A 68,408-nucleotide genomic window follows, 5' to 3' on the forward strand; every position below is an offset into this window, starting at 1 on the left:
TGTTTGTGTGTGTGTTTGTGGGCTTGCATGAAGCTATCTCAGCACAGTGCAGAAGGGGGACACTGACAGTGTCCCTGCATCTCCCTAGGGTCATGGGCAGTTTGGGTGCTGAGGGATCTCAGTCCCAATCTCAGGTCCTGTCCCCTGTCTGGCCGGGGAGGAACTTCGGGCAGGGGTGTGGTGGGAGAGCCTTGTCCTGCTGAGGCTGCAGTTTCACAGACCCACCCAGGCTGAGTCAGCGAGCTGGCGGGAGCCAGGGAGGTGGCAGCTTTCCCAGGACCAGCCTGGGCGAGTCTGCATTCCTCCTCCCCAGCAGAGCGTCTGGGCTTGGCAGAGCCAGGTGTGTCGTGCCTCTCCCAGCCTCGCCTGCCGCCTGCCCCGCACCTGAGCCAGCTCAGCGCTCAGGCCTTGTTAGGGACTCTCCTGGCAGCTGCTTGGAATGGGGTGTGGGAAGTGCTTGCCTTGCATGTCCTTGCTGGGTGAGGTGCATTCTGCTGGAGTCCCAGTTCCCACAGTAGCCAGGACAATAGCGTGTGTGGGGAGTCAGTCTTCAGCCCCTGCTTCCCCTTTCTGCTTCTGTAGTTGGAGGGCTGGAGTCTGAGGGTTAACACAGCACGGTTGGGGGCCTTTGCCCTCCGCTGGTGGCTGAGGCAGTGGTGGCAGAAGTCAGGGTGCCCTGTGAGCTGTGGCGATGGGCCCTGCTGGGTCTGTGAAGCAGCGGGGAGGCATGTTATCTTTGCTGTCCAGTTCTATAGGAAGCCTTTGTTCCAATCAGTTGGCAGTTCTGGATATCTGGTGGGGTCCTGGGGCACAGGGCTGGAGTGGGAGCCTTGCCACTTGTAGATCTCCAGCTCTGGGGACTGCCACCCACATCCAGCACCCTGGCCCTGCTCCTCCATGTCCCAGCTTGGCTGTCTGCACTGACACCTGGGACTCTGGAGGGATCTACACGGGGCATAGGTCAAGGTTGGCTCTCACCAATCAATTGTGCTGGTCTTCCCACAATCCACTTCTTCTTACTGATCTCATTTCTTCTCCTATAGAATGAGTATAGGAACACTTTACCTTGCTAATGTCATTGGGTAAAATGTGTTTTGCCCCATATCTCCTTTCCCATGATGCTATGCCCAGAACCTAGGGCCTATCTAGTCTAAGCAAGTGTCTATTACCGAGTGACATTCCCAGGCCAGAATGTGGCCTATAACTGAGGGTGTGCTGGGATCTCATGGTCTTTACCGAGACCACCTCCCTGACCACAGAACCCTGAAGAGCTTCCTATTGCCCTCTGTGGTACTCCTGAGTGGGACTGGGCAGGGAACCTCAAGTCTGGGACTTGGGGGACCTTACCTTGTATTCAAGTTTTTCCTTGGTGCCTTTGCTGGGACTCACATTTTAGTCTGTCTGCTTCTAGCCATAGGATGGTGCCCCTCACTGTGCTGACATCCCTTTCCAAGGCCTCAGAAGTCTGGCCACAGCCTGTGGGCTCTGTGGGGGAATCCCGCCACTAGACTCTCCTGAGAGCTATTTCCTGGGAATCCTGTAGGCTCTCGCCTGGTTCAGGGCAGCTTGGGCTACAGAAAACACATCGAACCTCTGATGTCTAGCACAGTCTCCTTGGTCAGGACTGCAGGATGCCTAACTGGGCCTGGGCAGGGGTGAGGAAGGAGAGTAGATACAGTTCCTGAGCCGACCTAGCCCACCCAGCCCACTGCTGGGCATGGGACAGGACTAGCCTGAGATGCCCCAGTTGGCCAGGGAGCCCTCAGCAACTTTGGAGGGCAGCATTCTTTGGCTGAGCTACAGGTGACATTCTGGAGTGACCCTGTTCCTGGATCATGTCTATTGACTCTGGCTTCCTCCCCTTTCTGGTCCTGTGCCTAGCTGGGGTGCAGAGAAGAGAACAATCTGTCCTGGGTGCTGCATCTCTGACAGTCTCGCTCTGACAGTCTCGCTCTGAGTCCTGTCCTAGTGTCCGGAAGCTAGTAGGGGAGGTGCTCGCTTCAGCGCAGGAGGGCTATGGTGCTTTCAGACTGTGATCTTTGTCGTTGGGGTCTGGTCTGCAAAGGACTCTGGGAACTGTCGCTGAGAGCTGGGTCCAGGGCAGTCTGGGAAACTGTGGGAACAGGTGAGAACAGGCTGGAAGGGAGGGGCAACTGCTGGAATGTGTGGGCCTGGTGCACCCCACCCTCTTTCATTCAGGGTTGGGCCCTCTTGGTAGAGCCAGCACTTAGCCCTTTCTTTGTCTGTCCCCAGCTTTGCCACCAAGTACCCACTTCCTGTTCCCTCTTAGGGGACACTCTGTACCCCCTTGCTTTTTGCTGGGCTACAACCAATTGACTCTTCTGGGGAAGGCTTTGGGGGAGACCTTTCTGGAACCCCCAGAAGCTTCTCAGAGTCTTGATGCTGTGACCCTTTGCACAGACAAAGCCTCTGTCACTCACAGGGGCCTCATTCCGAGGACTTAGGGAAGGACACGACTATAGGAAGGCTGGTAGGTGGGTTTCTAGGTCACCCCAGCTCCCTAGGTGGTAGCTGAGGTCCACTTGTCATTCCTGTAGATTCTGGGGGCCCCTGTTGCCACCTTGCAGGAGAAGCACGTCCTTCCCTGTCCTGTGCCTATGGCCTTTAGCATCCGGGCCACCCTCCTTAGTGTGGCAGGCAGCGTCTCTCACAGGCTGGCCCCCTGCCCACCTAGACTCAGCTTCCATCTCTGTCTCCTCTCCTTTGGGTTGTCTGTGGCAGGCAGGGTCTCTCACAGGCTGGCCCCCTACCCACATAGGTCAGTTTCCATCCCTGTCCCCCCTCCCCTGGATTACCTCAGTCTTCCCTGAGGGTGTGAGGTCTTTAAGTGCCACTGGCCTTCACATAGGACAGTCATGTCTGTCTGGGCACTCAGTGTCTACCTGTGACTCTTATTTGTGCTGTGCCTTCTCAGAATTCCTTCCCAGATGTTCTGTCTCCTGGGCTAGCCCAGGGTGCTTAGGTTAGCCAGCTCAGGACTTTGTGTTACCTCACAAGGTCCAGTGTCTCCCCCATAGTGATGGCCGCCAGTGTGTCCCTGTTAGGTTTCCTAGCCAGGCCCTGCTGCATTCAGTTCAAAGATAAGCTAGCTAAAAGGGAGCTGAATATATGAAGTTTGGAGGTTTCCTCTGAGGCCTGGGGACTTGTATACGCCATTGACACTTCTGGTCCGGATCCTGCCTGCTCTAGTCTGGCGGTGGCAGGGGTGGAGGGTGTGGTCCTTCTTGGAAGATTCTAGAGGTCTCTCCTGGAATCATGGATGGTTCAGGCTTGTTCAGGGGTAGCTGGCCATCACGACTTCTTTGTGTGAGTGTGCGTGAATGAGTGTGCAATGTGAGAACAAGTGAGAGAGGCTATGGGACTGAAAGCACGGGCAGATGTCCAGTGCAAAAGTGTGCACATGCGAGTCTAGTGTGAACATGTGTTAGTGTGAGGCTGGCCACGCGTGTACGGTTGTGCGTGACTGTATAAGTCCGTGTCTCTAAGCCATGAGTGTGGCAGTGTGGACCCGAGGGTGTGTGACGGTGTGAGGGGCGTGTCTGTGTGTGAAGGTGTGCATATAACTTTATGAGGACATGCTAGTGCAAGGGCATGTGATTACATCTGGGAGAAGCTGAACGCAGAGCCCAAATGTAAGTGAGCTGTGTGCAAATGTGTGTGTGTGAGCTGTGCAAGTGTGTGGACATATGTAATCTGTATGCATGAGCTGTGTGTGCACGTATGAGTGTGTGAGCTGAGTTTGTGAACAGGAGCTGTGTGTAAATGTGTGTGTGTGTGTGAACTGTGCAAGTGTGTGGACGTATGTAATCTGTATGCGTGAGCTGTGTGTGCATGTATGAGTGTGTGAGCTGAGTTTGTGAACAGGAGCTGTGTGAGCCAGCCGCTAACCTTGCAGAAGTGCTGAACCTGCACCCAGGCTCTCCTCCCCTCCAAGGTCACAGCCAACTTGGGTGAAACCCGGAGCCTTTCCATGAATTCTGGGGGGTTTCTGGGAGCTGCAGGCTCAGTTCTGCCCCAGGGGAGTTTCCACAGTCTAGAAAGAGCTTGGAGGCCATTCTTTCTTTTTCTAAAAAAGGAATATGGGATAGAGCCAAAATAGTACTGACAACATATATGTAGAATTTAAGAATAAAGACATAGAATCTGCTAAGTGACATTAGACACTCAACTTCAAAAAATGATATAACTTAAAATCACACGAATATATGTGCGTGTGTCTATGGGGGGATGTGCAAATGGGGACAAGTGCCCACAGAGGATGGGGGGACTGGACTTCTAGGTGATTGTGAGCTACCTAATGTGGGTTCTGGGAACTCGGGTCCTCTGGAAAGAAAAGACATATTACTAACTGCTGAACCATCTCTCCGGGTCCTTAGGCTCGCATCTTTTGACACGGACTCGTCCCATGCCCCTTTTAACCCTGTTGTCACCGCAGCTCAGAGAGCAGAAGCCCTTCCCAGGCCCAGGTGAAACAACTGGAATGTCTGCCTAGGTCGCCCAGACAGCTCAGTGCTGCCATCTGCAGGCGCAGGGCCAGGACTTCGTGCCTCTCAGCCCCAGCCTGGGTGAGAAAGCCTACCTGGTTCCCTAGGTGAGAACCTCAGAAAAGTGGACTTCCTTGCCATTCATCAACACACGCAGGGCATACTTGGATTTGCACGCAGGGTATCCACATATACAGGGGTGCACATGGCCGCTTCTGTCATTGGTCTGGATTGGGTGCCCAGTTGGGATGCTCACCACTAGCAGCTGCTGTTACTAAAGAGTTCTCAGCGGGAAGGGGGTGCTTCCCATGAAGAACAGTGATGAACTCAGGGACCCCCAAACTCAGGGTAGCAGGGAAGAAGTTGGTTTTGGGGTCAGTAGTTTCGTAGAGGAACCTAAGGGGTAGGTACGGAGGAAGGAAATGTATGGGAGGCAGGGAAAGGTTTTTTGGAGATGATCAACTGGAAGCAGAGGTAGAGGTGACCAGCCTTAGTGCTCAGTCCAGTTTGGGAAGAAAATGTCCCACTATGGCCTGGAGACAGGGCTATGGACACAGTGGCCCAACTGGGCTGGATGCAGTAGAAGAGTGGGGAACTCAGACAAGGGAGGAATGTATTGAGCAAGGTGAGCTGATCCAGGCTCCAGGAGGAGGGTTGTGAAGGGGCAGTTGGCAGATAGGGTTCCAGTGTCCCCCTGAATTCCCTTCTCTTTCAGGCAGCGCCTCTCCCTTGTGCGCAGAGGTGCAGGGCCCAAAGTGACCAGCAGAGGGTGCTCTAGCCACAGGATTGAAAGCCGAGATTGAACCTTGTGGGTTCTTTGCATTCTTGGAAAGAAGTTGGAGCCTAGACCTCATGTGGGAATGCCAAATGACTTCCCTATGGGACAAGAGGACCTTGGGGAGAAGAGGACCTCACTGAGGTGCGGTGTGATCCCACAAAGTTCCCTTTGTTTCCTGGTCAGGCTCCTGTCTGTTCACTTTCCTTTCTCTGGTCTCCTGGTGACTTTGGAACAATCCCCGGGAATGTGAAGACCCCTCTGGCTGCCCTGGAGGCTTTCCTCTTGGTCCCAGGGTTTGTGGAGAGTCAGTCAGTCTTTCAGGAAGCTCTGTGTGCTAATGCCCAGGGCTCCTCCTGCATCTCTTGCTTCCCTGAACGGCCAGCAGGGGGAGGGCTGCCTTGTTCGCGTGTGATCAGCCTAAAGCCTGACTTCTCAGCACCAGACGCAGCTCTTGCCTTCTGCCACAAAGGGCTAGACTTCCACAGGGCTGGCTGGTGGGCACAGCTCTCTTGCCAGCTGAGCTTGGGGCTTGGGGGCTGTCCAGCAACTGCTGGCGGGCCGAAGGTGGTTAGGGACGTGGGAAGTGACTCCTGCAACTCTGGTGATGCTTTTATCCACCCGATCATTTATTTGGCAGAGCATGGTTTGGTGTGACCATTTCTGGGGACAGAAAAGGAGGTGGTAGGGTGCCCTTGCCAGGCTGGCGAAGGCAGTGAACAAGTGAAGACACAGGCGGTACATGCTGTGAGAGGTGTCATGGCCCTTATGCCTGGAAGCTGGAGCCACCACTATCATGGCTGTCCACCTGCTCAACCCAGAATGTCATCCCATTGCTTCCCGCCTGTCCTGGCCTGTGCCTCCGCTAGCCACCCAGCCCCGTTTCCATCTTCATGTCTGTCTCCTAGGTTGTCACTTCACCCTGGGTGGGTTCTGGCCTCTTCCTGGTGTTCCATTCCCACTAAAGGAAGTCTCTCTCTCTCTCTCTCTCTCTCTCTCTCTCTCTCTCTCTCTCTCTTTTTTAAAATATTTATTTATTTATTATGTATACAATATTCTGTCTGTGTGTATGTCTGTAGACCAGAAGAGGGCACCAGACCTCATTACAGATGGTTGTAAGCCACCATGTGGTTGCTGGGAATTGAACTCAGGACCTTTGGAAGAGCAGGCAATGCTCTTAACCACTGAGCCATCTCTCCAGCCCTAAGGGAAGTCTCTTTATCAAACTCCTGGGGTGGCACGGAAGAAACAATGAATGAGTGTGACCCAGAGGGACTGTCCACATGGAAAAGATCCACGGGCAACCTGGGGAAACCGCTCACACAGTGTGTGTGCCGAGGCGGAGTGGAGTCTGTGAGATGCTTCACCCATTGGCAAGGGGAAAAATGGCAAAGGGCAGGGAAGGCCAGCTCTCAAGGGGTAAATAGGAATCCAGAAGGAGATCCCAGAGGACAAGTGTGCTGGCTGTTTTATATCAGCTTTGCCCAAGCTAGAGTTATCTGAAAGGAGGAACCCTCAGCTGAGAAAATGCCTCCATAAGATCTGGCTATAGTCAAGCCTGGAAGGCATTTTCTTAATTAGTGATCACTGAGGGAGGGACCAGCCCATTGTGGGTGAGGCCATCCCTGGGCTGGAGGTCCTGCATTGGATAAGAAAGCAGGCTGGGGAAGTCCTGAGGAGCGAGCCAGTAAGCGGCACCCTCCATGGCCTCTGCATCAGCTCCTGCTTCCAGGGACTTGCCCTGTTTGAGTTCCTGTCCTGACTTCCTTCAGCGATGAACAGCGATATGTAAATGTTAGGCAAATAAACCCTTTCCTTCCAAGCTGCTGTGGTCATGGTGTTTCGTCACAGCAATAGAAACCCTGACAAACTCAGGACAGATGCTCTGTGTCACCCAGAAGTTAGGAGGGAAAGCTGAGGTAACCGCGGAGCCATTTTAACCATTGGGAAAGGTAACCATAGAGCCTGCAGCTGTGGGAATGGCTAGGTCTCACTGGTTTCCAGGGCTGGGAGAAGCTAGTGGGGGCGCTCATTCTTATTTATAGTTGGGGGGCAGAGCCAGGGAAATCAGAAGTCCAAAATCATCTTCCAGTACATAGCAAGTTTGAGGCCAGCCTGGGCTACAGAAGACTCTTCTTCCCTCCCTCTCTCCCTCTGTGCCTCCCTCCCTCCCTCCCTTCCTCGCTTCTTTCCTTTCTCCTTTTTTTTTTTTTCCAAGATAGGATTTCTCTGTGTAGCTTTGACTATCCTGGAACTCATTCTGCAGACCAGGCTGGCCTTGAACTTGTAGAGATCTGCCTGCCTCTGCCTCCTGAGTGCTGGGATTAAAGGCTTGCACCACCATCACCTGGGCTTCTGTCTTAAAGAAGAAAAAAAGTCACTGGATATGGTGGCATGTGCTTTTAATTCCAGAACTCCAGGCAGAGGCAGGAGGATTTCTGTGAGTTCCAGGATAGCACAGTGAGACTCTGTGTTGTGGGAGTATCTTCTGCTGCCTCAGCCAATAGTCGCTGAAGCACAAGCCCACAGTGCAGCGGGGAGCGACTTCCGCTCTGTCAGCCAATAGCCGCTGAAATACCAGCCCACTGGGGCGTGGTATATTTCTCTTTTAAAAAGAGACACAGATCCGGATCAGGCCCTCTTGGTTCCGGCCCCTGCTCCAGCGACTATTGGCTGAGGCAGCGGAAGATACTCCCACAACAACTCTGTATTAAAAAAAAAAAAGTCTGGTGGGCTGGAGAGATGGCTCAGCAGTTAAGAGCACTCATTGTGCCTCCAGAGGACCCAGGTTTGCTCCCAACACTCACACTGAATGACTTACAACCACCTGTAACTCCAGCTCGAGAGCCTCTGACACTCTCTGGTTTCTGTGGGCACATGCACACACACGTATACACTCACATAAATACACCCACATACACGCATAAGTAAAATAAAAATAAATAAAAAATGGAAAAAAAAGACAAAATGGATTTGCCAGTCATGTAAACGTCTATACTTCTTGGAGGCAGGTGGATCACGTGAGCCCAGGCATTCATGGCTACCCTTGGCAGGACGCTGACTCAACCAGAAAGAAAATATTACCCTTTAGCCCAGTAATCCTACTGCTAAAATCTCCCTTAAGATTGTATTTGCAAAAGTTCATAATACAATATGTTCAGGGATGTAGATTATACCATTTTGTGCAAACAAAAAGCATTGGAGTCCAGGGACAGAATGGCTGGAAAGAATCCACTCCTTCAGAGGTAGTGCTGCCTGAGACACAGGCCTGAGAGACAGATGGTGTTTCTTTCTGTGGAATTAAAATCTGTAAGACCTGTGGATGTAGTAGAGGGCTTGTTTAGCATAGATGAAACTCTGGATTTGATTCCCAGCACCATATAAACCAGTGCTTGTAATCCCAGCACAGAGGGGGCAGGAGGATCGGAAGTTCAAAGCTGTCCTTCTACACATAGGAAGCTTGAAGCCTGTCTGGGTTCTAGGTTTACCTGCCTTTAATAAACTGTCAATGCAATAGACATATTAAAAATAAGAAAAGACTGGGAACATGGCTAAGTCGGGGAACACAGACTTATTATGTACCAGGCTCTGGGTTTGGTTCCCAACATTGCAAGTAAGGAAGCAGTGAGCAAGCAAGAGTGCCAACAAATGAATGAACAAACCCAAACACAGCAACGCCTTAAAGTAAAATCTAAGTATCCCTTCCTTGTGGGCTCCTTCTCAGCCCTTGTTCCATCCGCTTCTCACATGCTCTGTGGGCCCAGAGATTCCCCAAAGGGACTCCTGGAAGCTCTCCCTCCACAAAGCCTGTGTCCAAGTGAGCCTGGGAAGCTCTTCTTGACATAGAGTCTCGTATGCCTTCACATTTGTGGGAAAGCGAGCCGAAGTTGTCGGAAGAGTCTGCTTTGCTTGGCCTAGCAGACTGTGGATCCTGGTTCTCGGGCCTGACCCCTGCATCGGCACCACCCAGCAAGCCCTAGGGCAGTGGCTCTCAACCTGTGGGTTCTGACTCCTTTAGGGTCTGCATACCAGATATTTTGCATATCAGATATTTACATGACAATTCATAACAGTAGCAAATTACAGTTAGGATGTAGCATCAAAAATAATTTTGTGGCTGGGGGTCACCACAACATGAGGAACTGTATTAGAGGGACGCAGTATTAGGAAGGCTGGGACCCACTGCTCTAGGGCACTGGGGACTCCAGCCTCTGGCTGGTGGCTCAACCTGACTTTCCCCTACTTAGGCTTTCCCCTACTTCTTCCTGCTCTCTGAAGAGGTGTCCAGCCCAAGGGTCTTTGCATCTGGAATGTTCTCCCCTGTGCATAACTGGCTCCTTCCTCAGGCCCCCTTAGCTCTGGAAGAGAGTTTTCTCGGCCTTGGAGAACACATTTTCTGGTTTGTTGATTGCCCAACCTTTCCGCCAGACTGATTGCTCCATTAGGGCAGAGAAGCCGTCTCTTACGTCATGACTGTTTTCCCAGCATCAGGGAGAGAACGCAGCACAGAGCATGTGCTCAGCCAATAGAAGACAAGCTGCATCTCCTAATAAAGCTCAGCCCCCCAGCAGCACTCTGGTTGCATCATTCTGAGATGCTGATCCAGCTTCCGGCCTTCAGGTATTCCCCAAACACAGCGGGCATGTCCCCACCTCTGCCTGGCTCATCGCTTCTGCCCCGGCTTTGAAACCTAGCCTCTCAGGCCCTCCCTCAGAAACTGCTCAGTGCCTCAACATGAGTGACTGGCTCCTTCCTCATCCCGCCAAGGTGCTTGCTTGTTCACACATACCTTTGTCAGGGCACAGTGCTATTGTGCTCAGATGAAATGCGCGTCTGTTTCTCGCTCCCTGCTGGCTCTTGCGAAGGGCAGGGCTGGGTTGACTCACCATTGCATTCTGAGCACCCAGCCCTTTGTCTGCCACACAATGAGTGCGATGAATGGGTGCTGACTGAAGTCTAACTTTGGGCTCTGGCTCTCACTGCCTGTGTCTATTCAGCTCCCAGGTCAGTACCAACTGGGCACTTACCACGTGCAAAGTGCCCAGGTAGGTGGTGGGACCAGAAGCTGTGTTTTGGCTGTAAAGGATTTCCAGCGTAGCAGAGGAACAGATCTCCTTAACAAATCTAGTGCCAGTGAGAAGAAGGGTTACCCCTCAAGGGCTAGAATGGGTTTGAAGACTGTATTAGTTTCCTTTTGCTGCTAAGACAAGTGATCACCTCAGGGACTTAAAGACATGCAATTATTCCCTTTTTGGAACTGGATGATAGAAGCCCAAATCTAGGTGCCATGATGGCTGTCTTTCTCTGGGGGCCCTGGAAGAATCTGATCCTTGTCTTTTCCAGCTTTAGTGGGCTCCACTCAAGTCCCTGAATCACTGACATCTGCTTCTAGGTTTGTGCTGCCTGACTCTGCCTCCCAGATCCTCCAAGACCCCTGTGATGACAGAGGAATCCCATCTGCAGAGTTCCTTTTGCTGAATAATGTATAGATCCCCAGGTTCTGTTTGGGGTTCACAGACAAGGAGGCTTACCTTCCACGGCTCCTGAGCCACGGAAACCTCATCCCTGCAGGGTACCTACTACCCCTTGCGTGTCCATCACACCCTGTGGGTAAAGGTCAGACCGGCCTAGCCTTCTTGTTCTGCACAGGAAGGGGACTGAGGTGAAGCGTGACTTGCCTGAGGCCGCACCGAGTCCAGCCTGGATGTCAGGTTCTCAGGCTTGGCTTTTAGAGCCCATTTCATACATAATACAGTCAGGATTATAGATCAGGCCATGTCTGGTCTGGGAGACGATGGTGAGGGAACGGCTCACCTGGGAGAGGATGGTGAGGGAACGGCTGGCTGTCCCACAGAGCCTTGCTGGAGAAAGCATACGACTGTTGCACACTGAAGACAAGGGCTGTGAACTGAAGAAGTGGGGAAGGCAGTTGAGCTTCAGGGTTTGAGGGGTAGGAGTTGCAGGAGACGGAGGCAGCGTGTTACATGAGCCTCGGGCGCTGCAAAAGGCTGTCTTGTCCTCACCAAAGTCTTCAAAGAATGGATAAGGCAGAGGCCTGTGGCGCCAGGGCCAGGCAACTCTGAGCGCTAGCCTGGAAAAGTATAACTTTCTCTTTTCCTCTTTTCCTATTGCTCTCTTTTGGAGAGATACTGGCCAGAGACCAAGTGTGTTTGTGTTTCTGGTACTTTGTGTTCTCTCACTGTTTCTCAGAAGTGACCCTGCTTTTGACCTATGGCTGCCTGCTGACCCCCATTGTTGAACACAGCAACCAAAGTCAAGCAGGATGGCTTTCTCCCCTCCTCATCTCCATACCTCTCACCCCAGCACCGCCAAGATTTACGTCTTGCCTGTCCCTGGTCTTCATGACTCGTCTTCCCTTGTTCTCATCCTCTGTCTCCTGTCCCCGGGTCTTCCCTCAGAGTCCTCCCTCTGCCTCCTGTCCCCGGGTCTTTCCTCAGAGTCCTCCTTAGGTCCGTGGGGTCATTCCAGCCTTCCCTGCCTGGTTTTCCCTGTCCAGAAGGCTGGGGAGTCAGCAGTGGGTCGATGACTGCTACCCTGAGCTAGCCTCCACCTGGGGATAGAAGCGCCTGACACACCAGCCCCGGACAAAACCAAATCATGACGTCCCAGGAGCTGGCAATAGCGAAGAAACTCATCCATCAGCAAGGAAACTTCTCTTTGCAACAAATGGAGGTTGTTACAGAAACCATAACCAATTAAAATGCAGAGCTATGGAGTTCAGTCCCAACGAATACATCTGCCACGTAAGTCCCGCACCTAGGACTCAGGGAACATGGGGGAAGAGGGGGCAGAAAAACCCGTAGGAGCCAGAGGAACAGGGAGTTTGCCTGCGACTGTGTTTCCTAGGAATGTCAGAAGCTACACCCAGAAAGTCTCACTAACATTGCTGTCTAAACACCAACTGGAAAAGGATGACAATAGACACGCTAATGCTTCCGGGGGCCTGGGGAGTCCAGGGCGGGGGCCCATGAAACCTCGGGCAGGGAGGGGGCCCATGAAACCTCCGTCCTACATGAAGAGCTAGGTATGGGCAACTAATGAAGGTTGAGAGTCAGTGAAATAGTTTTCCCCAGGGTCGAGCACACCAACTGGCTATCCGATACCTAATGGTCAGCCCTGAAAACATACATACAAGTCCCATTACACAGACCAAGCAGGTAGTATTTAGATATTGAGGAATATCCGTAAATACACATAAACATATAAGCACTTAACAACAGTTAGTGAAAAGTAGGAGCTATGAATTTGAAAGAGAGCAACAAGAGGTCAATGGGAGGATTTGGAGGGAAGAAAGGGGAATGGGAAATGATGATGTAATGATAACCTCCAAAAATAAAAGTCATATGGGTGCCCCTGTCGTCTGTGTCGTTTTGGGTCACCCACCATAATTCCTGGTGGTGGGTGGGGCAGTGGGGAAGAGGTGGCATCACCCCCCCCCCAGGGATCCCCCAGTGACTCTGGAGTGTTCAGAGGCATTAGGGGACCCACTATCCCTGCCTCTCCGAACTGGGAGGAGCCACATGGCACAAGGCATGTTGTGGGCCCTAAGGAGGGTGGAGGGTGTGGTTGCCTCTGGAACAGGAGACAAATCATTAGTGGGTGGACCTGGGTGGGACTGGGCCTCAGTATTGAACCTGGAAACAGAACGGAGGAAGAAGAGGATTCCACTTGAGGGCGGGGCTGGCAGGTGCGGCTGGTTGGCTGGAAGGATGTATTCTGAGGGGTGCCTGGCCAGGGGTGGGCGAGGGTGGGGAACCTGTGAGTGTCTGGATGGTTCAGCCCATCCAACACTTGGCAAGGTGTCTCCAGATGAGACCAGGGTCTCAGTGTCTGCGTTGGAAGGGGGAGGTGGACCCTAGGGAAGTGGTAACTTCTGGGTTGTCTTCTCATCTTCCAATCCAGGTTCCAGCAGGAGACAAATTAGACGGAACCTTTCTCACTCCAAGCTACCAATTTCAACCTTTATCCTTGGTTGGGGAGGTTCCTTTCCCCCAGCCACGTCAATAATTCTACAAGCTCTTATTACATACAAGCCTTGATCTAATATAAGATGGGCCTCATCCTAGGGGTTGATCTTGGGGGGTTCTACAGGAGCCAACGTCAGCCGGGCAGATGTGGCATGACCTCTGCCAACATCGATAGCCTTTGTTAAATGTTGACTGTATCCAGAGCCTGCTATTGATGGAGTGAAGGTGAGCAGGCCAATGTAAGGGGTCAGCCTTGCCCTGACTCCTGCGCTGAAGACTGAGGCAGGCCTGCCACAGTTCTCTCTGGAGCCTGCTGGCCTTTCAGCAATCTTTGGAACGAGCCTGGGAGTCTTGGGTGATAGTCCAGCTTGGGGTCGACTCACAGGGTTCTGGGGAACATCCAGTGGTCTCCCATTTTCCCCAGGGACTTCCTCTTGCCTCTGTCTCCACCTGAACTTGGCTCCAGCTACCCCAGTCTGGTGTGAAGGAACCCCTTGGATCTCATCCTCATTCCTGTTCAGCTTCAGTGTGGGCCCAGCTGTTGACAGCTGCGGGGGCAGCCGGGGCCTCTCCCTGCTGGGGCGGAAGGCAGGCCCAGGCAGGAGACTTGCTGGGCCACGGGACTTCTATGGCCTTTAGATGCCTGGACGGGCCTCCTCCCCTAGCAGGGGAGGGGTGGGAGATGCTGATGTTATGGCTAGGTTGACCCAACCGCTGCCTCTCTGCTACCTCCGTGATCTCTTAGTGTTCTTGTGAGGATCTGGGGAAGAAGTTCCAGGTCTTCTCGCCTCTGGCCAGGGATGGCCATGCCTTGCAGTGGGTCGTGGAGAACTCCCTGGGACCCACAGCCATCTTGTGCTGTGTTTAATTTTCCTCTGTGGATCGACAAATATTCTTCTGAGCCACATCCAAGCCCCTTTGGCATTTATTTTTAAGTTTTAGATTTTTAAAAAAATTTATGTACATGAATGCTTTCCCTACCTATATGTCTTTGTGCCATGTATGTGGCTGGTCCTTCGGAGGTCAGCAGAGGGATCGATCTCTGGAACTAGAGTTGCAGATAGCTGTGAGCCACTGTGTAGGTACTGGGAATTGAACTCAGGCCCTCTGCAAAAGTAACAAGCTCTCTAAACTGTTGAGCCATCTCTACAGACCCTTATTTTATTTCTTAAACTTAATTTATGCCATGTGTGGTGGCACATTCCTTTAAATTTGAGAACTTGGGAGGCAGAGACAGGAGGATCTCTGTGAGTTTGAGGCCAGTCTGGTCTACAGATGAGTTCCAGGACAGCCAGGACTATATAGAGAGACCCTGTCTCAAAAAACAAAACAAATAAACAACTCAAAATAAAAAACTAAAAATAAACAATCATCACCAAATCCCAAAATAAATAAAAATAAATCCATTTACTTTGTGTGTGTGCGAGTGTGAATGTATGTATGTGAGTGTGTGAGTGTGTGTGTGTCTGTGTGAATGTGTATGTGAGTGTGTGTGAATGTGTGTATGTGAGTGTGCATGTGTGTGTGAGTGAGAGTGTGTGAGTGTGTGTGTATGAATGTTGTGAGTGTGTGTATGTGAATATGTGTGTGAATGTGTGTGAGTGAGTGTGTGTATGTTTGTATGTGAGTGTGTGTGTGTATGTGTGTATGTGTGTATGTATGTGTGTATGAATGTGTGAGTGTGTGTATGTGAATGTGTGTGTGTGTGTGTGTGTATGTGAGTGTGTGTATGAGTGTGTGTGAGTGGTTCAAGCCTACCCCAGTACCTGGAGGTCAGAGGAAGGCCTGCAGGGGTTGGCGTTCTTCTACCTTGTAGGTCCTTGGAACTGAACTCAGGCTGTCGTGCTCGGTGATACAGGCTTTGACCCACTGAGTCATCTTTCTAGCCTCCCAGTTTTTATTTTTTATTGTTAGACAGTCTCACTGAGTTGCCCAGACTGGCCATGCTCACTCTGTAACCTAGGGGAGACCGTGCATTTGCTGCTCTTCTGCCCCTGCTTCTCAAGTAGCTGAAACAACAGGCCGGTGTTCCCCATCTGGCCCATGCCCCACATCTGGCTTGTGCTGTCTTGATTTTGCCCATTAGCTGGGTAGGACAGGCTAGCTAGCCTGTCCTTCAGTGTGTGAGGCCTCTCTGCACTGTGAAATTAGAACAAAAACCAAGAAACAAATGTGGTCTAGAAAAGAGTGGCCTGAAACTCGCTATCAGAGATAAGCAATGCCATGGGGCCCAGTTGGCAGTTGGTGTGGTGGTGGTGGTGGTAGGTTTAAAACTGGGGCTTTTGAGAGAAACAGGAGGGCTAGCCGACTATGTTTCTCCAACTGGACCCTTGAAGCTGAGGTCTGGGGTCACCGGAGGTAGAAATTGGGGATCCTCCTTTCCTCCCAAGATCTTTGAAGGAATGTGGAGAGATGGTTTTAGCCAGGATTTGAGAAAACTGAAGGCTGGGTGGGCTTGGAGCTGGAGTCCATGTTGGGGGGACAGGGTGACCTCTCACCCACTGCCCAGCAGCTGAGGGAAAACAGAGGAGCAGAAAGCCTGGGGAGGGGCTGCAGGGAGAGGGCTGACGGGCAAGGTCATTGCAACTTGGCAGGCCACTCCCCAGAGTAACCCAGAGAGTGGCCAGAACAGGGTAGTCAGACAGCTCATAGGGGAGAGGGGGCTCTTGGGAGAGTAGCTCCGGCAGGGATGAGGGTGGGCCCCTACTGCAGGCCTTTCCCTAGGAGGGTGGTTGGAGTAGAGCCTGTTTCTGGCCCACGCAGGTGAATGTGGGTTTTGTGGGGTTCCTTTCCAACTCCAAAGCAGTTTAGATTGCCAGAAAGTCCTTCTTGATGTCTAACCTGTGGCCACCTGACATTCCTCTCTAGTCTTAGTTCTGTGCCTCCCCTACCAATAGCTTCACACGCCAGGCAGCAACAGGATGAAGCCAGTGCCCTAGCCCTCCCTGCCAGGGAGCTTTTACAGCTCTTCTCCTGGTGCCTCAGGGGAGGGGCATCTTCCCGTGAGAGCCCACCACTTCAAAGCAAGCGAGCCTCTTTCCAGGAGTTCTGGGCCCTATGGGAAACTCAGCCCCCTCCCTGTCCCTGAGTGTGGGCAAGGAGCCCAGGTCACCCGTGTGCCTCCTATCTCTGCCTCTGAGCCCGGCGGGGCCTTGGCCACCCCTGGAGGCTCCACATTCAGACAGGCTCTGCACAGACGCCAGTGTCCTGGCAGCGCCTAAATCATTAGCGCCGGTGAGATTAGGCCACTAATCTCCCTGTTGGGTGGAGTGGGTGCCAGGCTGTGGGACTGTACCACTCCCCTACAGGGGTGGCTGCTGGCTCCCAGGACTGGGATGTGGCTCTTCCGTGGGGCATGACTCCCACTCAGGGTCACCCTGGCAACAGGCCTGCTTTTCTGTGGCTTACCCTCCCCTGGTGCTCTCTCTGGGAACCCTCTGGGTCGGCTTTCCTCAGTTGTGGGGGCAAATGAATGGGGGTGACACCTTCTCTCTGATCTCAGGCTGTCTCAGTCCACTATACCCATTTTCTATTTTGCCATAGCTTTGCCTATGCCAAGAGACCTCGAGAGGCAGTGATGATGATGATGATGATGAATTATTATTGATTGTGTGTGTGTGTGTGTGTGTGTGCGCGCGCGCGCATGCACGCACATGTGCACAAATGCCATGATGAGCATGTGGAGGTCAGAGGGCAACTTTGTGGAGTCGGTTCTTTCTGCCTTTACTTGGGTCTGGGGCTTGAACTCAGGTCATCAAGTACAGCAAGTACCTGTATCCACGGAGCCATCTTGTTGACCCCGATCCCCTTCTGTAGGTGAAGAAGCAGAGATGCTTTTATTTGCTTCCAGAAAATCTGGGGTCTAAAGCTCCCCGTGGCCAGTGGCCATGCCTCTTCTTTCTTAGTCAGGGGTCCCTAAGTTTGCGGTTGTATCTTACTTTGAAGGCTTGGAATAGTTTCAAGAAAGCTGGGGGCTCCCTCCACTTAGACTGAGGGGCTCCACTAAGACTATCATGTACCAGGAGTGAATATCCACGTCTTCCTCCCTAAGATCCTGGAATGCCAGGTGGGGGGCCAGACCTGCTTCCTGGCTCCTGGGCTTGTGGAGCCTTGTTTGAGGCCCTTCCCTGCTCTTGGGCTAGATTCTTTGGACTCCCCCCGCCCCCAAGAATGAGCTCAGCTGCCTAATTGAGGTTGAGGATGGAGGATCACCCTGCCCCGGGGCTGCAGCTCGAATACCATCTTTGTTCTGAAACAGAACAATGGACCACTAAGTGGTCACTGATGCCCAGGCTGGACAGACACAGGAGGGAGCCTCAGGATATGGGGGTTGTGTTACACAGGTCAAGACCAAGCCTCAGGCCCCGGGTGGCTGACTAGGACAGAGACAAATTACAAGGCTGGGGTTTTGGCTTGGACTTCAAGAGCCAGGGGCTCAGTCTTCCTTCATCCTGGCTATAAAGAGTAGCCCACGGTCTCCATCCGCTCCAGACCCTGTTACCTGACCTGCAGATACCATGGCTACTACTACCAGCATCCGCCAATTTTCAACCTCCAGCTCCGTTAAGGGCCTTTGTGCTCCTGGCGGGGGATTCTCCCGGATGTCCTCTGTCCGTGTTGGGGGCGCTTGCCGGGCTCCCAGCCTCTTGGGAGGTGGCAGCTGTGGCAATATGTCGGTCACATCCTCCCGCTTCTCAGCAGGCCTGGGGAGCAGCTATGGTGGCGGCTACACCTGCAGCTTGGGTGGGGGCTTTGGCTCCAGCTTTGGTGTGTCAGATGCCCTTCTAGGGGGCGGTGAGAAGGAGACCATGCAGAACCTCAACGACCGCCTGGCCACCTACTTGGACCGGGTGCATGCCCTGGAGGAGGCCAACAGTGACCTGGAGGTGAAGATCCGTGACTGGTACAAGAAGCAGGGCCCTGGACCCGCTCGTGACTACAGCTCCTACTTCAAGACCATAGAGGACCTGCGCAACAAGGTGGGACCCCTGCCTCCCTTCTGCTGTCTGCCCAAGGTCCTGACCAGACTCACTCCATCCCCACAGCAGAAAACATCCTCTCCATCACAGACCTCCATCATTTGACCATTTGTCTCTCCCTCTCTCACATCTCTGGGACTAACTCTGAGCCTGAGGAATGTCCTGGACTATGTATCCTTTGGGAACTCTCCAAGGGGATGGAGGAGAACTCTTCTCTTCCTAGGGATTTTGTCTGGAGTGGGTGGTGGAGGAGGATGGGGCAGCATCGGGACCCTGAAGGCAGCGGAGGGCATTGCAGCTATAGAGAATAGCCTGATAAAGGGTCTGGGAGGTGGGTGGCGTCTGGCATGGATGCTGAGACATGAGGCTAGGGATTATCTTTCCTCTGGAGCTACTCTCCTGGCACCTCACCCTTCTCTAGGTAGCTCTCTTGGATGAATGACTTTCTTCTATCCCAGAATCCTGGTGTCCAGTCTATGCCCTGATTCTTAGGCTGACTTCAGAGTCTGGGTGTTCTCAAGGCTGCGCTAGTTGTGGGTCTCCCTCCCTCTCTCTGATGGCTACTTTGGGTTCTGTTTTCCCACTCAGACTGGAGGCTAATTTGACTGAAGAGGACCTCCTCTCTTCCCCTTACCTTCTTTTTTTTCTTGATCTCTAAGAAAATAGCTTTGGCATTCTGCAAATGTGGCTGCTCAGGTCTTAATACAAACATGTTCTGGGAGGGTCTGGGTACCGAATCCTAGTAGAAGGCAGGGAACTGAGGGTCACCGAGAGTCAGGCTGGCCCCAGTCTGGTCCCAGGCAGCTGTGAGGCCAAGCCAGGTTCTGGGGTAAAAAACCAGCCCTACAGCAGCCCACTGAGGGGCTTTGTCTGCTCCTGCCCGGGTCCTCCACTTGGCAGGGGAATTCTTGTAATCTCCCTTGGAAGCAGAGCTCCAGGCTGTGCCAGATCAGATACCAGGCTTTGTTGGGGCAGCGGGGAACCCAGGGGAGTCCTGGTGAGTCAGTGCTCTGCACTTTGGGGTTAGCTGGCATCTCACCACTATCCTCATAACAGAGCCCCCCTCCCCTGGGTTTCCATGCCACACTCTCAGTGTTGTGGTTAGGCTCCTGGGTACACAGGTGGTGGGACCAGGCCTCGGCAGGCGATAGATGGTGAGGCAGGAGGATGGAAGAAACCTGACCCTTAAACTTAACCCAAGTCACTGCATGGAACTTAGAGCCTGGAGTGGGGTCTTGGAGGGGACTGAGGTGGCCTTAGACATAGGATGGTTCTGGTGGGACATTTTCCTCCTGAGTCAGCCTTGAACCATGACAATTTCCCCCTAGCTCCTGCCACCAGGCGAGTTTTCCTTTGCACTCCTCTCTTCCTCCAACTCCATGACCCTTACTTGGAATCAGCCTTGGGCATTTCCAACAGTATCCACGGCAGCGTTAATAACAAGAAACGAACTTCCTGTATCTTCTCAGGCTCTGCCCTGGCTTTGAGGAGGGGCTGGTCATAACCTCATCAGTCAATTAATTAGTCACATAATTAATTAGACAAATATACCCTGGGGGCTTACTCTGGGCCAGGCACTGTGCCCGGGTCTGAGGAGCCCAAAGAGAACCAGACAGGTATGGCTTTGTTTTCAGGCTGTTCTGAGTCGGGAGAATCTAATCAAAAATATAGTGGAAACTCCGATAAGGTTGTCTCAGAGACGGAGAAGTGCTATGAGAGAGATGGGGGAGGGGAGATGGCCGGGCTGAGCCTGGAAGTGAATTAGTTGGGGATAAGACCCAGGTATCTTAGACCCCATGATGGCAGATGGATGCCTGTTTCTCTATGTCATGGTGTCATGTCCCATCATTCAGTGAGAACTTGTAGAGGGGTTGGCTGGGCAGCCCCTGAAACCACATCTGGGGGTTCAGAGAAGGAGGCCACAGGACCCTTATCATTCATCCTATGCAAGGCTGCATGCAAGTGGGGTACAGCAGAGCCTTCTGGGGCTCTGTGGTAGGTGCTTGCTCACGGGGCTCACCATCACTTCCAGATCCTGGCAGCCACAATTGACAATGCCAGCATCGTGCTGCAGATCGACAATGCTCGCCTGGCGGCCGATGACTTCCGCACCAAGTGAGTCTGTGCCCACTGGCTGTTCCTGGGGAGCTGGTGCTGGGTTCCTGCTCTGCACAGAGCACAAGCATGGTGTGTGGACCATGCTGCCTACCTTCAATCCTGCAGGTACGAGACAGAGCTGAACCTGCGCATGAGTGTGGAGGCCGACATCAATGGCCTGCGCCGGGTGCTGGATGAGCTGACCCTGTCCAGAGCCGACCTGGAGATGCAGATTGAGAGCCTCAAGGAAGAGCTGGCCTACCTGAAGAAGAACCATGAGGAGGTGGGGCCAGCTTTGGAGACATTAGAGAAGCCCGCTGTGGAGCTGGGGCCAGAGAACTTCTGATGGCTGGGTCTGGGTACTGGGTCCGGTCCTCATCATCAGTGGCTTCACCAGAGGGTTTCTAGCCTGGTGCTGGCTCAATGAGTCCTTCCTCCCAAGAGCCTTCCACTCATCCCTGCAGGCTTGGCTGACTGTGTGGGGACAGTTAATTCACTAATGAGTGAATCAGGCTAACACATTGTGCTAATTATTATAATTAATTATAACAAGGTACATTTACCCAGCATTAAAACTGAGCCACTGCAGTGACTGACAACATGGCAGGGAGACAGAGGCGCTTGCCCTCCTCTTTTGGCAGCACGGAAGTGGAGGCCCAGAGAGGGTTAGAGATGTGCCCAGCTCTGCACAGTGTCCGGATCATGTGTCTGTCTGATTTGTATCCATCCACCTGTAGGTTCCATCCCACATCTCTGCTACTCCCCACCCCCTGGCTCCTTTTTCTCGAGACTTCTGAGCTTTATGTCCCCAGAGTGCAGTTCAAGAATGGAAGTCAAAGACCCCACTTGGGCTCAAGCAACCGTCTGGTCCTGCCTTTGTGGTTTTCTTCCCAGTTCCACACTGCCAGTTCTGGATGGGGAGAGCCTGATTCCCAAGGGCAGGACTCCCAGAAAGGACACCCTTAACTTTGGGGCCAAGTGCAAAATGGTTTCTTTTCACCAGACCAACATTGCTTAACAGGGTCTGATGTAAACTAATGCCACCATAGGGTGGCTAACCCCTTGCTTATGTTATAGGATTGATAGCTAAGGGACAAGGCCAGGGGTCAGGGAGTAGGACGAGGTTGCCTTCTCTTCCCTTCCCCCTCATTGGAGAAATACATTTCTTTTATTTCACACAAATTGGAAAGCAGGTGCTAGGCACCCTTGTGTCATTGTGTGTGGTGGGAAGCCACAGCCCCTTGAGTACGAGACAAGTTGTCTGTCTGTATGGGAATTGCTGGCCTGGCTATCTGCTTGTTTCCCTGAGGACCAGGGTCTCTTCCTAGAATGACCTTGGGTGACCCCCTGCTGTCCTCTCTGCCCAGGAAATGAATGCCCTTCGTGGCCAGGTGGGCGGGGACGTCAGCGTGGAGATGGACGCGGCCCCGGGTGTGGACCTGAGCCGCATCCTGAATGAGATGCGTGACGAGTACGAGAAGATGGCTGAGAAGAACCGCAAGGATGCCGAGGACTGGTTCTTCACCAAGGTGGGTGGCTGTGTGGGGCAGGGGTGCTCCTGTGTGGCTGCACACGCTACCTGCTGACGTGGCCTGGGTCACTCTCAGACTCTTTGGAAGCCACTTGGACCAATGTTCAGGTTTCCAAGTAAACGCGAGGCCTGGAGAAGCTCAGACACACAAGGAGCTCCCCTGTGGCTATGGCTATGGCCTGGGGAACTGATCCAGGCCACCCAGCCTGGCTCGCTCCGCCCACCACAGGTGTTTGCTGCATGGGTGTTCTTGGATATGTAGGTCATGCCTTGGCTAAATACTAAATGATCATCTGTGGGTTCTGGGGACAGTCACCAGCACACCAATAATCTCCAGTGCCTGCTTTGGGGTGTTTGTAGTTCAGCAGGGACCCTGGCAGGTGCTAGATCCACAGCACGTGTCCCTTGTGGGCACAAAGGGGCTCTGGATACAGGTGCCTATGAGCTCCTCTGAGGCCAGGGAGGGGTAGTTCTGGGAGGATAGGATTTAGGAACCATTCCCATCCTCTGTGCCCTCTGAAAACCTTCTTTATTCCCTATGCTCACCCTGCTTTCCAGACGGAGGAGCTAAACCGTGAGGTGGCCACTAACACGGAGGCCCTGCAAAGCAGCCGGACGGAGATCACGGAGCTCCGCCGCTCTGTGCAGAACCTGGAGATTGAGCTGCAGTCCCAGCTCAGCATGGTGGGCCACCATCCCTGTCCTGCCTGATCCTTGTCACTTCTGTTGAGCCTTGCCACATAGAACGCCCACTGGGAGAACCAGAAACAACCGGTTCAGTCCATCCCATGGGACCCTCTGCCCTAGTTACCGCCTAACTGTCCTGGAAACACATAGAAGTCACCCCGGTGGGACCACTCTCTGGGCGTCTTCTGTGGGGAAGGGCTCAGCTCTTGTCTCATTGGGGGCCGCAGAAAGCATCACTGGAGAACAGCCTGGCAGAGACAGAGGCACGCTATGGAGCCCAGTTGTCGCAGCTGCAGGGCCTCATCAGCAGCGTGGAGCAGCAGCTGTGTGAACTGCGCTGCGACATGGAGCGGCAGAACCACGAGTACCAGCAGCTGCTGGATGTGAAGACCCGGCTGGAGCAGGAGATCGCCACTTACCGCCGCCTACTGGAAGGAGAGGACACCCAGTGAGTGGGGCTCTAGGAGCCTACCAGGCTGGGCTGGACACCGCTTTGTCCAAAGGATGTCAACAGTTAGATATGAATGTGGAGGTGTGCAGGGGTGAAACGGAGAGAGCATGGTCCTGACCGTGAGGGCTATCATCAGATGCCAACGGTCAGCGTGTAGGCTAGGTCTGGTGGGCCTTGGGGAGCCACGGAGTGATGCTGAGCAGAACAATGGCCACCTAGATAGATCTTTGGGAATATTTGCTTTGGCTGTAGAGGGAGACATGGGCCAGAGTGGAGGAGGAGTGATGTCAGGAGGCTGGGTCAGGGAGTCTGGCCAGCTGACGGTCTCGAGAGCTAGGGGTGGGAGTTGTACAGACAGAAGAGAGGTCTCCCTAAAAACAGCAGGATGGGATGCCCAAGTGTGTGTGAGAGCATGGCTCACAGTTTTTATTCAGTAAACGCTAAGGGAGTATGTGGAAGAGTGGGAAGCTTTGACCCTGGGTTTCTGGTTTGGATGACTGGTCTGGTGTGGTTGGTGATATCATTAGCCAAGTCAAGGTGAGGTGCAGGGCAAGTGACATTTTGATTCAGAGTTGGGAATGCTGATAAAAGTCTCATGGGAAGCCAAGCATGTCCTGGGGTCTCCGGGCTTAGTACACATTCTAGCTTTTCTTTCCCAATAGTGGTGAATTTTGTCTACTGTCTAATCAGTCTCTCTTGCTTTAAATGGAGTCTTTGGAGCCTGTCCTGAAACTAGCTCTTATAGACCAGACTGGCCTCAAACTCGCAGAGATCCTCCTGCCTCTTCTTCCCTAGTACTGGGATTAAAGGCGTGAGCTACCGCGGCCCAGGTTTAACTGGAGTCTTATTGGGCCCTTCAGGATATGGAAAATCCACCGGTTCAGCGTCTCCTTGTAAATCCTGGTTTAGTGGCCACAATATAGCCACAAAGTGCCCTTAGCTACTTCTTTCCGCCCTCCTGTTTTGAAGAACCTGTGGCATTTGGTCCTTGGCTCGTGCCGCTCTCTGTAAACTCTTAGCTATGATTTCTCAATTTGTGGGATACCTCTCACTCTTCTGGGGCCTCCCCAACTGCTGATCCCTCCCAGCTGTGCTCCCAGGGCCCTTCTGGCTTGTGGCACCTCCGAACTCACAGGTCCTTTCTCCCTGCAGCCTGGCTACTCAATACTCCTCATCCATGACCTCACAGCCTTCCCGAGAAGGTAAAAGTCTATTCTGTCTTGTGTACGGGACATTGCGGGAGATTAAGGGTGTTACAGGCCAAGAGGCAGCTTTCGTAGGGGGTCTTGCCTGAGGCTCCCTATGCCCCCTCCTCTGCCATCTGCAGCCATGGTGACCAGCCGCCAGGTGCGCACTATTGTGGAAGAAGTCCAGGATGGCAAGGTGGTCTCCTCCCGCGAGCAGGTGCACCGCTCCACCCACTGAGGACCCTTTCTGCATGTGACAGCCCAGCCTCAGGGGCAGAGGCTGCAGCTCCCTGCATCTACTGCTGTGCCTGAGCTCCCATGAGCTGGCTGTTGCCCTCTGTGTGTGTGCTTTGTGCTCCCCTTACAGAGGGGCCCTTGAGCTAACCCCGGGAGCCGCTAATAAAGCTTTGAAGAAGCCTGACCCTTGAACTCGTCATTTGTTTGGTCACCGGCTGAGGCAGTGTGGGCCGAGGGGCTGAGGCAGGTTCACTAAGTGTCTGGTATTGCTTATCCACTGCCTGCTTGCTATGCCCACTTCATCCAGGCCTGGGGTGCCTTGGAAGTCAAGAAGGGAGGAGGTGGGAGGATTGAGGGTGGAGGTATGGAACATCCTGTTTCTAAGAATCTGCCTCTAGGGCTGTTTCCTGCTGCCGGTCCCTTGGAGGGCCTACAGACTTTCTGGGTACCACACCTGTTAGAAGACACCTGCATCAAAACAAAGGGACAGGGTCCGGCTGGGAAAGGTGACTTTCCCAGAGTGGTCGAGGGCCTTGATGGATGAGGGGGTGGCCAGTCTGGCAGTCTCAAAGCCAGCCCAAGAAGCCAGACCGGCTCTACCTGGCTCCCTGGGGGTGTGTGTGGGGTGGGGCAGTCGAGTTGTGTGAGTGTGGGGGGCATCTTGTTTGCTTTGGTGGCTTGGCAGCTCCTGGGCTATTGGGGAAATCCCTCCCAGCTGCTAATGGGGGCTGTCTAGACCTGTCTGGGAGGAGGGACCCATTAGCAGCCTGAAACAAGACCATGTTCCACCCAGCAGGCCTCCCAGGACCCTGGGACCTAGGGCTGGGCTTAGGATGGTAGGTGGGGCTAGGTGGAGACTTGGGGTGGGTCCTGTGGCCCACCCTGGGGAATCATGTTATGGTCTTTATTGTTGGGGACCTGCCTAGGGTGGGGTGGGATAAGAGCGTTGAGAAGGGATATCGTTTAGTTTTTCACCTGTCTGGGACCTGAGTTGTCCCATCCTCCTAGATCTCTCAGGAGACAGAGGAGGGTAAGGAATATGGAAGGAGACAACCCCTTCACGGTTCCACAGACTCCCTTTAATAAGGCCCCATTCCCACACATAGCTCTGTTTTCTCCTGAACCTTTAACTGAGCTCTCTTCTGCCCACCTGGTCCTGGAAGTTGTCCTGTAGGAAGGAAATGGGGAAAGGTCTAGAAGAGAGTTCTGGGCTTCCTAGGGGACCCAGGGATGAGGACCATTTCAGAAAACTGGTCAGAGGAAGTCTCATCCCAGGATGTGTCCCTGGGTGTTGGGGCTGCTTAGAGGAGTGACTTGGGTTGGGGGTGCTGTAGCTGAGTGAAGGGCAAGGAAGTCAGCCCACTGCTTGAATGAGCTGGGCCTGTTTGGACACCGCATTCCTTGCTAAGCTCCAGTTTCCTGCCTGGCTTGGCAACTGGAGTCTCGAGGTTGTTTCTGTGTTGTGGGGTCGGCCAGGTGGGCATAGATTTCAACTCAGGATGGGTAACAGGTCTTTCTGACTCCCCAGTTCCCGGACCCAGGCTTTTCACATATGTGGGGCGGCACACTGAGAAGGGAAGTCACCTTAGGTGTGTGTGTGGTGGGGGTGCCAACTCCTCACCTCATTTTCCCATCAAGCTGGGGTGGCAGCTGCCTGGGAGGGCTGAGGGGAGGTGACGTCGCCAGCTCCTCTTGTCCGTATTAGGTCATGGGAAAGCGTAGCTGGAGGGCCTGCCTGAATCACAGGTGACAGGCCCGAGACCAGAGACAGATACACACGCATGCGATCACGACACCCAGCACAGGTTTTGGTGAAGTGAGGCAGAGGCCCAGTGGTGGGAGGGGAGGGGGCCCGTAGCCACCTGGGAGCTGGCGGGTGGCCAGTGGTGATGAAAGCCCAGGGGAATGGAAACGGCGGAGAGCCTGTTGTAATCGCTACGCCCACTGGCTGCCCTATAAAGGAGGCGGGCGAGCCCCAGCGTAGCACGCACCTTGGCGCCTCTCATCCTCCCAAGCCCTCCAGCTCCACATCTGTTGCCTGCTGCCACCATGACCACCACCATCCGCCAGTTCACCTCCTCCAGCTCCATCAAGGGCTCCTCTGGCCTGGGTGGCGGCTCATCCCGCGCCTCCTGCCGACTGTCTGGCAGCCTGGGTGCAGGCTCCTGCAGGCTGGGGTCAGCTAGTGGCCTGGCCAGTGCCCTTGGGAGCAACAGTTACTCCAGCTGCTACAGCTTCGGCGCTGGCAGTGGCTATGGAGGCAGCTTTGGGGGTGTTGACGGGCTGCTGGCTGGAGGGGAGAAGGCCACCATGCAGAACCTCAACGACAGGCTGGCCTCTTACCTGGACAAGGTCCGTGCCCTGGAGGAGGCCAACACGGAGCTGGAGGTGAAGATCCGAGACTGGTACCAGAAGCAGGCCCCAGGGCCAGCCCGCGACTACAGCTCCTATTACCACACTATCGAGGATCTGAAGAACAAGGTAGGGTTACAGGCAGGAGGGGCATAAACCACCCTCCTCCTGCCCTCATCAAGGCCTGGAGTCCACAGGGGCTGCCGTAGGGCCGCTAGACTCTGGTTTGGCATCTAGGAGCTTGTGTGACCCACAGCCTCCCTTCTGGGGGCAGTTGACTGGGCCAGGAACAAGCTGGCATCTTGGGTCTCTTTTGGAGTGTCTGTTTCTTCCTCGGGCAGTCCTGAGGCCTCGTGTCAGTGATGTCTAGGCCACGAGGGTATAGGGGGAGGGCTGGTTCCACAGAGTGGAGCTGGATTTGTGAGTGTCCCCGTGACTAGGGGTTTGGATGTGGGGGCGGACTGAGAATGTGTTCCATAGCAATCCTAAGGGAGGAAGCAGGAGGGGGCGGGGCACGAGACTCTCATTGGAAATGTTTCAGGGGATTTTTCCTTTCTGGCGTCCTTGGCTTTCCTTTGTCCTTCTGTCCCTCAAGATGACGGCTCAGCAACTTCTAAAGTGGGGCTGAGAACCAGAGCCCAGATTTACCAGGGTTAGTGATTTCTGGTGTGGGGTTTCTGCTGGTTAGGGAGGGCTAGCTCCTCTAGCCACCTTTTTAGGGACACTCCCAGTGATACTTTCTGGGGTGCAGAAAAATAGGGGGTTCCATACAGTCTCACCATGCTTTTTGGAGTTCAGGGACAGCTTTTGCCCTGAGGCTATTCCAACACTCTCCAACTCTGTTCACCTCCCAGCCCGAGGCCGCTTCAGGTCTCAGGCTGGCATAGAGGAGGGTCTGCAGGAGCGGGCAAGCGCTAGGATCAGGTTTCATGTTTCAGCTCACTGGACTCCCTGCCAGCAAGGGCAAGCCTGCGTAGGGAGTGGGTGGCAGGGAGAGGGGTTTTCTCTGAAGGCAGTGAACCCCAGCCTCCAGACAGGAAGCTTGGCTCAGAACACGGGCCTGGGTTGGGCCACCCTAAACTCAATGACCTAATGGTTCACCATCTCCTCAGATCCTTGTGGCCACTGTGGACAATGCCAGCATCCTGCTGCAGATCGACAATGCCCGTCTGGCAGCTGATGACTTCCGTACCAAGTGAGTCCCAGCCAGAGGGTTACAAGCTGGTGGGGGAATCTGGGGTACCTTTCCTCATCCTGACTTCCCAGAAGACAGGGGTGAGAGGTTGTGGGAGCTGGGAGCTGACCCCTTAGTTGGATGAGCAGAGACAGCAACTTGGGTTGGGAGATGTGGAGAAGAGTCAGTAGTGCAGTAGAGGTCTTGCCTTGTGGTGGTCCCTGGCTCAGGGTTGCCACTAGATTCCGTTCCAGTCTTGGATTCTCCCTCGTATGTCCTTCCAGCTCTGACATAGGGAAGGCAGGGGATGGCACCAGGAGTCCTACCTGTATGCTAGAGCAGCCTGGCCTGAAGTCTCTGCTTCTCACTGCAGGTTTGAGACGGAGCAGGCCCTGCGCATGAGTGTGGAGGCCGACATCAACGGCCTGCGCCGGGTGCTGGATGAGCTGACCCTGGCCAGAGCCGACCTGGAGATGCAGATCGAGAATCTCAAGGAGGAGCTGGCCTACCTGAAGAAGAACCACGAGGAGGTGAGGGGGCAGGGTCAGCAGGTCAGAGAAGATGAGGAGTAGGTGGCAGAGCCTTGGGGCTCGGCTGTGGTTGAGGGCGTGGGAGAGAGGTCTTGTCAGGTTTAGTCATCCTATAGGGTTGCCCTTTCTGTGGAGCCCTGGTTTCTGTGGTCCAGAGCTTCCATGCATCCCTGCATCTTAGGGACCTCTTGGACCTCCTAGAGGCCTCCTCGCCTGTCCTTGCCTTGCTCACAATGACATTGGAGGAAGGAGACGCCCAAATGCTTGTTTTAGTTTCAACTGTTAAACCTGGGCTCCACACAGGTGTTTGGAGATTGGAAGGAAAGTTTTGGGGGGACAAAGACCTCGAATCAGAATCAGATGTCCCTGGAGAGCCCTAGTTTAATGAGGGAGGCGCAGTCTGATGGTCGGGGTAGCGTCCATGCAGAACACACACACACACACACACACACACACACACACACACACACATCCATAGGAGGAAGGTCAGAAGGGAAGAGGCTGGGCAGGACCAACACCTTCATCCCCTCTTCTCGTAGGAGATGAATGCTCTGAGAGGCCAGGTGGGCGGGGAAATCAACGTGGAGATGGACGCAGCTCCTGGTGTGGACCTGAGCCGCATCCTGTCAGAGATGCGTGATCAGTACGAGAAGATGGCGGAGAAGAACCGTAAAGATGCTGAAGACTGGTTCTTCAGCAAGGTGAGAGCTGTTGCAGACCAGACAGGTCACAGGGACCTGCGCCCCAACAGTAGCATGACATCTTAGGGGTTCCCTACCGTGGTCAGACTGTGTGGACTCTACAGAGTCAGGATCGCTCATTGCATCAGCAGAGCTGGTGTAATCTAGTCACTCACCTGGGGGATGAGTGGGAGGCGCCTCGTGGAATCAAGGGAGAAGGGTAAAGGCCTTGGGAATTTCCACCTTCACTTAAGAAGCCCGGAATCAGCACCAGAGACTGGGCTACATGTCCTGGCTGGTTCTTAAATATCCTATTCTATTGCCTCCTACTTGTAGAGATTAAGCATGTTTCAATGATATGTTTCAGGGCTTGGGAAGTGAGAAACTTGGGGACAAGACAGATACAGACTCAGGGGAGGACAGGAAGGTGGTCACAGCTAAGGGGTGGGATGTGAATAGGTTCAAGGTGCCTGTCTGGACTCTGGGCTGAGCATATTGAGGGGGGGGCAGGGAACATCTGACTAGGGGAAGGGTCCAGCCTCATCCTTCTAGTCCTGTGTCCTGTTTGTAGACCGAGGAGCTGAACCGCGAAGTGGCCACCAACAGCGAGCTGGTGCAGAGCGGCAAGAGCGAGATCTCTGAGCTCCGACGCACCATGCAGGCCTTGGAGATCGAGCTGCAGTCCCAGCTTAGCATGGTAGGGTTGCGGCTGCTCTACACAGGGATAGGTCCAGCCCCTGGGACAGGGGTGGGTCCAGCCCCGGGAAGGCAGTTCTGCCAATCTCAAACTGACCACCACCCTGCTCTCCTGCAGAAAGCGTCCCTGGAGGGCAGCCTGGCTGAGACAGAGAACCGCTACTGCGTGCAGCTGTCCCAGATCCAGGGTCTGATCAGCAGCGTGGAGGAGCAGCTGGGTCAGCTGCGCTGCGAGATGGAGCAGCAGAACCAGGAGTACAAGATCCTGCTGGACGTGAAGACGCGCCTGGAGCAGGAGATCGCCACTTACCGTCGCCTGCTGGAGGGCGAGGATGCCCAGTGAGTGGAGGCCACGGGGTTAGGATCTTAGGGATGAGGAAGGGACTCTCAGACTCCATCTGATCTCTCTCATTTTTTTCTTTTTCAGCCTGACGTACAAGCCGAAAGAACGTAAGGATCTTGGTGACTGAAGGCTGGGGTGGGGGGGGGATGCATGGGGCAGGAAAGCTGCTTAAACATTTGCTGAGCCAGGGTCCCTAAGGGGTTTCAGGGAACGATGGCTAATCCTCAGTAGGCATAGGAGGAATGAACTTTTTAGGGCTCAGAATTGATGCTCAGAGAAAGATCAAGGGAGAAAGGCTGGTCTGATGAGAGCCTATAGAGAGGAGCGGTTACTGTGGAGATGACAGTGATCAGTAGACCTCATCTGATGGAGAGAACCTCTTTGTTCCTGGTACCCTATAGATGGGCCAGAACATCTGTCTCTGTGATGGGAGGTAGAGCTATGGTCCTTGACCTGTAGATCTCAGTCTCCTGGTGGGGAATAGCATCTTAATTCTGGGGACTTCTAGTCTAACAGAGATGATGAGCCCCTGGATTTTTTTCTTGGGCATCTCCATGTGGTGGAGATGGGAACATAGTCCAAGCACTGGAGACTACGAAGGAGTAGATATAGGACTCATTTCACACAGCACCCAGTCTACCTATCTGCTCCCTTAAAGGACAAAGTGGTTCAGAAACAACATAGCCTGTCCAGACAAGCACGGCTCCCACAGGGACCCCAGTAGAGTGCAGGGTGCAAAGGAAGCAAGTGAGGGCAGGAGGGGTGCATGCAGTGTGGTGCTGAGAGGTGAGCAGAGACTTTGTAGTATCTGGGAGAGGACTGGGATAGGATGCTAGCTTCCATGCAGGGGACCGAGGGCCGAGAGTGGCTTTCTTCACCTGCCCACGGCCCGAATGTGTTTCTCTTGTAGCCGTGACCACCCGCCAGGTGCGTACCATTGTGGAAGAGGTCCAGGATGGCAAGGTCATCTCATCCCGGGAGCAGGTCCACCAGACCACCCGCTAAAGACTCAGCTCCGTCTAGACAGCTCCTTGAGGCCAGCCAGAGAGAGGCAGCTTCCCTCTCTGCTTGGTAGCCTGTAGCCTCCTCCAGCATCAGTCTCCTGCTTCAGCCTCATGCCCCTGCTTGATGCCATTAAAGTTCGTTGATCTGATGTGAACCATGTCCTTTGTTCTGAGCACTGAAATGACCATGGTGACACTCGTGTGTGTGTGTGTGTGTGTGTGTGTGTGTGTGTGTGTGATACAAAGTCATCATTATTCTTGCAGATAAGGGTCATGGGTCAGCTTAGACTGGAAAAGGAATGCTTAGCCTGCTTTGCACCCCATGAGGTCCTCTCCCCCTGGTGGGATGGATAGTTCAGGTCAAGTCAACCCTGGAGTAGAGTCAGTGCATCACGGGTGGCTCCCGGTAGTCTTCTCTTGTTCTGTACGCAGTCTCATCACCTCAGGCGCTCACACAGTTCCGTCCTTCCGAGAAGTCTCCTTTCTCGCCCATAAATGGACCAGAAGATCTCAGGTGCAGAAGCCTGATTCTCCAGGGATGACTCATCCAATCTGGCTCCTCCCTGAGAGAGGAGGTGGGCCAGGATGGGGAGAGGCACACCTACCCATGTGGGTAGAGTAAGTGGGCTGAGGGCTAGGGTCCTATGAGAGTCTGAAACCACAAGAGGAGCTTTCACGGCCTTACTTTGGGGATGAGTGGGAGGCCTCTGCTTCTTGGAAAAGGCAGGTTCCTAGCAGGCATGGAAGGAAGAATGGGCTCTTTCAGTGTCTCCTCACGTGAGCAGTCAGTCAAGGACAGGGTGAGCTGGGGCCCTGTGTAGGGCTATGACAGAGAGCATTAACGCTCTCCCTGGTGGTCGGTAGCCTTGATTCTTTACCTGGAGTGAAGGTGAGGGAGGGAATCTGAGTCCTGGGATATAGAGGAAGGACAGTTTCTCTGTCACACCTGTACTTAAGACCCCCTGAGTGTCAGACCAGATTCATTACGGTGGCAGTTGCAAGCAGCAGACTCAGGCACATCCTTGGTCCCTAGATGTCTTCTTTGGAAAAAAAATCTGGAAGCCACTGAGCAAGGCAGCTGCTTTCTTGGTAATTTTAAGGGGTAGCAGAAGACGGGATACCCTGTCTAAATTCAATACAGGGATTTGGGAGCTGGGAATCGAACCAGCACCCAGAGATACCTTCTCTCTTCCAGAGCCAGGCGGTGAGAGTGGAACCTAAGGGCAAAGGCACTGGAGGGGTCAAAGTGCCAGAGGCCCTGATGGGCCTGACGTGGTGGGAGCATGAGGTCAGAGGAGGCTGGTGTGGAACAGCAAGGGCAGTGGCAAGAACGCCAGCTGCTGGAGTGTGAGGACTTTGGGGGAGGTCACAGGCCCTTCCTGGACCTCGGAGGGCACAGGGTGACAGGAGAGGTCAGAGGGCGGTGCTGATGCTGACGATGTGGGAATGACGGGAGGATGTTGCAGCAGCATCCGGGAGACTCAACGCTGCCCAGGCTCTGTGCCCTCGAGCTGGCATTTCTCAGCTGCCTGCCAGCAGGGACAGCTTGGATGGAGGGCAGGAGAGAAGCATACTCCCCCAGTCCCTGCTGTGCATCCGGCCATAACCAGAAGAACCAGCCTGAGCCAGGATGGCTCACTCCGGAGGAGTGAGCTCATTTATCTGCACCGCAGTCCCAGAAAGCAGGGAGAATTTGGGGAGAGGTGCCCCATTGTGTGGATAGGGACTCTGAGGCTCTGACAGACCGTGACTCAGCTATTCTCCCGGAGTCTGACTTACCAGGAGAAGACAAAGGGAGGGCGGAGCGGATCCCACTCTGTTCCAGGAAGAGAGCATGGCTCCACCTCCTACCTTCCCTCAGCTGTGAAGGAGGAAGGGCTTTCCCCTTCTTGAGACTCTGGGGATTCGCTCTCGCTGGTATGAGGAGGAGTCAGTGTGGGGAGGACAGGAGACAGTCCTGAGCCATGGTCCTCCCCAGGGAGAGCAAGCAGTGTGTTCCATGGGGAACCCCCAGGGAACAGCTGTGCCTACATCAGATGGCCATACTGAGTGGCTCGCTAAGGGACTGTGTTGAGAATGTTAGTGGCTCTGTCCCAGGGCACCTCAGACAGCTGCAGGCTACTGGGGATGAGTGCTGGAGCCTGGATTGGGGACCGAGTGCTGAGAGGGTTCACTGTCTGCTCACACCTCCAGATCCCACCATTCTGGTGGAAGCTACAGGCTTGTGACTGCCCTGGCTCCCCTTTCCTGTGGTAGCCACAGTCCCATGTCACTGGTAGCCACACTAATGCCTGCTTAGGCTTCTGCAGAGAGATGGATGTGGTAAGCGTCACTGGCCACAGAACCGCATGTGCCTAGTTCTGCACTCAGTCTAGGGGAAGCAGGAACAGCATCTGGCCTGCGGGGTCTCAAGACATTTTAAAGGCACTCTTTCCTGTGGACTGCTGAACAGGGCACAGGGGTGGGTCTGACAATACACTCCACTCTCATGTAGTCTGGGTCTCACGAGGAGTTGAAACAGAGGTACCAGAACCAGGGTACCACACACCCCAGCTAGCTAGAGCCTTAGGCTCCCTCAAGGGTTCCTTGTTTGTGACTGGTGTGAGAGCCTTTGGCAGCCTTGGTCTCTGCAGCAGATATCAGGCACGCAGGAGGGAGAGGTGTACAGAAACGGCCTGACCCCTGTAAATTCCTTCTGACCCTGGACTAGTCACAGAACCGGGGTCTGGAGGGACCTCTGTTCATCCCCGAGGACCTTGCTCTGTCTCCTGCCAAGACACAAACTCACAGCACTAGAACTGTCCTTTCAAATTTTCTCACCAGCCTGTACATTTGAAGGGCTTCCTCTATCTTGTTCTTCGAGTCAGTGCCTAGCACCTAGTGGGTACTTCCGAGACCCTAGTGAGTAACTGTGGCGGTGCTTAGCAGTCTACCGGGGACTTGCTTTATTTCGTCTCTACTCTAACATGCCTGAGAGACAGCAGTGTTATTCGCACATCCCAGAGAAGAGAGCCGAGGCTCCCCAGGGTTGAGCAGCTTGCCCTGACTCCAGGTTGCTCTCTTGTGGCTAACTATGTGTCCATCAGTTGCTGGGGGCTCTGCAACTGATCCTCTGTCTTGTCAGGCTCCCTGGACCCCCTCACCTTGCAGCTCCCAGAACTGCCTCTTCCTTCTCCAGCCTGGGAATCCCTTGGGGAGCTTGTAAAAGAGTCCCAAGACCAGGCTTGTCCTGGGCGATGCTGAAGCAGGGGTTGGGGCAGAGAAGGAGTCTGTGTAAGGCTCTGTCGGGTTTTGGAACCGCTGTGCATTGAGGTGTGGCATTGGCCAATGGTGTTTCCTGGCCAATTCAAGCGGGACATGACTTCATACCTGAGAATGGGTGGGGCAAAGGGCAGAGATGGGGGAGGAGTTAATTGCCTTGGAAGGGTGCCAGCTTGACTGGACTTGGTGCCTGCCACCAGTAGCTTATTGGTCCTGGTTCTGACAAATTTGGGATTAATATGGGTCACTATCACAGAGGAAGTATCCTGCCTGCTCCTCTGCTATCTCTGACCACCCGAGACCCAGTCACAGTCTTGTCCTGCCAAGACCAACCCTTCAGAGGGTCAGGAGCAACAGGGCAGCCTCGTTCTTTATAGTTATATAGTGATATTTTATTTATGTGTTAATAAATAAAGCTTGCCTGAAGATCAGAAAAGCAGAGTAGCCAAGCCACCAGAGAAATCTTACCTCTACCAAGGCTGGATGACTGCACACTGAGCCCTGAGCCTCTGTTTCCTCCTGTCTTATTCCCCTATAGTGCTGGGATTAAAGGTGTGAGCTGCTACCACCTGGATCTGTTTCTGCATTAATTTTGTGTAGCCCATGGTGGCCTTGAATTTACAGAGATCCATCTGCCTCTGTCTCCCAAATTCTGGGATTAAAGGTGTGTGACACCATTGCCTGACTTCCAGTGGCTTAGTTTTAGCCTCTGATCTTCAGGCAAGCTTTATTTATTAAAACATAAGTAAAACATCACTATAAATCGAGTCCCAGTGCAGAGAGAGGGTCACACCTCTCCAGATGTCTCCGGTGATGGGTATGTTCTGGGAGACTAGCATTGTAGGACTTTATACCACAAGAGTGCTGTTCCTGACTCATGTGTGTGTGTGTGTGTGGGGGTGTATGAACCTTAGCTTGGCAGTTGGTGCTGGGTTCGAGGCTCTGTCTCCTTTCATGCTGTTAAACCTTGTGCAAACATTTTACCTTCTGTAGTTGGGGCTCGGTGGCCTTTGGTGACCATGACACCCAGTTCCAATCTCAAGGGAGACGGGTCTGTGGTTGGACATGAAATCCAGGCCTATCCAGACACCAACCGACTGGTTCCCCCAAGATTTTGAGATCTTTTTGCCAATATTTGGGGTTGTATTTGGGACTGGAGTAGTATTGGGTTCCCACTCCCAGGTCTTCTTCCCTAAGCATGTATTTCAGCTTTACTCTTATCAGTTTGCTTCCGAAGGGTCTGACTAAATGGGCTTCCCAAAGAGAGAGCAGTGGGAACATGGGTGGGCCAGATTAAGGCCCTGAAACAGAGTGTAAAGATAATGGTGGTGGCTGACTCCAGATGGGTTAGTTCAGGGCCCCCCCAAACAGGTATAAGAGATAATGGGTGGCCGGGCGGTGGCGGGAGGCAGAGGCAGGCTGATCTCCAAGAGTTCAAGGCCAGCCTGGTCTACAGAGCTAGTTCCAGAACAGCTAGGACTGTTACACAGAGAAACCCTGTCTTGAAAAACCAATATTTTAAAAAAAGGATATTATGGGTGATAGTGGACCCTGCCAGTTAGATTATGTTAAAACAACTTCAACAGTTGGTTTCCAGGGGAGCCTGTGCTGAGGTTTGTTCCTCTTTACCCTAGTAAACTTTTTACTTTAGGGGTGCTTAAACCCTTAACTGTATTTTTGCATATTATACATAGACTTACACGAAATTCTGGACAAAGTAAACTTCTGAGAAAAGCACACTCCTTTCCTAGAAGTGTGCACCCTGGGAGCTAGCATCTAGCAGATGACAGAGTAGGGGAGAAAACATGAGCCCCGTGCCTTCCAGGGTGGAGGCCATTGCTGCTCAGTCCAGTCCTCTTTCGTCTACAGTGTGTGCTCTTTCTTCCTTACTGCTTGACCTACCAATGTGTCCCATTTGGATTCTTCTCTTCCCGAAGCCCAAGACTGGAGACTATATCTGGGGTCAAGACCAAAGAAGAGGGGAGACCTCCACGGAGTATTCTGGTTGAGTGGTCAATAGGCCACAATGAGTTATGGTAACAAAACCCCAAATTTCCTGTCCTAGCAGAGCTCAGCCTCAGTCAAGACCCTTTGGGTTCTTTTCCCTTCAAGAGAGAAATGACAGCGTGGGGACAGAGTTCAGGGCATTGCCCTGTGGTATCCAAAAGACTGTCTTTGGGTTCAGACTCCATCCTTCTTCTCAGGCTTAGACTGTGCCCGCCATGGTCAAAACTCCTACTAAACACTATAGGGAGGTAGGTGACAATTAGACTTACTTGCCCCTTGCCTAAAAAACCCATGGGAGCCTGCAGAGTTCTGACTTCATGGCTATAAACCTAGTGGTAATGGTTGGCTTCCACCTCTTTCTTGTTCTTCCGTAGTCCTACAAGGTTAACTTGAGGATCAAGAAAAAGATGTGAATTGAGAGGTGCTAAGAGAGAGGTTTGGGATGGTCAAGTCTTCAGGGGCTGATGTTCTGGGGGCCTCCTGAACTTCCTGTGTTCTCACGCCGTCATCTGTCGATCGATGGTGGGGATGATACCCACCTCGGGCCTACCTCTTAGAACTGTGTGGCAAGCGTGACAGTATCCCTGAGCAGTACAAGGAACAAGACAGCACTGTGCACACTAGGTGAACACAGCCACCAAGCCCAGCCTGGAACTGTAGCCACCAGAAAGATGCTGGGCACCTAGCTCCTGGGCAAGATGGTTTGGTTTCTGCATGGGGACTCTGAGGTCCATGGTGGGGTGGGGTGGGGTTGGAGGTAGGGGTGGGGACACACAAACAGTATTAGGAGCAGGATGGAGTTTCCTCCTATTGCAGCCCACTGCAGATCACAGTGCAGACCCTGAGTAGGTGAGGGGAGGAGGTGCAGGGAGGCATTGCATGCTGGGAGAGAATGGTCTCTAGGTTCAGGGTCTTACATTAGGGACCAGGGTATGGAGGTGGGCGTGGACGGCAGCTAGGATCAAAAGAAGAGTGAAGCGGCTGGGACACTGAGGTAGGGTCCTCCAGGCATGCTTCTTTGTAGCCCCAGAGGGGTGACAAGATCCTCCCGTACTGGACTGTGAGTGAGAGGCAGGGTGGGTGTGTGGCTGCATAGGGTATGGTTGCCATGGTGTATGCCGCTGTGGACATTCTGGTGTCTAAAAGACAGCCTTCAAAACTAAATTAGACCCCACGGGGAAGGGAACACTTTGATGTTTAGAACTAGGAAGAACTGCAGCTACCCAGCCCAGACTTGTCTCTGTGGAGGGAAAGCAGGCAGAGGGGAGGTGAAGGGCTTCGGGTTCCACAGTGAGGAACTGAGCTCTACGGCATGGCGGGTAGGAATCCCACGACAGCATCCCAAAACAGTCTGGGATAGCATCAATGGGGCTTCTGCCCCGAGGTTCAGCATGTCGGGTAGGAATCCCACGACAGCATCCCAGGACAGTCTGGGATAGCATCAATGGGGCTCCTGCCCCCTGAGGTTCTCACTGTAGGGCAGGGAGGCTTGAGCGTTGACTCAGTGCCTGAGGACGCAGCTGCCGCCGACCAGCCTGCATCAAGGCCTCACTGTTGCCATCCCCTCGGGCTCTAGGAACAGAAGCCGATTCCTGGCCATGCAGCCTGAGTCAGTACTAACTCTGAATTGTGTGTTTTTCTCCTGGCCCCACACCCCCAGAACTGGGTGGGAACTCTGAGCCAGCACATGGAGGGGAGGGAGGGTCCACCCTGGGCTGAATAATCCAGAGTGGGGAGTTGGACGGGACTGAGTGACGAAATCCAGAGGGGAACCCAGAGTCAGCAGTCGTGGGGCCCCGCCTTCCCCAGGTGCATATAAAGGAACCTGGTGTCTGAGGCTCACACAGCATCTGCATCCTTACTGAGCTCTTCCCTCTTCCTGCTCGCTGACTTGCACACGTTCTCACCTTCCTCAACATGACCACCTGCAGCCGCCAGTTCACCTCCTCCAGCTCCATGAAGGGCTCCTGCGGCATGGGTGGTGGCTCTAGCCGCATCTCCTCCGTCCTGACTGGAGGATCCTGCCGGGCTCCCAGCAACTATGGGGGCCTGACAGTCAGCTCTTCTCGTTTCTCCTCTGGAGGAGCCTGTGGCATGGGAAGCAGCTATGGTGGGGGCTTCAGCAGCAGCAGCAGCTTTGGGGGAGGCCTTGGTAGTGGTTTCGGTGGTGGTTTCGGTGGTGGCTTCGGTGGTGGCTTCGGTGGTGGCCTTGGTGGTGGTTTTGGCGGTGGCGATGGTCTCCTGGTGGGCAGTGAGAAGGTGACCATGCAGAACCTCAATGACCGCCTGGCCAGTTACCTGGACAAGGTGCGTGCCCTGGAGGAGGCCAACACTGACCTGGAGGTGAAGATTCGTGACTGGTACCAGAGGCAGCGGCCCAGTGAGATCAAAGACTACAGCTCCTACTTCCACACCATTGAGGACCTGAGGAGCAAGGTGGGTGGCTCTGGCGGATGAAGTGTTGAGAGACTAGTATTGCAGTGGCCTTTAGGAAGCCACTTCTAGAGAATCTGATACATAAGCAAGAAGACTAAAGACTTTGGAGGCTAATGGGCAGAGTTAGCCAGAGAAACGGTGGGGGGTCTCTTTTGAACATTCCTGCTTCAGCCGGAACTGAGACCCTGACTCTTAGTGCTCTTGAGGCTACTTTGTGTTGAATGCTCAGCTCTTTAACTCTGGGCCCTGGATGGGGATGGTGGTAGATTTTAGTGCATTCTGCATGTCCTGAGTTGGGTGAAAAAGTAACCAGTTGTTTGAGGAAGCTGTAGGGTCTGACCTGCCAGGCGGGTGATCACTGGGTTTGGGGGAACCCCTTTACCCCCCCCCCCCCTTTGCCCATCTCCCTTGAGCAGAGGGTCCCTGGCTGGCTGGTCAGACCTCCTATCCTTGCATTCCTCCTCTAGATCATTGCGGCCACTCTGGCGAATGCACAGCCCATTTTGCAGATCGACAATGCCAGGCTGGCAGCAGATGACTTCAGGACCAAGTGAGCAGCCATCATGCTGGCCAGAGGGCAGAGGGCAGAGGGCAGGGGAAAAGAGTAGGGCTGTCCATCTGCAACTTTGACCTCTGTCCTTCCAGGTATGAGCATGAGCTGGCCTTGCGCCAGACCGTGGAGGCCGACATCAACGGCCTGCGCCGGGTGCTGGATGAGCTGACCCTGGCCAGAGCCGATCTGGAGATGCAGATTGAGAGCCTCAAGGAGGAGCTGGCCTACCTGAAGAAGAACCACGAGGAGGTGGGGCTGCTTCTGGGCTTGGGGAAGAAAGGTTGGTTTGGTGAGGTTTCTAGGAGAGGTGACCACCCCCTCGTGATCTTTCCTAGGAGATGCTTGCCTTGAGGGGTCAGACCGGTGGGGACGTCAACGTGGAGATGGACGCAGCACCCGGTGTGGACCTGAGCCGCATCCTGAATGAGATGCGCGACCAGTATGAACAGATGGCTGAGAAGAACCGCAGAGATGCTGAGGCCTGGTTCCTGAGCAAGGTGGGACTTAGCTCCCCATATCCCCCAGGACTTCTGGACAGGGAGACTTGGGAGAGCCTTACACCTCCTCCTGGGAGACTTGGGAGAGCCTCACACCTCCTCCTTTCTTCTATCTCAGACCGAGGAACTGAACAAAGAAGTGGCCTCTAACAGTGAGCTGATCCAGAGCGGCCGCAGTGAGGTGTCTGAGCTCCGCAGAGTGTTCCAGGGCCTGGAGATTGAACTGCAGTCCCAGCTCAGCATGGTATGAGGGATCCCACCCCAGGCGGAGCCCTAGTCACCATCCCCTAAGAGGGTCACCATCCACCTCCCCTTTCCTTTTCATGGGAATGAGACTGGGACAGTCGTGGTACCCATGATAGAGATGGAGAAATTGAAGCCAGGATGTTGGGAAAGCATCCCTCCAATTTGTCTCTTCCAATTACCCCGGGTGGAGTCAAGATCCACGTGCCTGTCAAAAAAAAAATGTGCCCAGACAGTAGACCAGGGACACTGACCATCACCACTAACCTTTTCCCTTTCCTTCACTCACAGAAAGCATCCTTGGAGAACAGCCTAGAAGAGACCAAGGGCAGATACTGCATGCAGCTGTCCCAGATCCAGGGTCTGATCAGCGGCGTGGAGGAGCAGCTGGGTCAGCTGCGCTGCGAGATGGAGCAACAGAGCCAGGAGTACAATATCTTGTTGGACGTGAAGACACGGCTGGAGCAGGAGATCGCCACGTACCGCCGTCTGCTGGACGGCGAGGGTGTCCAGTGAGTTGGCCCTTAGTCCCCTTTCGCAGCACCTCTGCCCCCTGCTACTCCCAGCATATCTAACACTCTCATTTCTTTTCCCCATTCCAGCAGCTCCTCCTCCCAACACTCCTCTGGCCAGTCCTATTCTTCCCAGCACTCCTCTGGCCAGTCCTATTCTTCCCGAGAAGGTAAGGGCCCTGGAGTCCACAGCCCGACTTTGTGGTATAAGGGCCAAGCCGCTCCTCCCAGAGCCCTGGGCCTCCCTTTCCCTGCCCAGCAGCTTGTTTAGCTCCCAGAGCCCACCTCACTTTCCGTTTCTCTTTTGCAGCCTTCTCCTCCTCTCACCAGCCCCGGTCCATCCTTAAGGAGCAAGGGTCATCCAGCTTCAACCAGAGCCAAAGCCAGAGCTCCAGGAACTAGCCTGCTTCACTCAGCGCCTCCTGACCCACGAGCCTCACATCCTGGAGGCCTGAGCCAGGACCCTGTTTTCGTAGCGCCGTCCCCAGCTGTCTCCCCTCCCCTCTGCTGGTGATGGGCTAATAAAGCTGACTTTCTGGTTGATGCAAACTTGTGTGATCTCCTTGTTTAAGCCGGTGGGAGAGGGGTTGAAGGGGGCTCCCAGGAACTCCTCTGGGGTCCCCACACTTAAAGAGATGCAGAGAACTGATTGGGCTTCAGAAGATCTTCCAGGAGGCTTCCAGGGGTTCTCCGTGCCATCAGGGGGTGGATGAGGGGGCATAAAAGGTGGGAAGATATTCACGAGTGTGGATGGCCACGGTGTGAGGCCTTCTACAGAGGATCTTTAACTATCTTCTTCTAGGGCCCCTGTCAGACAGGTCTAGTTAGGGACATTTTAGGGTGAAATACTCCTGGGATTTGGGGAAGTTCGTGTGTGTGCATTAAAGATAGCAGCACATGGCATCTGGAGGTCCACTCCAGGTCTTCGGTCTGGCTACAGCTCATGTCTTTCTATCAGCCCCATCCCACCTGTTCAGGTAGTTCTCCTCAAAGATTCTTAAGTTTGAACCCTGAACCTCAGAGTTGTGCCTCAGAATAACTCTTCGACACATAAGTGAACACTACAAGTGTGCTTCTGAGCTCACGCTCATGTGAGCATACACACACACACACACACACACACCACACAGACACACACACACACACACACACACACACACACACACACACACACAGAGGGATTTTGGTATTGAAGGGAAGGCAGAGCCTTGGGATGGAGTCACGACCAGGAACAAAATCTCTCTTCTCCTAGCCTGTCCTTCCTCCTTACCTTTTTTGTTCCTTATCTGAATTCTGTTGAATCCCAGGGAAACACCTACTGCCCATGCCTTCCCCCCATCTCTTCCCCCCCATCTCTTCCTCCCCATCTCTTCCTCCCCATCTCTTCCTCGCCATCTTCTTTCATCTCCACAGCTAGCACCATTTCCACAGCCTTTCCCCTCTCTCAGGAACTGGGTGTAGGTGTCTCTTTCCATCCGTCGTTCCACTCCCAGTTTCTACCAGGGATCCCTTTGTACAAGAACCTGCTCAAAGTCAGGAAAACGGAGCTCAGCACTCCCTCACTCAAGGGCCCGTGATGGTTCTTTCTTGTCCTCGGCCCTTCCCTGTGCCACTCCCATGAGTCAAGTCTTCCTGACTAATTGCACGGCCCACACCTCTCAGGCACTGTTCCTTTTGCCTGGCTGTCTTCCAGAATGAGAAGGAAAAAAGTTATGTGTGTATATAGCATAATGTGTATGTATGCAAGCATGTGTGCCTATGTGTGTGTATATGAGTGTGTGTGTGGAGAGGAGCCGTTCCCTAGCTGGCTCCTAACGTCTTTCCGACCTCCCACTTTCAATCTCGGCCTCTTTCTTTTTGGTATTTTCATCTTTATTTTTAAATGCCAGTTTCCTACTTCATTTCTGGATTTCTTAGCTTCATCTTTTAACCAGATGCTTTCTCCTCTCTCTGAAGGATAAAGATGCATTTCTTATATGGCATTGACCTTCTCCATTTTCTGAACAGAATCAAAGTTTTGGTTAGATAAACGTTTACATTATTGTGACTATATATTATTCGTAGTCAAATCCTGTTTTTATAGTATATTAAGTTTCCTTGGATTAAGCATTTTTTAATCCAATTTGTTTATATTTTCTATGTAAATGCCATTCACTTTCCCCCTGATTTGCTGTTGAATATATGTATGCTCTTAATGAGTTAACATTGTGGGATTTCTATCAATGTCATATTGAAGATATCTTTACAGGGGTCTTCTGTCCTCCTGTTCCAGTCTGCTATGTGAGCTCTCCTTCCCTCCTCCTCCTCCTCCTCTCTCTCCCTCCCTCCCTCCCTCCTCCTCCTCCTCCTCCTCCTCCTCCTCCTCCTTCTTCTCTCTCTCCCTCTCTCTCTCTCTCTCTCTTCCTCAACTATTTTAGGGAATCACATATTCTGGCTATTTTCTAAGAAGCGATTCATATGGGTTAGCTTCTTTATTGTTGTTGAACGTCTCATGTCTGCAGAGATCTTTTGTCTACTCTCACTCTTGACAGATAGTTTGGTGTAGAATTCTAGGTTGGACACTGTTTGTCCTCAGTGTCTGAGGCTCTCGGTGTTGCTACTAAAAAGTCTCATGCCACTTCTTTGGCTGTAGATCCTTTGTCCTGTTCTGTTCCCAGTCTCTCTACTACTTTGTAGTTCTTTTCTTCCTAGAGGAAAGGGCTCTCGCATGTGCCTTGATGCAGCCATGTCTTCTGCCGTTGGATTGGGCATGAGTTCATACTTCTAGCATGGAAACTTAAGTTCTTAAGTTCTGGAAAATTGTCTTACTTTTATAGTTTCCTTTCTCTACTTCCTCTCTTTCCGTAACTCTTCTCTTTTCATGTGTATCTCATACTATCTTCAATTTTATTTGTCTTTTCCCTGTTACTTTTTGAAAAAAAAATTCTTAATTTTGTCAACAAAATGTATTATTTAAAGTTTAAAAAGACTGCCATGTTTTTGATATCCATAACTCTAGATATTTTGTCAATAGGTTCATTATTATTATTTTTAAATTTTTGGTCTTTTCAAGCCAAGGTTTCTCTGTGTAGCCCTGGCTGTCCTGGAACTCGCTTTGTAGACCAGGCTGACCTCAAACTCAGATATCTGCCTGGCCCTGTGCTGGGATTAAAGGCGTGTGCCACTACCACCCGCTGTTGGTAGCCTTTAGTTCTTGACTTAAGATACTTTGTCCCTTTGGCCTGTTAGTTGTGGCCGAGACAATTCCATTTCTTTCATTTTCTTCTCCTTTTTTTTTTTTTTTTTGACTCCATCTTTCATACCAGAAACTCTTCTCAGATTCCTTCTGGTCCTTAGTAACCAATCACATTTAAGAGGAAGGTACAAAGGATCTGTTTGGAGTGTGTGTTCAGTACAGGGCTGGTCTTCTAGGCTTTTTTACTGTGGATTGATTTGGTGGGGAATGAACCATTTCACTTAAGTGCCCCGGATGTTGTATCTGGAGACAAGTTCCCTTGAGGCAGGTCTTATTCAGAAAGGATGTCTCTAATTTCTTGTGTGCGTTGTGAAAACTACCTACCACCTTTCTGGGAGCTGGGGGATGAGAAGGTCCCAGTCTGCTAATTTGAAAAGTTTTAACTGACCATTTCAGTGTGTTACTTCGGTTCTTGGCCCTGGTTGTTGCTTTCAGTTCTGATCCACTATGGAGTATTTCTTTTAGAGTTAACTTCCAGATTCTTTTGGTCCAAAACGAGAGTGGTTGGTAGCTATCAGACACGCTGAGGGAAAGGAACTATGGAGAGGGAAAGGGCTGAAGAGATGGCTCAGTGGTTAGGAGCATTAATTGCTCTTCCAGAGGACCCGGGTTCAATTACTAACACCCACATGGCAGCTCATAACTGTTTGTAACTCCAGTTTCAGGGAATCTGACATCTTCACACCAGTGCACATAAGATAAATTTAAATAAATTAAAAAAAGGACGTTTTACTCATCTTCCTGCTTTCTTGAGATAGGGTCTCACCATGTAGCCTAGGCTGGTTTGAAGCGCAGCTGGCTACCAGGTTCCTGTTTCCAGCTCAGCCTTACCTTTATTCTCAGGGGTGTCTCGGGTCTTTGCTGGCAGGGACGTTTTGGGGTCTTAATGTGGATCTGCTTCATTTTTGCTCTCTGCCTGGGCAAGCACTCCATTTTCTTTGTCCAGATTCTGACACGTCACTGCTGTAAGCCCCTTTGTCTTTTGGATTTGACTCTTAGTTTTTGACCTCATGGATTTTTATCCAATTGCAGTCACCCGAGTGGGGCTTAGAAGGCGAAACTAAACCATGCATTCAGCTTGTCATTTTAATCTGAATTTTTTTTTTGCTTTGCGTAGTGAAACTGTATTCATCATTCAAAGTTGCTGAGCTCAATTCATTACTTTACAATAAATAATTTTGTTAATTGTTCAGCAAACATATCTCCCTCTTTATGGCCACCAACCCTGTCTTTCAGATTAAAGGGTGAACCTATGAGTCATACTCGAACCTAAGCCCCAATACCCCAAAGCAAATACTGGTAACAAGTTTCTTATTTTGACACACATATGAAAACACTTACATATATTATAATTACAGCTACAATACATTGAATTCATTTTGCGTTCAGCTTTTCCCCATGGTGCTGTGTATCTACTCCGAGAGCCTCAAGAATGCTGAGCAAGCGGTCTACAGCTCAGTGACATCCCCACTGTCAATTTGTATGAATATTATAAATGAAACACAGTCCCGCTTTACTAAAAGCTTTATCCGTTTTTGGAGTTCTTTCCACCATGTGTGACTGCTTTTACCCCGGAGAGAGCACAGCAGAGAACATCCTTCTACTTAACACTTTCATAAGTAAATATTTTTGGATTCTTCCCTTAGGCTAGTTCTCAGAAATGTAATTACTAAATGAGCAGATAGAAATGTTTCAAGGTTCTCGTTCTGAATTGCCAAATGGATTTCAAGAGGCATCGTGCCAATCTGCCTATTTGCCAGCAGGGAACCAGGGTGGGGTGTCCATTTCAAGGCATGCCTGTGCCAACTTTGATCATTGCCTTCCGAGCACTTCCTTAATCAACCAAGTGATTTGGTAGAGCTGATGTCATTCGGGGACCCTTATACACTGGTGCTCACGCTCAGGAATCGCTCAGAATGAGAAGTCAGAACACTGGCTGTGGATCACACTTTACCTGGGTGTGGGAGCTGTAGTAAAGCGCGGCCGGCACCATTGTCCTCAGTCGGTTGGCCTCTGATCAGTGGACCCTTGGGAAGCTCATGGGAAAGGCTGCCACTACACAGATAAGGAAACTGAGGTTCGGATTAGCAAGTTTCACATTATTATAATGAACTGTGCTATGCTAGGTAACTCCATAAAGGTTATTATTTTGGTTCATATTTTTTGAGTTCCATTGGTTTAGAGTTCCATTGGCTCAACCTCCGTTGATGACATTCTTGGAGGTAGAATCGTCAACTGGCACAGGACTTTACTTGATAGGATATACAGGAGTGCCCGAATTTATGTCTGTGTAGCTTGTATCTCTTCTTTTTCTTCTATAGCCACCAAGACTCAATAATGACCTTATTTAAACCCGGACATTTTGCAAAGACAATCACCTGCAAAGACAACCACCTGCAAATACTGCAGCCGAGTTTAAGTGTCTGGTTTCCTAATACCATTGACATATAGCTGCAGGAGTCGAGTTCCTCGGGGAGAGAGGTGGCATGGACAGAATTCAAACAGCAATAAAATAATCAAGAAGAAGTACTCTTGGGGCTTAGCAGTTAATAAAACCCCTTGAAGAGCTGGAACAGCAATTTTTCCGGTCCATTGCTGAATTTCACAGACATGAAACAGTTGCCTTTTAAAGGCCAATATTGGGCTGGGGAATGTAGCCTAGTTGGTAGAGTGCTTGCTTAGCATGCACAGAGCTCTGAGTTTGATCCCACAGTATGACATAAATCAGGGCTCACCCCTGTAATCTCCTCACTCAAGAAATGGAAGCAAGAAGATCAGAAGTTCAAGGTTATTTTTGGTTATGTGATTTGAGGCCAGCCTGTAATTCACGAGACCCTGTCTCAATGAAAAAACCACACACACACACACACACATACCCAGCAATTTTAAGACAGAAATGGGGCCTTGATTTTAGAAGCTTCCCTTAGACAAGGGAACATGCTTTTCCACTTGGAAATGCCTGCTGATCCAAGTCCCAGATCCAGCCTAGTTGCTTCTTGAGCTCCCGGGCCAGGATGAAGAGACGGAGTACTCACGATGTGCACTGTTGCTTGTCTGTTTGAACACACCCTCAGATTCCTTATGCCTGAGTTAGTGTCAAAGTTGTGAAACACTCCTTTAGATAATTGCTAAGACAATGACTAGTGTAAGAGTTAATGATAGCCCGCGCCTTACCTCTACTGATGCAAATTAACGAGTGGTGAGCCTGTGAGGTTTACTTTCTTTGGGCCTTTTGTTTCCAAGAGCTATAAAAAGTTCGGTGTTTCTTCCCAGTGTCTGAGAGAAGATTTCTTACGCTAGACCGCCCACTACTGTGGCTTAAGACCTCTGACGCTCTCTAAAGACAAACAGAGGTGAAGCTTGGTGTTTTGCTAAACAACAGCCACCTTAGATCGTGTCTAGCAAGTAAGGATGGCTCAGTGACAATGGGTGGGGTGAAGCCATGGAGTTGTGGTTCAGAAGTCTGTTCTCCTAGGTCTTCAGGGAATCTTCTCAGAGGAGTTTCTGGAGGGCAAACTTATCACGTGGACACAGGGCAGCCTCTGTGGGGGAGATACTGATGTTGTAGAAGACAAGTACTCTTTTTGAGTTCTGGGGGGAGGAGTTTTTGACTTGGCCCTTCCTCTAATGTGTATCTGGGTTGCTATGGAGACAGATGTAGGTCTGTGTCCCTTCCCCCAATAGTAGAAGGTCCCTGATGGGGACCTTGTGCAGAAGGAGGTAGGCAACTATGGCAGATGCTCTGCAGACTTCCTTTCTGATTCTGCCTGTTGTTAACACACCTGGTCTCAAGAGTCCATCTTCTTCCTTCAACTGTAACATTATCACACACAAAGTGAAATCCTCTTCCCTTTCCCGCTTTTCTCTATGTCAAAACAGAAAATATAAGAAAGAAAATCACTTATCCATCATTTGATGCCCAGAGTTTTAAATCCCCCAGACTATTTTCCAGTAGCATTATTGGGTCCAGGGGGGTCACGTAAAGATGAAAACACCACCAAGTCTAATAAACCAGAAGCAAACTTTATTCCAGAAACCAGATCCTAGGAAAACCAGAAGCAAATTTAAAAATAAAAAATAAAAATAAAACACCGTGGGGCACAGAAGCTTATCAGCTAGCTGAGACCACAGCCAGAGATGGTGTTTGTTAGGCTGTGACAAAAGGCTGGTTTCTGAACCCACGTTTTTAAAGTAGGGGCACCAAGCATTAGCTCTGAACAAAGGAATTTTTACAACCTTGTCCTGACCCTTGGGTTGGTCAGTGAAGACCCTAAAGAGGGGAGTGAGTGCTAATGCCAATGGGTAACTAGGCAGCCATCATGAAATATGTTTCAGAGGTGATTACAACGAAGGTCACTAATTGTGAGAAAACATATGTCTTTAGCATTTAGTCAGAAAGGGACTGCTAGTAATACTAGAAGGTTAATAAATTAGGATTAACTGGTTCTTAGGCTGAGAATTTAGGAGATAGCAGAAAGCTTTTCACACTATCTCAAGGTAAAACTCAGATACTGACCGCCATAGTTTACAACCTCCATTATCAGAGCTCATTAATTAAACCATTGTATTTGTCCACTGTCTCCTGGTACCTCCAGGTGTATACTGGAGTCTCATGCCTCTCCTCTGGTGTCGCCAGTTTCCCATAACAGAGACAGTGCCTAACCCAGAGGTCACATATCTCTGTCTCCTAAAGGTTAACTCCATTCATATCTGTCATTTATCAGGGATGGCCAGGACACTACTCTCAATTTGCAGAGAGAGGCTCTGGCCCTGTAAATAAAACAGCCAGTTGTAAAATGAAATGATCTAAGCTGATGGAGGCTTCCCAAGCATCCGAGGAAATAGTTCACTGTGAATGACTGATCCTTGATCTGCTGAGAAAGCTGCTGAGAGTCTGTCCTCATTCTCCTAGACTTATAACTTTATATTTATTTTTACATTCTTATTTTTGAAATCTACATTTTTATTTTCTTATTCTTGGACTCTTCAGCATTATCTATAAATAGGCACAGAAGATGACTTCCAAGTTTCTTAAGGGCTTCATTTAATGTCATATTAATAGAAAAAAGAATCAGTGAGAAAGGGCTTACGAGCCTGGAGCCTGGGAACACCTGCCGAGGCAGCTGCTCAGGAGGCTGGGATGGGAGGATATCACTCAAGCCCAAAGTTATTTATTTTATTTTATTTTATTTTTGTAGGTCCTGGGGATTGAACAGAGAGCCTCATGCACACTAAACAAGCATTATATCCAGTCTTTGGTTTTTTGAACTGGTCATAAACTCGAGATTCTCCTACTTCTGCCTCCCAAGTGCTGGAATTATAGGTATGAGACACCACAGCTCTCCTTGCAGTCTTATTTAAAGTAGGAAATTGATGGGGTCTTCAAGAAATCAGTGCCTTTTTATTTCTATTTTTAGTGTTTTTGGAGACGGTGTCATGCAGCTGAGGCTAGCCTCACACTCGACTCAGTTAGGATGACCTTGAACTGATGCTCCTGCCTCCACCTCTTAAGTGTTGAGGTTCTAGAACGCATCATTCTGCTTCATCGGCTGTCGGGGACCAGCCTCGACAAAAACACCTCTTGCTAGGGTAGGGGGATGGGGACCAGGAAAAGTAGTAAAGAATATGAAGATGCGAATAAAATAATAAAACAGAAAACATAGGCTAGTACCGGGAGGGAGTTCCAGTGAATACTGAAATCACCCGCATTTAATTTTCCATACACCCCAATACAAAAGGGGGAAGAATGCAACAGAAGACTTCTTTAATATGATACAAAGGATAACTCGAACAGCTAATTGCTTTAACACTTTAAGACATCAAACCATTAACATTTTTGTTGTTTAGGCAGTGAAGCCACTCTAGACCAAGTATCCTGAAGGCAGCCACTCCCCAGTAACCTCCTATTACAAAAGAAGGAGCAGAGGTACGCTTGCACATCCTGACCTTTTGTCAGAATGGAGTGGATCTACCTGTATGTGTCATCTTAATGTCAAAGAACCAAGTAACCACATCCTGAGTCAGGATGTGGAGCCCTGACTGTTGTCATCAAATCTGAGCAAACTCCAAATTCTCTGACCATCAGACAAGGTGGAAATAGGCTCACATTTTTGGGCCTGCGCAATCAGATGATTCTTTGGTTTTCAAATTTTTTTGTTTAATTTCTTTTTTTATGGTGTGTGTGTGTGTGTGTGTGTGTGTGTGTGTGTGTGTGTGTGTTAGAACCCACCTAGAACTTTGACCATGCTGGATTCTATACTGAGCTCCATTCCAGGCCCTGTGACATTTCTGTACTCTAGATTCACACGCACGCACGATTTTACGCAGATGTAGAAAATGTGTTTGCTTTCCTGTTTCACTTGGACCTACTCCTCCTCTCTCCCGTCCCTCTCCACTCACATCAGCCTCCGATCCCATTCCCATGTTAATCTGCACCGATTGCCTCTGTGTGTCCTTCCGTTCTTCAGTTGTTCATAGATCACAAACATACGATGCGCAGCTATAAAAATGAGGGGTCGGTTATTGTTTATTTCACACAGGTAAAGGCAACAAACACACTGCGGGTGCTTTTCACAGAGCGTATCTCTCTCCACAGCACTCAGAGGAATCTCTTTGCCATCTGACATCCATTCAGGGCTATCTGGTCGCCTAATACTGCATACTAAATATCTCCCTCCCCCTCCCTCTCTGTCCCCCTCACCCCCCCGTGTGTGTGTTTATTAGTGAAGTTTATTAGCCAGTTTGGGCTACACAATGAGACTTTGGCTCTAAAAACCAATCAAGCACTGTAATGCTTGCTTCAGATACACGAGGCTCTTGGTTCTATCCCTAGCTCCTCAGAACAAACAAAACACCAAACTAAAGCAATTATCCAACCAAACAAAAACCCAATCAAAACACAGACCAAAAAAAAGTTTGCTTGAACTATTGTTCTGGCTTGCCAATTTAAAAATGTTTATTTTTTAAATCTATGTTTATGCATGTACGTGCCCCTGAGTATGTGTGTGCCAGGCAAGAACAGAAGAGCATGTCAAATCCCTCGGGACTCTAGTCACAGGTAGTTGGGAGCTGTCGAGTGGGTGCTGGGAACTGATCTTGGGTCTTCACAAGGGCCACAAGGACTCTTAACTGCTGAGCCACCTCTCCAGCCCCTTCCTTGTCAAGAGAGTAGATTTGTACTTGAGAGTGTTGTGCTCAGTATGACCCTACAACTTAAAAATGATGACCCAAAGAAGAAAATAAAGCTAAGTCGCGAATGCAGACCTTGCTGGAGCTGGTTGGAGCAGCGGGGGTGTTGGGTGTGTGTGTGTGTGTGTGTGTGTGTGTGTGTGTGACTGAGACAGGGATGAATGGTAGGCCTTGCACCTGTCTGAGTTTGTCTTCTCACCTGTGCATTTAGGTATTATAACTTAAAAGGGTTCACGTGAGGAGTCAAAGCTGCAAGAGGTGGGCAAAGCACACAGTTTATTAACCCCTTCTCTCTCCTTTTTGACGATTTTTCAGATGGCCCAACCCGTTATTGCCTCATTTGATTCTTGCAGCAAGGCTGTAGATAGACATCTGTGTCCTGCCGTCTAACACCGGATCAGATCAAGCACCTCCTCCCTTCTGCCACTGTCAAGCCTCCTTGCCAACTCACCAGCCTGATTCATCCCTTTTTACAGGTGGGAAAACTGAGGCTCCAAGAGATTGAGCAGCTTGCCCTAGAATCCATGATTGGCAGGCGAAGTAACCTCTGGCCTCGCTTGATTTGACTAGGTTTGTAGAGAAGTTCTGTTTGTAGAAGCAGACCCATGGATGGGGCCCTGGTTGTCTTCAGGTTGCTCCCGGCAGGTGGTGTGCCGGCTAGGACAGGTCTAGAGTGGGGTTGCCGTGATAAGTCAGGTGCCACCCTGGCCTGAAGGAGGTATTTCCTGACAGCACCACACAGGTAAGGTGCTCTTTGTCCTCCTGCTTCAGGTGGCTCTGTGTGTGGGGGTGGGCAGTGCCCGAGGTGGCTGAACTCTTTCTCAACTGTCTGGCCTTGGTTGATCGTCTCTTTCCCACTCTTCCTCTAGGCAAAGTGGCGGGGGCCGGGCCCTGGAACTCACAAAAGACAAACTGGTGGCTACTCTTCACTCGCCTTGTCTGCTCGGATGATCCCAGGAAGGCTTGCAAGCTTAGTTGGTTCAAGGTGCTGGGAATAAAAGCCTCCTATGATCTGATCTTTCTGGGCTGGCTTCCTCCTTCCTGCCTTCTGGTGTGACTCCGAGGAAGGGAAGGGGTGAGGAAGTGGAAACGTGGCATGGTAGAGCCTTGCAAGTGCTAGTTTTTTGGAAAGAGACTCTAAGAGAGTAGTTTTATCTCTAAGCTAGCCCGAAGCAGAGTTGTTTAAATTGGGTTCGCTTTGCCCATCAAAAATTGATAAAGAGTTGTCAGTTTTATACTTCCCTTGCCCACCACCTCTGCCATCACCACCATCCCCATCAGTACTTGTCTGACTCTAGTACCTGGTCATCATCACCATCGTTGTCACCACCACCATTACATCATCACCACCACTACCACCATCATTACCATCACCACCATTCCCACCCTCACCATGACCACCATTCCTATCCTCACCCCCACTCCCCACCATTACCACCACCACCACCATTGTTAATCACCGCCATTCCCACCTTCCATCACCACCGTTCCTACCCCCACCCCACCCCCACCGTCATTACCATTATCACTACTCCCACCATCACCAGCACCACCACCATCACACCCACCATCACCACTACCCTCTCCACTCTCACCACCACCTCTAGCCCTATCAATATGATCAGTACCACTATCTCATTTTTCTTTATGGGTTAAGTAAAGATGTAAACAAAGTCCTGGAACACCAAGCTGTCACCCACGCTAGGACAGCTGAAGGACAGATGCATCATGGGTGTGACAGCAGAGGGATCATCAGTGCATAATGGCAGAGACAACAGCTAACAGAACACAAAGGTCAGAGCCCTTTGAGAAAGACCAGCTAATACTGAAGCATAAAAGAGGAGCCCCACCATCTCCACGGGACTCCCTGGGGGCAGGTGGTGCTTGGTGCGTCTGGTGAAGGCTGAGTAATGTCTACTTCCTTTCACCTAGATTATCTTATCTTATTACTAAGGCCACCAGCTCTTCTCCCTGCCTTCACCTGTTCCTTCCCATCCTTCCTCAGGGCCAGAGTTGTTTTGCTTGTGATTTGTTTCTCTCCTAGTCTGTTTATGGCCTGAACTCAAGGCTCCTTGGCACACTGGAGCCTGCTTAAACCTACTCTTCAGAGCCAGGGTTAAATTGAGGAATTTTGGGAACCGATTGTTAAATGTGGACAGTACTAACAATTAAATTAGGTAAACGTAATCTAAGTAAAATATACTAAAACAAAAGTAGAAAATTCTTGAAACATTGAACTTCTTATTTGACTAATATCTGTGCTCCCAAGGGTACTTAGAACTGTTTTATCTGTAAAGCAGGCATGCTATATAATGGCATGTTACTGTACATCTCTGCCAACTTTACCTAGGTTACTTCAAGTTATCCACAGTGGACGTATTTACACAGTGAAAACAGCAAATAGTACACTACACATTGGGGCTCTAGTTATTGTCCCCCCTCCCCAGACAGGGTTTCTCTGTGTAACAGCCCTAACTGTCCTGGAACTAGCTCTCGTAGACCAGGTTGACCTCAAATTCACAGAGATCTGCCTGCCTCTGCCTCCCAAGTGCTGGGGTTAAAGGCGTGTGGTACCACCACCTGGCCCCGTTTTGTTGTTTTAAAGACAGGGTCTCATGCAGTCCAGACTGAACTGGAACTCACTGTATAGCTGAGGATAACTTTTAATTCCTAGTCGCTATGCCTCTGCCTTCCAAGTATTGGGGTTCAGTCATGCCTGGCTTATTGAAAACTGATCTTAGAAGTGTGTCGTGTCTGTTGTCACTAAGTTGGAAACAATAAAAACACCAGAACCATGTTTTTTTAGTATTCAGACTTTTTGGAAGTCATTAGGGTCTTTTTCTTTTTATATGTGCATGTGTGTTTTTCTGCACATAGGTCTGTGCACCACATATGCACATGCTGCCTGCAGAGGCCAGGGAAGGCATCGGACACCCTGGGACCGGAGTTCCGTCCGCTTGTGGTCTGCCACATGAATGCTGGGAATCAAACCTGTGTCTTTTGGGAGAGCAGCCAATGCTCTCAAGCTCTGAGCCACCTCTGCTCACTCAGATTCTTGACAATAGACGTCAACAGGCATACAGGTCAGAATTACATTAGGTAACCACAATCATAAGTTGCAGACGTTGGGGAAGGACACATGAGCTGGTGGAAAAACAGCAACAGCATCCACCCACCTCTTCTGTTCACACAATTTACAATAAATGTATGATCAAAGTTTAGACTCCTGTCTTTCCTGGGTAACTGACTGATATTTTTCTGACATACAACCGACTTATTAAAATTCAAGGATTCAGATACCTTGCTTTGGGCTTCCCCGAAACTGACCGTCAGTACCCAGCCTTGAAATCCAGTCTTTCTGACTGGAGAAATTCTACTCCTCCCACAATTACAAACAACCTCCTTCAGTCTTGGAGAGCCAATGGACCACAAGATGTGGGATCTGCTCTCAAATCCCCGCCCCGTGGAAAAGGCTCCTTTGCTTCCCCCACTTGAGGTAGAACCTACTGGGATGGTTTCTTTCTCTCTGTCCCCATCCCTCAGTCCTGGTAGCTCAGGACTCCTGACACAGCCATTCTAACCTTGGTGCTGACTCTCAGCTTGTGCTGCAGGAGTTCCCACAGCCCCACCCCTGGCTGGAAATGCCCTCCCTGCTCCACCCTCCAGAACTCTTCCTGCTTTTCGACCCTGAGTCAAAGTTCTCTTTTCAAGAAGTCTTCTGCGTGCCACCTACCCCGCCTGGCAGCCTCTCGACTCTGGCCTTCATTCAGCCTGGGGAATGAAGCTTGTTCATCCTCCACCGACAGTCAGTCTCAATGGCAAAGAATGGGGCTCCCCCATCAGACCAGAGTAAGCACAGTGAATTGGCTTGCTGAGTATCTACCTGGTGAAGCACTTTGCAGCTCTCTGAGGCACCGGAGTGAGCTGTAGGAGAACTCAGGTCACAGAGACAGTGGCAAGGCTGAGGCTGGGGAAATGCCAGGTGACCTGAACTGATAGGGTGAGCCCTCTTGGAGAGGAGAGATCTGAGCCAACACCATTCCTTGCCTGGATAACAGCAAGCCTTCTTTACCTTTTCCTTTCTCCCTGTCCCTCCGGGTATGTTCCATGAGGAACATGGCGGCCTTTGTCAACAGCCCAATGCACCATTCTGAGAGCCCCGAAAGAGTCCCAGTGCTGTCAGGATGGAGTCTGAGAGCCTCATGGCCTTCTTCATCCCCAGTCTCTGCTGTCGGTGTCATCAGGCGGGCTCAGCTCTGAGCTGAGAGGCGCAGCCAGGCTTAGCTGCTTGTAGCTTCCATCGGATGGGTTTCCTGTTTCCTCTTCTCTGCTCGGGTGCTTCCCTGAGCAAACGGGATGCCGTTCTTCATGTCCTCTGCTGGTTTGGTGTCCCACTGATCCTCAAGCGTCAGCGAAGACCTCCTCGGCCCTGGGCTGGGCAGCCGCCCTTCCTTCACTCATCTGCTCATCCGCCATTCATGTATCTCCTGCCAGCTTGTCTGTCCATCCGTCCGTCTGTCCGTCCGTCCGTCCCTCCCTCCCTCCATCCTAGCTTCATTTGCTTACGCATTCTTGTGTTCTCTTCCTCACCTGTTCAAATCCAGAGCCTTACACATACTACGTAAGCATTATAACACCGAGCCAATCACCTGGATTCCCCCATCTCACCCTTTTATTTTTGCTTCCCTCCATTTACGCATCCATCTGTCCACCTCCATCCATCTGTCCATCTGACCATCCATCCATCCATCCATCCATCCAGCCAGCCAGCCAGCCAGCCAGCCAGCCAGCCATCTATTTGACCACTTATTTATCATCTGTCTTATCTATGCAGTTTTCTACACTCCCTTTTCCTCTCTTCCTCTTTGGTACCCCACCCTCCATGCCTCTCTCCTTCTGCCCTTTATTGAGCATCTGCTCAATGCTTCAGTGTATAGTAGAATACGTATCTTAAAGACGTGTGGAGCAAAGGTTCAGTCCTAAGGAGTGCGAGGGATTTGGAAAGGGAGAGAGGAGGTGTGGAAATTAAGGCAGAGGCTGTGAGGCAGACGGAGATGTAGGTGCTTGCGATGAGCCTGGCCTGTTGGAGGTTTGGCTCACAGTGGAACATCAGGGGTACTGGGCTGGAGAGTGAAAGCTGTGTGTTCCCTAGGCTGGAAGCCAGTGGCTGGTTGGTAATCAGACCTAGCAACTGACCACCCATGTGGTCACCCATGACCACCCATTCTTAACCTGGATATGACCCTGCGGCGCAGACAGGGCACCCTGTTTCTGTTCTTACCCTACTTCTCCCAGACCCTGGTGTTGTTGTTAAATGTTTTCACGTTTGAAGTGAGATCTTTTGTGTGTCTTTGGACATGACCCTTTAGCCCTCAGCCTTACATTCTTATCTGTAAACTTAAGAGATTGGTCTAGAGCCTGGGTTGAGCTTGTGTCTCTTGGGGACCTCCTAGCAGAAGGGAACCTGTCCTTGACAAATGAGGCTTGAATCCAGGCTAAGCAGCAGTTGGAGCTTGTGAAGCAGCTCGCTCCCTTGCTGCAGAAGTTGAGAAGTCCCCCCCCCCCCCCAATCTTCATTCGTAGTGTGGACCTCATTCTCTGTCTCATAGGCTTTGCAGCGTAGTTAGGCAACCTGGTCAGACTTCAGGTGCTAACTTACTTGGCTCAACCCATTTACTGAGTCAGGCCAGACTCTTACAAGGACACATGACTCAGATGGCCAGGCTGGCCCGGGAGACCAGCAACCAGTCACATGGCAGAGCTCTCTAGAGAAAAAGTGGATTCTAGGCTTTGTGGAGTAAGCTAGGCTTCTGATTGGCTCCCTACCTACATCCCTGCCTTATGATTGGCTCCCTGCCTACACCCCTGCCTGCTGGCCTGTTCAGGACCACATGTTTTAGTCATCCCTGTTCTCTGCAGTAGAGACTGTTTGGTCCCAGCTGCCCTGCATATGATAGCCCGAGTGCTAGGAGACCTCTCTCTGAGGCTCGGCAGGGAGGGAGAGGGTGGGGCTTAGGGGTTTGGAAGAGAAGAAAGATCCTTTTATCAGGAAAATTAGGGAAGTCCAGCCTTGGGACTGGGATCGTGCTTCCCACCTGTACCTGGGAGGACCTTACTGTCTATTTCTTTCCCACAGGGCTGGAAAGGGATAAGGAAAGACTCGAGGAAACGGAATGAGGGAAATGTCTGGACTAGCATGAAGGCATATCTATAATCCTAGAGCTAAGGAAAAATTGAGACTGAAGGATCCCTGTGACTTCAAAGCCAGCCTGGTTACATAGTTAGACCCTGTCACAAGCAAGCAATCAAGTAGTCAAACAAAACTCCCAATACTGACCAATGCCGATGCCTCTGTACCACCCTTCCCTGCCCCACTTTCCACACCACTAAAGAGAAGCATGTAACATTTCTCTAAAGGAAGCCAGAATGGGAATGTTCTAGACTGGGCAATGAGATGGGTCCAGGACACTCAGTCTCATGTGAGGTAGAGGAGGGAGCCAAAGAATCTTTTCTCTAAGTGTGGACCCTTGTCCTCCCCCAGACCTCTCCTGAGGCCACAGCTCTTTAGGGAGTCCAGAGCAAGTCAGACGGGTGATAGGAGTTCTTTCCCTCTGACAGAACCATGCGTTAGAGGGTCAAAGATGAAGGGGGAATCAGACTTATGTGTAGACTCCAGGTCTCTCCTTCCCAATGTTTATTAGGGCAAAATAGAGATTTTTCCAGGTGGAGAATTCTAACCCAGGGCTGTCTTAGCTGGCGTATACCATCAACTCAGTGGCAACAAGACACAACAATGTGTCTACCTATTGTCCCCTGACCTAATACGATGCTTGAAAGGATGTAGCATCATTTGTGAGGGTTTCTTGGCAAATGCAACTGTCTAGTTCATGAGAAAGCAGGGAAACTGGAGCAGAGATATTCTGCTAGAGAGCCAATCAATACTGTTCAAAGGTATCAAGGTCACGGAAGACAGGGGAGGCAGAAGAGCTGCCCTGGACCCAAGGAGGCTCAGGGGATTGGACGAGTGAGTGTAGCATGGAATCCACAGCTATAGTCTGTAGCAGAGAGGGAACATTGTTGGAAAATCCAGCAAAATTCCAGGAACATCTGCAGTTGACTAATGACATTGTTTGTGCCAGTGTTAATTTCCTGTTTTGAAAACTGTACAATGCTTATGTGATGTGTGTTCACATGAAGGGAAACTGGAGGAAGGGTATTCTCTGGATTCTTTTTTTGCAATTTTAAAATTTATTATTATTGTTGTTAAAGAGACAGAGTCTTATGTAACCCAGGCTGGCCTCAAACTTGCTATGTGGCTGACCTTGAGGATAAATCCCTTGCCTCCACCTCCCAAGAATTAGAACTACAGGCATGCACCACCAAGCCTGACCATTTTTTTTCTTTTTGGAAGCATCTGAGAATCTAAAATTATTTTGCAATAAAAAATTAAAAATAGCCAGGCATGGTGACAAGGGATTATAATCCCAGTCCTGGCAGGTAAGCAGTAGAGGCAGAAATGACAAATCTGGGGTCAACCTGGGCTACATAGCGAGTGTCTCAAACAAAGCAAAAACAAAAGAAAAACAACAATGAACAAACAACAAAAAAAGCCAACTCAAAAAACCAAAACAAAATTTAAAAAAAAAGGAAAAACAGAAACAAAAAAACTGCTCTAAGGGCTGAAGGGGTGGGGGCGGGTAGTAGGAAGCTTTAAGGGCTGAAGGGGTGGGGGCGGGTAGTGGGAAGCCTGGTCTCCCTGCTGGCCTGGCCCCAACACTCTAACTAACACTAACAAAGCTGCTTTCTTCAGAAACCTCAGACTGGCTCCACCCACCTCTTATCATAATTATCTCCCCAACTTTCCCCTGCCTCCTCCACAGCTGGCTACCAGCACCCAGTCTGCTAACACGGTGGAGAGGGTTTATGTAGTGTCCTTCCAAAGTCAAGGCTACTTCCAAGTAGGATCTCTGCAGGGACAGATAAGGTAAGGACTGAGATGACGTCACACTGGACGAGGGGGGCGCTGGATCCAATAAGCACAACTGTAAGAGACAGATCAAGATGATCAGGTACACAGTAAGGCTGTGGGGAGAAAAAAGGAGAGATTGGAGTTTTGTTGCCGCAAACCCAGGGACTCCAGGGGGAAGCCAGAAGCTGGTGGAGGACAGGAAGGATCCTTCCTTAGCTCATAAAGGTAGCGTGGCCCCTCCATCTTCTCTGGGGGTACTTGGCTTCCAGACTTGAGGGAATAGACTTGCACTGTTGAAGCTGCTGAATCTGTGAAGACTTGGGACAGGCACTCATGAGAGGCAGGCAGTACTTAGATCTCTCAGGCTTGTTCCTATCTTGGAAGGCCTTTTCTCTTTCTTCCAGGCCAAAGACTTCCAAGGGCAGGGACAGTCTCTTCCAGTATCTCTCACTATACTGTGGGCTTCTAAGGCAAGGCTTATGCCTCTCTCCTCAGCCCCGACTCCTCCTCCCTGAAGATGCAACCCCTTAGCTCCACCCAGGCCTCAGCACACAATGAGGCAGTGTGGGGGTTGCCTGGCCCAGTCCTTTCACCTGTTTAGATTGGCATGGGTCTCCCCACCGCAGGGAAGTGTAGGAAACTCGCTAACCACATAGTGCTGACTGCCCAGGCCCCTCCTTTCTTCCCTGTTCCTGGGGCAGACTGGAGGGAGGGGCAGATATGGTACTCACACAGAACATGCTTCTAGGAGGGAGGTAGGGGTACGCCAGGTCTCAGGAGGCAGAGGTGCCTATCTGATACCCATTCCAACTCATTAACCTTTGATGCCTCAGAAAATGCATGTCCTGAAAATGTTACCATCAGCACCATGGAGATAGGAGAGTGCTGTCTCGTTCCTATTCCCCAACTGGGTGGGCCTTAGTCAGCTCCTTGGCCATGGAGTCTGTGTCTGTTGACCTTGGTGCATTTTACCTGCAGGATCAGAGTCTAGGGTGGGGAGGCCTAGCAAGGGTCTTCCTTTAGACTGTGTGTGTTTATCCAACATTCATTCCCTCATATTTTTATGTTTGTGTTCCCCTTGTAAGATGGAGGAGCAGGGTGGGAGGGGAGGAAGAGCAGGATAAAGATGACGATCAGAGGAGGAGGGACTGGAGGAGTAGAGGGGCAGGGGAAGAAGAGGGGGGAAGGGAGAGGTAGGGTGGTGGCAGAGGAGCACCGGGAGGGAGGCTCCTTGGGGTCCCACCAACTGACAGGGGACACAGGGCTTTTCTTGGTCGAGGGTGTTAGGCCGCTAAAGAAGCTGGGGTTGGACTCCGCACCCAGTTCTTCTTCACGGACCTCCCTGAATTTTGCCTCTTTCTCCAGGAAGGAGACCCCCTACGTCTTATCCCACTCGACAGCAACAGTTTCTAACAGAAGTATCTATTCCTCAGTCCAAATCCCCTCTGCCTCACTCTGGGGAAATTGAAGGGCTGGGTCAGGCTTGTGGAGAGTATTCTCTGGAAGGAGATTAGAAGTGTCTGTCAGGGGTGGGTGGAGCCGGGTGGGGCCGCAGGTTACTCATATCCTCGCTAGTCCTTAGAGCGGCAAATTTGGGGGAGCCCTCAGCCTCCATAGTCTGCCTTAGCATTGTCTCCTGAGCTCTTAAGCTCTGTTGTGGGGAGGGTGTTGACTTCTGCCTTGGTGGCGGGCAGGGTCAGGTGGGGTTGGCTGTCTGAGGAGCTTCTTCCCTTCTGGGAGTCGATGATACTAACACGAGGTGTAAGAGCCCCAACAGGGGCTGTTGGGGCCTGTCTGGGAAGATAGGACATGCCAGGCAGTCCCAGACACGACCACATTCCTCCCAACATGCCTGCTGGGGTCCATGGGGCTGAGGGGCTGGCAGGAGGGTGTGGGGCAGGAAGTGGGTGTTCTGGGAGTTTCTCAAGCATGTCCAATTCAGGATAACTGAGGCTGGGTATACGAACCTCTGAAGCAGAATTAGCTGATGTCTGCTGGCCCTCAGGAACTCAGGAGTCAGGGACCCTCATGTCCACTTTGGCCATGCCCTTGGCTCAATCCAACCTCATTTCCAGGGGCCTGAATTCCTCCTTGATACATGTCCTGCGTGAACTCCATGGGGAATCAAGTGTGGGTGACTGAGTTGATTCTCTGTCTCCCACCTCAGCTATCCTGGCGTCTGAGGGGATATCTGGGGCTGGAAACAAAAAAAGTTTGGCTTCTCCCAGGCATGTAGCCTCACATACTTTGAGACCAAAATACGCTCTGACCCTCCGGCCAGACTCCATGCCACACAAAGGTGACAAAAGTCTTCAACATCCTTGTCCCGTTGGACTTCCAGAGCTGTCTGCAGTAGAAGCAGTGGGTGGGTGCCTTTTGCTCCCACTTTTCAGAAGAGCAAGCTGAGGCTCCGAGAAGCATCGTGTCCCGGGTTGTACCTGACTCCGGGCTCTTTCTCAATGTCTTTGGCTGTGTCTGTGAGACCTTTGGTGACTGGATAGCTAACGTCACAGGTCTTTGTGCAGGTGTGTGGTGGGTATTAGGGTCTGTACCCAGGACTTAGGGGAACTGCCTCAAGTCTGAGCCACCTGGATGGCTGAGGCTGTGAGAAACTCTTTAGCATGGCTAGTCCTTAGCAGGGAGTGCTGAGGGTGGCCATGCTGGAGTACCTCCAGCTAGCTACCCGCTTCCGGCTATGGTGGGCTTCCTCTACATGTAGTAAGGGACCCCCACCCCATTTAATGGGAACTGACAGGTCAGCAGGTTTACGGTGTGGTAAGGCCTTACTCTGTCATCCTAGCTGAGCCCAGAGTGTGGGTTCCCGAGGGCCGTGACTCCCAGGGCCTCATGGGAAAGTATAGCCTGCAGGCCCACCCCTCCCCTGATGAATCATGCCTGGCGGGACGAGAAAGCCCAAAACACTTCAAACAATGAGTTTCCAGTAAAATATGACAGACATGATGAGGCGGAGGAGAGGAGGGATCTGATGGGGAGTTGGCGCTGGCCTGTGAGTGATGAAAGCCAAGGGGAATGGAAAACGCCAGGACCGCCCCCTACTCATGACTATAAAGCCCTGCCATCCTTTTCTAACGTACCTGAGCAGCATTCTCTCCTCTCTCCGCTCGCTGACTTGCTCGCTCTCTCACCTTCCTCGACAACATGACCACCTGCAGCCGCCAGTTCACCTCCTCCAGCTCCATGAAGGGCTCCTGCGGCATGGGTGGTGGCTCTAGCCGCATCTCCTCCGTCCTGACTGGAGGATCCTGCCGGGCTCCCAGCACCTATGGGGGCCTGACAGTCAGCTCCTCTCGCTTCTCCTCTGGGGGAGCCTATGGGATGGGAAGTAGCTATGGTGGGGGCTTCAGCAGCAGCAGCAGCAGTTTTGGTGGAGGATATGGTGGTGGCATTGGGGGTGGCTTTGGGGGTGGCTTAGGCGGTGGCTTCGGTGGTGGCTTCGGTGGTGGCCTTGGTGGTGGTTTTGGCGGTGGTGATGGTCTCCTGGTGGGCAGCGAGAAGGTGACCATGCAGAACCTCAACGACCGCCTGGCCAGCTACCTGGACAAGGTGCGTGCCCTGGAGGAGGCCAACACTGACCTGGAGGTGAAGATCCGTGACTGGTACCAGAGGCAGCGGCCTGCTGAGATCAAAGACTACAGCCCCTTCTTCAAGACCATCGAGGACCTGAAGAGCAAGGTGGGTCAACCGGGCAGCAGCACCTGCCATTTAAGTTTCCTCCGATGCTTCAGATCATCTTTAGACTCCTAGATAGGACAACTTCCGGTCCCAGATCCCTCTCTGAGGTCCTGAACATCCCCAGTAGTGTGGTCAATGAGAAGATGGTGTCCCTTCCTGGCTTTTCCCACATTTTTCTAAGCTTCCATTTTTAGCTTACATGAGACCAATGGTTCCAGCCCTTAATATTTTGCAGAGGAAGAAGTCGGAACGTTAAGAGGGCTGTGACTTGCTAAAGATGATACAGAGGAGGGGCAGAGCAGAGACTAGAGCGCCAGTGGCCCGCCTTCTACTATAGAAGGCGGTTATCTCTCCAGCAGAAGGGAGGAGGGAGGCTGTAACGGGACCCACCAAGCTAGACACCCAAACCGCTCATTAGCTCGTTAGTCTGGGCTGAGGTTGCCGCCACCCATGAACACCAGCTGGTCTTTCCCTACAGTCAGACAGACATAGAAAACCCACAGTCACAGCTAATTGTGACCCATATATTTACCCCAGAAGCAGAGAGATCCTGGTGGAGTTGTGCTTCAGAACCCTTCTTCCCCGTCCTGTTAAACTTGGCTCTAGTGCCTCACATAAATTATGGAAATTAGACAAGTTTCTGGCAGGAACTCCGGCCAGGCTTATGTATTCATCTGTCTTCTTTTCTTCTCTGGTTTCCCTTTTTTCTAATCCCCCGGGCAAGTTGGGTTTTGTCTCTTGGGAAAGTCCCACCTGAGGTTCATGCTTCTTGGGCTTAGAAAGGAATGTGTGTGTGTGTGTGTGTGTGTGTGTGTGTGTGTGTGTGTGTGTGTGTGCAGACAGCTGATAGGGCTGCTCTGTGTGGAGAGGAGGCTCTGGAAGATGGAGGGTTGTGGAGCGAGCCCTAGGGGGCTTTGAAATGCCAAGATCTATCTTAGGTTTTACAGGTGAGCGATAGCAATAAAACCTGAACTTTCTGGCTTTTGAGTCTGGGGCCAGACCTCTGCACAGCTCTCTGTTAACCAGGAGTTGAAGTCCTGGGTAGAAAATGACTATGTGGGGCTGTCTCTCAGGCTGCTGCGGTGAAGAAAGGCTCATGGGGTGAGAAGAACAGAACTCAAGCAAGAGCAAGAGAGAAGGGCCAGTGTAGGCTGCAGTGACATCTACCTACACCTGCTTAACAATTGACCCGTGGCTTTTCCATTTTATAGATCCTTGCAGCCACTGTGGACAACGCCAATGTCCTCCTGCAGATCGACAATGCCCGGCTGGCCGCTGATGATTTCCGTACCAAGTGAGTTTTTAGTGTGGTGGCTCAGAGCTTCCAGTGTCTGTAGGGTGGGGCATTTTGGAGCCGTGCTTTCTACCAGTGTTGAATTGTGCCAGAAGAACCCCTTGGGGTGCTTGTAAAAACACAAGACTGTTGGGCTCCACCCTGGGAGTTCAGTTATTTGTAACCTAGGTGATTCTGATCCACAGCCAGGTGAAAAAGCCATCACTTTTAGGGAGAGGTGCTCCACACCCCCTTCACCTGCCCTTAAAATGCAGTAGGCTGTTATATTTGGAGGCCTTGGGTCTTATTAACTGAAGCTGGAAGTGCCTCTTTCAGATAAATGCCTCCTGGTGATTTTTATTCCCTGGACCCCAGGAATGTTCAGACCTAAGCAATCAATGGGCATTGTGTCTGATACTGGCTCTCCACAACAGCCCTGGGTGCCAACTCTGGGAATAATACCCATAGGAAGAGAACAAAGCTTTCAGTGTGGCTGGGATGGATAGCTCATTCCTTTTCTCTTGGATCATTCTAGGTATGAAACAGAGCTGAACCTGCGCATGAGTGTGGAGGCCGACATCAATGGCCTACGCCGAGTGCTGGATGAGCTGACCCTGGCCAGAGCCGACCTGGAGATGCAGATTGAGAGCCTCAAGGAAGAGCTGGCCTACCTGAAGAAGAACCATGAGGAGGTGAGAGCCAAACAGAAAAGCCAGCTTTTTAAAAGGGTGAATGGAGAGAAGCAATAAGACGGCAGATGGGGAAGCAGTGTTCAGGCCAGGACCACTTGTTAGAAAGCCCTGTCAGCTGTGAGGCTTCTGACTCTGGGACCTTTTCTGTCTCTGCAGGAGATGGCCTCCATGAAAGGCCAAGTGGGTGGAGATGTCAATGTGGAGATGGACGCAGCACCCGGTGTGGACCTGAGCCGCATCCTGAATGAGATGCGCGACCAATACGAGAAGATGGCTGAGAAGAACCGCAAGGATGCCGAGGAATGGTTCTTCACCAAGGTGGGTGCCACTTGGAGAGGAAGGAGTATAGACCATAAGCTTTCCAGGATTTTCTGGTGTGAACGGTGTTCTCTTTTTTCACAGACGGAGGAACTGAACCGTGAGGTGGCCACCAACAGCGAGCTGGTGCAGAGCGGCAAGAGCGAGATCTCTGAGCTCCGACGTACCATGCAGAACCTGGAGATCGAGCTGCAGTCCCAGCTCAGTATGGTAGGAATGCAGTTGCATGCAGGGGTCGGCCTTGGACTTCCTGAAGGGGCATGGCCTTTCTCAATGATCCACCAACCCATCTGTCTTTCCCAGAAATCATCCCTGGAGAATAACCTGGAGGAGACCAAAGGCCGCTACTGCATGCAGCTGTCCCAGATTCAGGAAATGATCAGCAGCGTGGAGGAGCAGCTGGGTCAGCTGCGCTGCGAGATGGAGCAGCAGAACCAGGAGTACAAGATCCTGCTGGACGTGAAGACGCGTCTGGAGCAGGAGATCGCCACTTACCGTCGCCTGCTGGAGGGCGAGGATGCCCAGTGAGTCTCTGGTCACCCTCTAGTCCATGCCCCTTCTCTTCACAAATGTCTCCCATATGTCTAACGCCCTGCCCTATTCTGCCTTTGCAGCCTCTCCTCATCCACCCAGTTCTCCTCATCCTCCCAGTTCTCCTCTGGTTCTCAGTCATCCAGAGACGGTAAGACTCTCCTTCCTGTCATGCCTGAGCTCTCAAATACCTTCAGATCTTCCAGCAGATCTAGGACCTAGATTAGGACCTTCTTGGGGGTTAAGCTAAGTGTTCTTACTCAGTATTCCCTATGAATCTCTTCAGATAGAAGCAGCCATTTCCTATAACTCTCCTCAGGGCGAGGACTGGTGACCTTCAACTTGTTCCTCCAATGGGTGTCTGGGTAGCCGCCACAGTGGTGGAAATCAGCACCACGGACAGCACCCTACATAGCCCATCTAATGCATTTGGGTTTAGTTGGACAGCACCAGTTGAGTGCTCCAGTTTGAGGACACAGACTGTCCAGGACAACAAGGTGCCCTGGCAGCAGTGTTTGAGGTAGCAATAAGGACAGAGGGCAGCAGGAGAAAGATCACTCCTCAACTTCTTGGCTTCAGAACACTCTTGTCCACCCTCACTAACACCTTCTCTCTCGCATTCCCCAGTGACCTCCACCAACCGCCAGATCCGCACCAAAGTCATGGATGTGCACGATGGCAAGGTGGTCTCCAGCCACGAGCAGGTCCTGCGCACCAAGAACTAAGGCTGCTAGGCACAACTCAGGCGTAGGAGGCCCCTGTGTGGACGCAGATACTGCTGAAAGAGCCCCTCTACTGTCCCCACGCACTTCGCCCTTTACTTGACCCGCGTCCCTGCTGGCAATCAATAAAGTTTCTTTCTCTGAGTTGCACAATCACTGTCTCCCTGGTCATTGTCAGAAGTGGGGGTGGGAGAAATGTGGGAAGCGTTGCTTTGGAGCTCAGGCGAGCACCTGGCTCTGGCCCCTGGGACTGGGAGAAAGGGCCCCGGGGGCGGGCTTGGCTCAGGTCCCAGGTTGGCTCTCACCATCAGAAGATATAGATGGCTGTGTGTGCCAGGTCATGGGATCTCTTAGGGCAGAGGTGTATTTCCCCACTCATTCATTTGTCCACGCATTTACCAGATGTGGAATCCCTTTAGGTGCCAGACAGTGTACTAGGTGAAGGGTCTTTACAATAAAATGATAAGCTTATTATTGTCACCATCATTATTGTGTGTGCATGGTATGTGAGCAAGTGCAGATGTTCTGTGTAGTATGTGTTTGAGGAAGCTGGAGGACAGCTTTGTGGAGTTGGCTCTCTCCTTCCATGGTGGGTTCGGGGATTGAACTCAGGCTTGTGTGGTACTTCTCCCTGCTGAGCTGTCTTACTGGCCTTAGGTTAAGGATTCTTAATGATTCTGTGATCCTTTAAAATAACTTTGTATTGTAACCTACAACTTTTCTTTGTATATCCTGTCTCCAAATAAGTAGACATTTTTGTGTGCAATACTAAGGCATTCACTAGTCCCCTAAAACTCCGAATCCAAGATAAGGATTCATGCTTTGTTGGTGGTCTTAGTTCCCCGATCTGAGACTATCTAGAACTGAGTCTATTGTTATTCAATTTAGAGAGGTGGTTCTCAGCCTTCCTAATGCTGTGACTCTTTCAGGTAGTTCCTTATGGTGAGGTGACCCCCAACCATAGAGTTATTCTCATAATTATAATTTTGCTACTGTTATGAATTGCAAATATCTGATATGTGACCCCTGTGAAAGGGTCAGTTAACCCACGTAGAAGTCTTAACTCACAGGTTGAGAACTACTGATTTAGAGGAAATTGATTACCCTCTCCAAGCCTCAGTTTCTGTATCTATAAAATGGGGATGATAATAGTCCTGTCTCCTGGTCTTGGGGATGCTGACCAGATGCACAACCGGTAAAAACATTGTTCAGCACAGTGCCTAGAGTTTGTGGGCTCAAGGCACAGCTGGGTACCATTTATGACAAGGGCATTTCCAGAGGCTTCCAGAATAGGCCAGCTGGTTTCTAAACTTGGCCCTGCTCTGGATTAGTGACTTTGGGAAGCCTGGCTCTCAATTGCCTCATTGTACAATAAGAATGATGGACTCTGTATCTTGTGGTTGATACACAAATCTAAGGAGTAAGTACACTGTAAGATCCAGCTGACTTGAGTCTGATGGGTCACACATGTAACCTGACACAGGAAGGTGGGTCCAGAAGGACCACTGTGAGTTTTAGGCCAGACACGGCTCCGTGGTGAGGAGCCTCCCCTTGGTAGATGAGCAACTTTTGCTTTCTTTAATGGCTGACTGAGGAGTAGGATGGGGGGAGCATTATCTGGGTACATGACAGAGATGCCAGGGGTGGGGAGGGCTCACTGCTTCCGGCTAGGGACAGAGTCAGCCAGCTCTATATCCATTTCAATAGCTTGTTCATCTGGCTGGGTAGAGTTGAACGTGGGAGTGGGGTTGACAAAAGACATCACGGGCGTGGGAGAGAAAACCTGATGATCCTATGCTTGAATCCTGGGTTCCCATCTTCACCAGTCTGGGAGAATCGGGTCAGAATACCGAATCTGCATTCCTTTTTCCTAAGATGGAGAACAAATACCTTCATTACACAGTGCTAATGAATTAAATGTTTTCATGGGGCCAATGAGCTGAGCATGGTGTATAGTGCTCTGCCCATGGTAGTTCAAGAGGAGGCATTATTAATAAAAGGAATGAAGTGTTGTTGGCATCTGTTGTCCTTACCTACAATGCCAGGCAAGTCCCGATTGGCC

The 68,408-nt window shown here is 51.5% G+C and overlaps 4 protein-coding genes across 5 annotated transcripts; all 4 read left to right on the plus strand.

Annotated features, from left to right (window-relative positions):
• Positions 1-17,602: 17,602 nt before the first annotated feature.
• LOC125410830 (keratin, type I cytoskeletal 42) lies at positions 17,603-24,621 on the plus strand. The gene is made up of 8 exons (XM_048450569.3): positions 17,603-18,247; positions 20,280-20,362; positions 20,471-20,627; positions 21,712-21,873; positions 22,434-22,559; positions 22,790-23,010; positions 24,166-24,215; positions 24,341-24,621. The coding sequence occupies exons 1-8, from the start codon at positions 17,786-17,788 to the stop codon at positions 24,436-24,438; spliced, it is 1,359 nt and encodes a 452-aa protein (XP_048306526.3). The 5' UTR covers positions 17,603-17,785; the 3' UTR covers positions 24,439-24,621.
• Positions 24,622-26,415: 1,794 nt separating this feature from the next.
• On the plus strand, positions 26,416-31,365 carry LOC125410945 (keratin, type I cytoskeletal 17). The gene is made up of 8 exons (XM_048450717.3): positions 26,416-26,918; positions 27,902-27,984; positions 28,337-28,493; positions 29,033-29,194; positions 29,745-29,870; positions 29,988-30,208; positions 30,297-30,319; positions 31,123-31,365. Exons 1-8 carry the CDS (start codon positions 26,487-26,489, stop codon positions 31,215-31,217), a joined length of 1,299 nt encoding a protein of 432 aa, XP_048306674.1. The 5' UTR covers positions 26,416-26,486; the 3' UTR covers positions 31,218-31,365.
• A 6,968-nt stretch (positions 31,366-38,333) lies between these two features.
• On the plus strand, positions 38,334-41,274 carry LOC125410946 (keratin, type I cytoskeletal 16). 2 transcript variants are annotated; one of them, XM_048450721.3, is made up of 8 exons: positions 38,334-38,920; positions 39,388-39,470; positions 39,566-39,722; positions 39,809-39,970; positions 40,089-40,214; positions 40,505-40,725; positions 40,816-40,895; positions 41,036-41,274. In XM_048450721.3, exons 1-8 carry the CDS (start codon positions 38,402-38,404, stop codon positions 41,125-41,127), a joined length of 1,440 nt encoding a protein of 479 aa, XP_048306678.3. In that variant the 5' UTR covers positions 38,334-38,401; the 3' UTR covers positions 41,128-41,274. The 2 variants fall into 2 exon arrangements, with proteins under 2 accessions (XP_048306678.3, XP_087766125.1); XM_087909999.1 differs by having other exon boundaries at positions 40,819-40,895.
• A 20,929-nt stretch (positions 41,275-62,203) lies between these two features.
• On the plus strand, positions 62,204-66,499 carry LOC125410948 (keratin, type I cytoskeletal 14). Its single transcript, XM_048450724.3, has 8 exons — positions 62,204-62,810; positions 64,022-64,104; positions 64,619-64,775; positions 64,932-65,093; positions 65,178-65,303; positions 65,397-65,617; positions 65,708-65,775; positions 66,252-66,499. Exons 1-8 carry the CDS (start codon positions 62,277-62,279, stop codon positions 66,347-66,349), a joined length of 1,449 nt encoding a protein of 482 aa, XP_048306681.3. The 5' UTR covers positions 62,204-62,276; the 3' UTR covers positions 66,350-66,499.
• Positions 66,500-68,408: the final 1,909 nt, after the last annotated feature.

The sequence above is a fragment of the Myodes glareolus genome, chromosome 9 (assembly GCF_982192425.1).
Source record: "Myodes glareolus chromosome 9, mMyoGla1.1, whole genome shotgun sequence".
NCBI classification, from domain to species: Eukaryota; Metazoa; Chordata; class Mammalia; order Rodentia; family Cricetidae; genus Myodes; species Myodes glareolus.

What these genes read in the sequence shown, in the direction of transcription:
- LOC125410945 (XM_048450717.3), top strand. Translation starts at nt 26,487, where the DNA reads ATGACCACCACCATCCGCCAGTTCACCTCCTCCAGCTCCATCAAGGGC. An exon ending in TCGAGGATCTGAAGAACAAG is followed by an intron (nt 26,919 to 27,901) that starts GTAGGGTTACAG and finishes CCATCTCCTCAG; the next exon opens with ATCCTTGTGGCCACTGTGGA. An exon ending in GCTGATGACTTCCGTACCAA is followed by an intron (nt 27,985 to 28,336) that starts GTGAGTCCCAGC and finishes TTCTCACTGCAG; the next exon opens with GTTTGAGACGGAGCAGGCCC.
- LOC125410948 (XM_048450724.3), top strand. Translation starts at nt 62,277, where the DNA reads ATGACCACCTGCAGCCGCCAGTTCACCTCCTCCAGCTCCATGAAGGGC. An exon ending in TGAAGAAGAACCATGAGGAG is followed by an intron (nt 64,776 to 64,931) that starts GTGAGAGCCAAA and finishes CTGTCTCTGCAG; the next exon opens with GAGATGGCCTCCATGAAAGG. An exon ending in TGCAGTCCCAGCTCAGTATG is followed by an intron (nt 65,304 to 65,396) that starts GTAGGAATGCAG and finishes TGTCTTTCCCAG; the next exon opens with AAATCATCCCTGGAGAATAA.
- LOC125410830 (XM_048450569.3), top strand. Translation starts at nt 17,786, where the DNA reads ATGGCTACTACTACCAGCATCCGCCAATTTTCAACCTCCAGCTCCGTT. An exon ending in TAGAGGACCTGCGCAACAAG is followed by an intron (nt 18,248 to 20,279) that starts GTGGGACCCCTG and finishes CATCACTTCCAG; the next exon opens with ATCCTGGCAGCCACAATTGA. An exon ending in TGAAGAAGAACCATGAGGAG is followed by an intron (nt 20,628 to 21,711) that starts GTGGGGCCAGCT and finishes CTCTCTGCCCAG; the next exon opens with GAAATGAATGCCCTTCGTGG.
- LOC125410946 (XM_048450721.3), top strand. Translation starts at nt 38,402, where the DNA reads ATGACCACCTGCAGCCGCCAGTTCACCTCCTCCAGCTCCATGAAGGGC. An exon ending in TTGAGGACCTGAGGAGCAAG is followed by an intron (nt 38,921 to 39,387) that starts GTGGGTGGCTCT and finishes TTCCTCCTCTAG; the next exon opens with ATCATTGCGGCCACTCTGGC. An exon ending in GCAGATGACTTCAGGACCAA is followed by an intron (nt 39,471 to 39,565) that starts GTGAGCAGCCAT and finishes CTGTCCTTCCAG; the next exon opens with GTATGAGCATGAGCTGGCCT.